Below are 64,779 nucleotides of genomic sequence, written 5' to 3' on the forward strand. Positions count from 1 at the left end.
ATGAATAAGTAGTAATTTGAAGCACTAGCCAATGGTTGTATAAAATTAAATCATATTTTTACATTTAATCAGCAACAATAACAACAACAAAAATCCTATAAGAGTATCTAGAAGACAACTATTCCAAACGAGGCTAAACAGTGTTTCAGTGTCATATTGGTGAGAACCTCGTAAGACTAACCTTGAATGGATTTATAAATCAGATGATCCACATTAAGATGAATCATGAAATAGTAAGTTCAATATTAGTTATATACATTAATACACTACCTCAGTCTCGTGAGGTACATATATATATTTATGTAACTGTCATATTTTGTGTACGTGAGTGTGCCCTCCCTTCCCAGTGGCACAGTGAACCGTCGGCGGACTTCCAATGCTAGAAACCTGGTTTCGATACCTGTAATGGGTAGGGCACATAAAACTCATTGCGTAGCTTTGTGCTTAACTAGAAACAAAGAAACAATCAAGAGTGCGATGTAACATTGTCGGTACATTATATACCAACAGGCAGACAGTAATTTAAATCGATGTAACATTGTCGGTACATTATATACCAACAGGCAGACAGTAATTTAAATCGATGTAACATTGTCGGTACATTATATACCAACAGGCAGACAGTAATTTAAATCGATGTAACATTGTCGGTACATTATATACCAACAGGCAGACAGTAATTTAAATCGATGTAACATTGTCGGTACATTATATACCAACAGGCAGACAGTAATTTAAATCGATGTAACATTGTCGGTACATTATATACCAACAGGCAGACAGTAATTTAAATCGATGTAACATTGTCGGTACATTATATACCAACAGGCAGACAGTAATTTAAATCGATGTAACATTGTCGGTACATTATATACCAACAGGCAGACAGTAATTTAAATCGATGTAACATTGTCGGTACATTATATACCAACAGGCAGACAGTAATTTAAATCGATGTAACATTGTCGGTACATTATATACCAACAGGCAGACAGTAATTTAAATCGATGTAACATTGTCGGTACATTATATACCAACAGGCAGACAGTAATTTAAATCGATGTAACATTGTCGGTACATTATATACCAACAGGCAGACAGTAATTTAAATCATTAAAATTTTAAAATTAATTTCAGAAACAACTGGACATCATTGATTTGCATTTTATAGAAAATTTATGTACAACTGTAATACTAAGAATACATGTATATTGTCGTTCCATCCACATACCCAGTTATATTATTATCCTATTACTTCACCTTATGATTGACCTTCCTACAAATTCCATCAGAAAATTACACCAATATTTGATAATTAATATTTAATAAAATAATAAAAACTGTTCGGTATATTATCGGACGTTTCCAAACAATAGCCTACATTTTTATTATAACGCTTGAATGGCTAGGTTTGATAGCAAGGCTCCATCCACACCAAGCCTTGTCTGTAAGCTGGGATTCCCAAACAATTCACAGATTTCAAACGCTGTTTTTGCACGTCCAAATCTGTAACATTAGTTGATTTTTTCAACTATTTAACCCATAGCTGAGTCGCATATTTATCATCACGCACTGAAATAAAATGCGCTTATAAAGCATGGCAGAAGTTCACAGATGAAAATGTACGTATTATTATATAAATTAAAAACTCTGAGCGATTTAATTCTCCGACACATCCTCAAACCCAAATCATTCGTAGTTCGACTTTCACACAAATTAACAACAAGTTTCAGAGCCAACTTATTATTTACATAATAGACCTAAAAATTCCCATCTGAGCGGAATCTTGAGCACGTGTTGGCTAAACAGCGAGGTCAAAAGCCCTAGGATCCAGGTTTGTTTGTTTGTTTGTCTTATTGTACACGATAGACTGTCTGCGTTCTGTGCACCATGGGAAACGAGCCCGGACTTAACTACTGCAATTCCGTAAACCTATCGCTGACCTGCTAAGAGACAAGATTCAGGTAGCGCTATATCTAATTTTAGATTACTAGCCAGAGGGAAGGCAATCAACAAGTAGCCCACGCTGCCACAAGGCTATTGAACGGCTCTATGAAATTGTATGACGAAGCTGCCTGTCACTTTTATGACATATCCGCCTGTTGAAAATGCAGCATCACGTCTCGAACCCAAGATTCTATCCGCAGCCCGACACATTAACTATTAGACCATGCCCAGCCGCTTAAATAACATTCCAGAAACAAACAATCTGCTAATATTATGTAGTAGTTATTGAGTTAGGAAACATTTTTCCTTGTATTCTAGATAGCAGTTTGACTTCATTGAATTTAAAACCATTATTATTTGATAGTCTTCCAACCAATATAATCTTATAACACTACAACTGGACTACTTATCCGCCAATACTTACGAGTGTTTAATTCTCAGAAGAACTAATAATGGGATTCGAATCCGAAGGGTAAGAGTGCTGCCACTGGAATACAGTTCTATATATTTAGTCTTAAGAGAACTGTTTGTGAAATTTGAAAACGGTAGTAAAAATATGCTATATTTGGCTGCTAATTTGCTAATTTATCCTTCACGAGGATTATTAATGAGATATGAAATCGAAAATGTAAAGATTGCTGATTACTGGACTGCATTTCTGTTACTAATTTTATGCAGTTTCACAGTGAAAATGACTCTTAGTGATATTTGAAACCGGATGTGAAGAGCGCTATTCACTGGACTGAGTGGTTAGCGAGATTTGAAACCGTAATGGCAGAATATCATTCACTGCATTGAGTGGTTACCAAGATCTGAAATCGGAATGGAAGAATGCTATTCACTGCACTGAGTTAATACCATACTGATATTTTGAGTTTTCCACCAATATTTTCAAAAATATTTAAAAAGCACTCCGTGTTCTACGATCATGGTATTTAACGAAAGGCTACTCGTCGGCACAAATATGGTGTAATTGACATATTTTCATATATTATTCTCTAATTTCACTTTTAAGTTCCTAAGAGTAATATGTTTGACCAATTTTAGGATGTATAAATTCAAAGTAAGAGAGCTCAACTTCAACGTGATTAAGCTATCACTATAATATACAAACCATGATCCAACACAAAGAAAAAAATCCAACAAAAGTCATAATATTCACATTATAAGACCTATAAGTAACTAATAAAAGAGCAAGTTTAGTCCTCCGTGATGACGAGAAACCCACTTGAAGTAAAATTATATCTCAGGACGGCTGGCATGAGTATTAACACTTTTACCAATAAAGCAAAGAACAACGTTTCGACTTTCTTAAGCCATCTTCAGATTAACAAAGGTCAAAACGTTGTTCTCTGCTTTATTGGTAAAAGTGTTAATACTCATACCAGCCGTCCTGAGATACAAATTTAGTCCATAAAGTTATCTCATTTTATGGGCGCATGAAGTAACACATAAACATGTATATATTATCGCGGTTAATCTCATTCGACATCCGCTCGTAATTTCGAAATTAATAATGACCGTTGAACGTGTGAAGTCACAGTGAACAAATTATTAACCTCGGTTGATTAAATGATAGCTAAATCAATTTCTGACCGCTCATCCTTAGATAATTACAAACGGAAGTGACATCATAGTAAGAACGAATGTTCGATGTGTCATGCTAGGTCTTGTGACCGGACAGACTAAGTAACACAGTGTGGACACATTGTCCCAGTATTTATTTGTCATTATAATTACAATCAAGAGTGACGTTCTCGTATTAAAAACTTGCACAATATATTCTAAGATATACGTTTTCACTAAGTTTTAAAGGAGATCAGAATTTGAAGTTGCGTGGTACCTTCTCGGTTTTCAGTTTATACAATGAAATATCCATTTCAGCTATATTACTTTTTCTGGTGTTTGAAATTCTTGCTTTAATTTATAATTATAAATGGGACGTGCGAGCAAGAGACTAAGTTGATAGAAGATTTAAACAAAGTGTTCCTCGTGAGATCAGAGATCAAACTGGTAGCTGATTTACCTACAATGTTTTCTTCATGAAGTCAGAGATCAAACTGGTAGATGATTTACCCATAATGTCTTTGTCACAAAGTCAGAGATCATCCTGGTAGATGATTTACCCATAATGTCTTTGTCACAAAGTCAGAGATCATTCTGGTAGATGATTTACCTACAATTCTTTCCTTATGAAGTCAGAGATCAAACTGGTAGATGATTTACCTACAATGCTTTCGTCATAAGGTCAGAGATCAAACTGGTAGATGAATTACCAACAATGCTTTCGTCATAAAGTCAGAGATCACACTGGTAGATGATTTACTTATAATGTATTCGCTGTGAACTCAAATACCAAGCTTGTAGAAGAGTTATCTTTAATTTTAATGTCTTTGTCATGAAATCAGAAATCAAACTGGTAGATGAATAACCTACAATGCCTTTGTCATGTATCACGTTGACGTACGACGAAAGTACTTTTTAATTTCACGAGTTTCAAGTCTATGAGAAGCATTTGCTTGCTTGCTTGATTCAAAATATTTAAAAATAAATGTATTTCTATAGAATAATCTAACTTCATAACTTTTGTGACGACAATATGTGTTATTATTCACTCTTTTTTATGTTATGTTGTATCTTAAATCAATCACGTATATATAACGACGTAAATTTCATTGTATTAAGGCATGCTAGCAAGATATTTGTTAGGATAAGATGGTTACTTCATCTAATCGAAATGTAATCCAATAAATCTTCAAAAAAACAGGACGGATTTAGACCGTTTGAGGTCCCTAGTTTAATAAACTATACCCGTTAATTGTCTAAACTGTGTTTGTAGTTTAGCACAAAGCTACAAAATGGGCTATTTGTACTGCGCCCACCATTGGTAACGAAACCGCGAACCCACTGTTACAAAGATTCAAACATAATAAGTCTTTATACAATTGAAATACTTGAGTACAAGTACCCGTGTTCGAGTCATGTGTATATATAATAAAATGGAATGCCTGTCTGGTATTTTAATATCGCAAGTTGCTGTGAAGTAATGACTGTTTCGATGAAATTTGATTCTAGAGGAACTCAAGTACCCCTCACACGCACACACACAAAAGTACAAATGGATACGTAATTGGTCAAGCGATTCACGTTTGGCTGCCATTTCAATTTGGTCTATATAAAGTCGAAAATATGACGTTTAGTGCTTTGACCGACGAACTGTATTCAATAATTTCCATGGAGAATGACGAACATACAGGTGAAATCTAAGAATTAAATGCCGCTTAAGGTGTGGAAACACTTCTTAATAAATATATAATTTTAGTTTCCAGGGTTTGCCCTAAGACATGTATATGATGCAAACTAGCGCTTTCTTTTTTTTCGTGTCTTTTATTGCAATATCGATACTTGCCGTGTTTGAACTATTCGAAAGCCAATGTATCGAACAATTACGATAAAAAGGCAGAATACGAGAGTAACAGTACTTTACGTTAGGTAAGAGCTAAGAGTATCGTGCAACGTCAGCTGTCATCGACCTAGCTAGGCCTAACAAGATCTGATTAAAATGGAAGAGCTATAGTATACATATGTGTGTAAGTTCACGTTAAGGAAAAAAACAACACGTACCCTGACCAGCGACGAAATACCATTTGGAGTAATATTAGTCCTCATTAGCGTAGTTAGGTCAATGACAGCTGACAACGTTCGTAACTCCACTCCACCGACATTACTTATAAGTTGTAAGTTTTCATTTTACAACTTACCACACCGAGACGTGAAGAAACCCCGTTACCAAATTTTATTTAAACCTTTGAATGCAGGCAGATCAAAGTGTACGTCACGGTTTGTTTGTTTTTTTTTAAACTGAAAAGCGCTCTCGGAAGAAATGAACATAAAAATATATTTCTAAAGAACTATGTGCTACAATAATTAATTAATAATTGTTTGTTTGTTTTGGAATTTCGCACAAAGCTACTCGAGGGCTATCTGTGCTAGCCGTCCCTAATTTAGCAGTGTAAGACTAGAGGGAAGGCAGCTAGTCATCACCACCCACCGCCAACTCTTGGGCTACTCTTTTACCAACGAATAGTGGGATTGACCGTAACATTATACACCCCCACGGCTGAAAGGGCGAGCATGTTTAGCGCGACGCGGGCGCGAACCCGCGGATTACGAGTCGCACGCCTTACGCGCTTGGCCATGCCAGGCCTATTAATTAATAAATATAAAAATATATTTCATGCGTTTAATCAGGTTTTTGTTTTCCACTTTGTTAGAACTTAATATTTTCGATGAACTAAGCGTATGAAACAATTTTCCTGATTATTGTATATGTACATAAAAAGGAGAAGTGTGCAGATCCGCTTTGTTTGTTTGTTTTTGAATTTCGCACAAAGCTACTCGAGGGCTATCTGTGCTAGCCGTCCTTAATTTAGCAGTGTAAGACTAGAGGGAAGGCAGCTAGTCATCACCACCCACCGCCAACTCTTGGGCTACTCTTTTACCAACAAATAGTGGGATTGACCGTCACATTATAACGCCCCGACGGCTGAAAGGGCGAGCATGTTTGGGATGCGAGCCCGCGACCCTCAGATTACGAGTCGCACGTCTTAACACGCTTGACCATGCCGGGCCTCTGCAGATCCGAAAGTAGTGTTTATTTCAAAATATTCCTTTAATGAGTCAAAGGCAACACGTTTTCTCATTTAAAATACTTTCAAAAGAAAAAGTGAAAGGGCTCCTCACGTATATATCCGCACTTGATTTTTTTTTTTGGAAAATATAAACCCAGTAAAACTGTGCCTTAAATGCTGCGAATACAATAAATAGATATTAGTAACGTTGAAATCAAACATAAAAATAAAACATATGCACCTTTATGTGTTTATTTCAGAACCTTTGCTACACACGAGCGGTCTTCTCGTCGCCGTCCATAATTTTAAGCCCCCAAGTGGCACAGCGGCATGTCTTCGGATTGAAACCGCTGTAAACAGGGTTTCAATACCCGTGGTCGGCAGAGCACATATAACCCATTGTATAGCTTTGTGCTTAATTTTAAACAAACCAACCCTAATTTTGAAATGACATTTTAGAGGAAAGAGGTGATACCACCAACAACCAATCCTTGGGCTACTCTTGTCTGATAGAATAATAGAATCTGACAGTCTCTTTTATAACGCACCTATAGTAACAACCGATCACTAACTACGATCCTTGGGTTCACAATCCGAGCACGCTAACTACAAGGTCACGCTAGCTTCCGTATGTGCGCTGGAGTGGATTCGCCAGACTGGACAACATTTTGTCACGGTAACTGTGGGGTTTTTAAACTTGCACTTCAGAAATTGTTTCTAGGTAAACAGATAGACTGATACTAATATGTATGAATCAGTATAATAGTAAATAATAAATTACACGTGTAATCTGCAAGTGTACCTACTTATGGTGAGTACAAGTACCAGTAGACACCTATTTTTGTGAACCATAAAGAAATTTTGGAAATCATTAACACCTTCAACAAATTACAGTAAAATTAAAAAGATTCAATCTCAAAGCACTTATTTTTCAAAATTTTTCTGGGGGAAGTGGACATGTCTCTAGACCTCTCGTGGCACTGACATGCTTTGCAAACAATTCCAAAACTACTTGCTTTAAACCTCCGTAACACAGGTAAGTGGTAGTAACATTATTTCACAATAACAGCTGATATCAAATATATATTTAATAGCCTATTATTGTTATGATTACTCGTAAAACGTGGATCAGTATTACTAGGTCTTTATGGGTCTATTGCTCTCAATACTTTTCTAGCACGTGCCTTATTGAATGGTTTGATCTCTCTGCAAGTTTATAAAATGATATCGTACTTACGATACTTGTTAAACAAGATCGAAATTTCTTCTGTCAGAGAAGATTCGGGACAGTTGCTACTGTGATTAGAGCTTATTGGTATATATATATATATAAGCTCTCTTCCAAATTTTATTAATCTAGATTCATAATTTTGTTTTATTCTAGCTTTGAAAAGCCTCAAAGTAAGAGGCTTCATCCCATAATAAGATTAACACAGATTTCCAAATATAATGACGAGGAAAAACCAGTCTTTTGGAAGAGGGCGTTCAAGGTCAGGAATAATAAATACAGGTGTTGTCTGCAGTTCATCTGTTACAGCTTGTAAAACAAACGTACATAGCGGTAATGTGGTATAAGAAACATTTGAAAAAGTGTCACATGATTGCTAGGCAGCTTGTGATTGGTTACGTTGACTACTTTCAATTTAGTCTCCAGAGAACACACACACGTGCACATGTATAAGGCTGTTGTTTTTCGTTTTAGTATTAGTTTCATTGACGGGTGTCGGTTTCGAAAGTTTGGCATATCTGCCAGGATAGCTAATTGCGGTGCTTTGAATTTAAAAACCAACACGTAATTCCACCGGAAACACAGACGGAATTCTTCTTCGCCCGCAACTAAGTCACGTGACTGATCGTCTCGTTCCCCCGACGGTCTATGAGTAGTTGGAGACTAATGATATATTCCGTTGTCTGAGCGCTCGCGAGCCCACAGAGATTACTTTCTGGTCTGTTAGCTGGTGGTGGTGTAGCTAAACAAATTTATTGTTAAACAACACTCGATTGCGATTTTTTTCGAAAATTCTTTTTCTTACTCTGTAGTAAACAGTTTCTATTTCAATTACTCCTCAGTTTTCTTTATTATTGATTTCGATAAAACATCTCTACGTTTTACAGTTTGAAGAGCTACGGAAAAAACATTATGGTGAAAGAGCAGGAACTTTTGAAGCTAGTTAAACACAACGACATCAGTAAAGTTCAGGTAAAGAGGTCTGGTTATTGGTAATAATAATGTCACTTTTGAATAGTATGTCGAGCGAATAAGTTTTTATCGTAATTCTCAATCGCGCGATTTTTATGAAATGAGAAAATTCTAACATTGTATCTAAGAATTAATTTTTCTGCAAGAAACGTTAATAAGCAGTGGCCAACTATTTACTTGTCACAATTTAATAAAAACGAGCTTAAGATAAAGTTTAACGTTCTTTAATATTATTTAAATCTTCGTTTGAAAACAACGTTGTTTATTAGCGAATATTTGAAAGTTAAGGAGCAGTGCTAGTGCACTTTGCATTAGTTGAGTAAAAGGTGAAACTAAGAAATGTATTTCCTAAAGAAATTAGGTTATTAAATTTGATAGATAAACGTGTCAGTTTCTCGAAAAATTATAAGATGTTATCTTCATAAACTACGTGTTACTAAGCCTTTTTATCTCAAAATGGCCCCCTGGTGTACAGCGGTAAGTCTATAGACTTACAAGATTAAATTCCAAGTTTTAAATCCCAGCGGTGGACACAGTAGGTAACCAAGTTGGCTTTGTTCTAAAAAAATTATTTCAAAACATACACTTCTAGGGGTAAGTTATATGTATATAGAAGCAGTAGGTTATAACCAATTAAAAAAGTGACTCACCTAATAAAATAACTGTTACCACGTTAACTTAGTATCTATCATCTGATTGGAGGTTATGGGAAATATAGAGAATATTTGAAGTCCATCACTCGTTACCTCTTTATGGTAACAAAGTGTGCTTGTGTGACAATAACAAGACTAGTGGTGCTCAGGGCCGGATTATATATTAGGCACAGTGACTAGAACCTACGAAAACTATGGGTCCATAAAAATTTTCCTTAAAAGTTAATCTTTGGTTTAACTTACATGGCTGGTGGAGCCTACGAACAGAAGGTCCCTAGGCTTAAAAGTTAATCTTTGGTTTAACTTACATGGCTGGTGGAGCCTACGAACAGAAGGTACCTAGGCTCTACGATCGTCTTGAACCGGTACCGGTAATATTTCTTCACACAAACGATTACTTTTTCTGTAGAGTTTGAGTATTTACGCAGGACGTTGAGAATATACCATATAATATCATTCATCCTTAAGAATATATGGGTGTGTGAATTCTGTAGCAGAGTACAGTCCTCCTCAGAATCTTTTGTTTATTCTGAGAGGAGCAAACAAAATGGCGGATTATTTCTGTGTAAAATAACAGTTTATACCAGTAGCTGGGAACAGACTTTCTTGTTTATTATTTCCTGCTTTCAATGAGCGTTTAATATACGATGCTAGCTAGGCCTTACCACGTGTCTTAATTTTAAGGTTATGAAATTAAAGAACGCTTTACTTAACTTAGGAAATAAAAATAAAACAAAAATTACAGTAATGTGTATTGGTGGCTATGTGAACTAATACTCGTAAATGTTTAATTAATGTAGTTTGAAAAGGAATAAACTCTTATTTAGAAACTGTAATATGGCGGAAACAAGTGTATTTATTTAACTGTAGCTTGTCTTATCCGTTCTGTCTCTTTAAAGCCATTTTCTAATTCTTAATCAAACTGTTTCAACAAGATATACGTATAGTTAAAATATGCACAATTATACCTAGCTGTACTTTTCACAAACAGACGTCATAGACAAAATAGCTTATTCGAGAAATTACCCGGATGAATCGTCAGTTTCAAAGATTGACAGCTATTTGTTCTGCTGGCTCTCTCATCTCTCCACGTAGATGTAGTTTATTCAAGCTTGCTAATCCTCATTAAGTATTTATGAAGGTTGGTTGGTTAGGATTAATGTAAATCACAGGAGAAGTAATGAGTGCTATTCCTTGGAACTTGTCGCTCTAAGGGCTGAACTAGGCAAGAGCAGAATGACTTATACATATTAGCCCTATAATTCATGTTGCGTTTTGGGAACATACAGCCATGAAAATACATTTTCTTAAAGCACTTCCCTCAACCTTCTTACAATTTAGATACTTTATCACAGATTTTTCAACGTTTATCTCTATGATTCGTGTGTTGGCTTATTTATTTTTAAGCAATAAGCTGTGCATGAAAGGATACGTTGCTTTGCCCATCATGGGTATCGAAACTAGATTTTTACCGTTGCGAGCCCATACTTACAGAAGGTCTATATCGAAGAACGACATATTTTGTACTAACGATTTGATAGAATTCTGTGCTAATACTTATGGATAATTATAAATAAAACACAATGGAATGCCTTTTGTCGTGAACAAAGCTTAAAATGACTTTCTGAAAAAACAAAACGGAAACAATATCCATTTGGCGCCACACGAATACTAAACGACACAGTTCAGAGCGACTGCATCATCAGGTGTCGCCATAGTGCCATGACGTCATCACAGGTTTAGTCATACGTATTTCACCTTGCTGCAAGTCAGCTGGAACACTCAGAGGTTCAAATTACAAGGCCACGTGAGTATGAGTATCTGACGTGAAACACCTTTCCCGAAAATTAGGGTTGCCCACTTACATGCTACTGTAGAAATGTTCCCCACAACAATCTTACAACTCAGTGGAAAAATACAGTTCCGATTACACAATATTTGAAATGATGAAAGATAATTTTTGATGCGTTTTCCATTGTCTATCTACTCAAAGTTAATATTTAATTAACCATTTCTCATTGTACCTGAATTCATTATAACCTTTATCTAAACTTCTCTCATGTCTCTGTACTCAACCCGGTATTTATCGAAAGTTTTATTACGTCTCTGTTCTCAACCTGGTATTTATCGAAACTTTTCTTACGTCTCTGTTCTCAACCCGGTATTTATCGAAATTTCTATCACATCTCTGTACTCAACCTGGTATTTATCGGAAGTTTTCTTACGTCTCTGTTCTCAACCCGGTATTTATCGAAACTTATATCGCATCTCTGTACTCAACCTGGTATTTATCGGAAGTTTTATTACGTCTCTGTTCTCAACCCGGTATTTATCGAAACTTATATCGCATCTCTGTACTCAACCTGGTATTTATCGGAAGTTTTATCACATCTCTGTACTCAACCTGGTATTTATCGGAAGTTTTATTACGTCTCTGTTCTCAACCCGGTATTTATCGAAACTTATATCGCATCTCTGTACTCAACCTGGTATTTATCGGAAGTTTTATCACATCTCTGTACTCAACCTGGTATTTATCGGAAGTTTTATTACGTCTCTGTTCTCAACCCGGTATTTATCGAAACTTATATCGCATCTCTGTACTCAACCTGGTATTTATCGGGAGTTTTATTACGTCTCTGTACTCAACCCGGTATTTATCGAAACTTCTATCATGTCTCTGTACTCAACCTGGTATTTATCGGAACTTCTATCACGTCTCTGTTCTCAACCTGGTATTTATGGAGACTTTTCTTACGTCTCTGTTCTCAACCCGGTATTTATCGAAACTTCTATCACGTCTCTGTACTCAACCTGGTATTTATCGGAACTTTTCTTACGTCTCTGTTTTCAATTTGGTATTTATCAAAACTATTCTACTTATCTATAGATCCTCCTATTGCCATAATATTTAACAATAATCACTTTACTCAACTATTGTTTACGTATTGAGTTTACGTATTTGTTTTTAGAATTTTCAACAGTAAATTTATAATAAGGCTTTCCACTTGTGATGACTTAGAAGTCTATATTGACAGCCAGTCAGAAGCTGTGACTGAAAATATTGCACGAAAAACCGATTTTTCACATGGAAACTTCACTTTCGACCATAGAAGATCTTTCTAAATAAAGACAAGCTATAATTTACAGTTATTTGCGTTGGTACTTAAATAACATGAAGAACAACTATAAAAATAGTAGTTTAAATGTAAGAGTATTTGAGATAATTTAATTTTGCTTGACAGTCAACAAGATTAATACATTGCCATATTCTTATAGAAAAACAACCAGATACACTGTCTGCTTTGACCAGAAGTCTGGTTGAGATCTGGATTAACAACACATTTAACGTTACTTCAAAGTAACCTGTTACCTAATATATTCTAACTGACTGTGAACAAAGTGATTTATGGATTAATCACAGTAATAATGCTTCACTAAAGTTAAATGCCAACACCAGTTTTAGAGTATAAACATTATATGGTCAAGAAGCAGTGGACTTTACAGTGTTGTAGTACATGTTATTGTAAACTGTGTGTCATGATGGCCAAAAGATGTAGCACTGGTATAGATCTAATATATCTGCAAACATGTGAATACTAATGTTTGTAATAAAAATACATTATTAACAATGTGTTGCACATATGTTAGACCATGTTTTACTTGAATGTAACTGACATATACAGTTCAGTTTTATCATGTTTATTATGTGAAACTTATGACCAGTTTTGTTTTGTAGATATGTATATGTTGAATGTACTTTGCAAGTGGGCGAATTACTACTTTTAATTCATACATTAAATAAGTGTGCACTGACCTTTCCTAAATATTTTATGTTGAACTCAAGCAATATGTCATGGCAGAATATTTACAGAAGGATTTTGATGCAGTTTAGATACAGTGTGTTTGCTTTTGTTAACTGTTAGTCAGTTTTTTGTAAAAACTGTTTAATTACGCACATGTACATAAATTCAAGGTTTAATAAACTTTACGAAACTTCAAAGCTTTATGGATAGTTCTGTGCTAAAACAGAAAATGACGTGTTATACGGCTTCTGATTAGACATTACTGAATGTGTTACACAGCTTTTGATTAAATATTACTGAATGATGTGTTACATGGTTTATGATTGGACATTACTGAATGTGTTACACGGCTTTTGATTAAATATCACTGAATGATGAATTACACGGCTTTTGATTAAATATCACTGAATGATGAATTACACGGCTTCTGACCGGATATTATCGAATTAAACTATTTATGTCCATTAGAGTACTGGATGATGGGAGGACTAAGGACTATAGCTGCCTCAGAATAGTCCTTGTATGAAAATCTCACCAACCTTGTCGACAATCAAGCTGATAACCAATTAATTAATTTAATTCATTTCAAAAAATTACTTACTTTCTTCATCTTTCAGAAAATGTTTTTTGAGCAAATAAATTTCAGCCCCTGCGTATAAAATCTCCTATACACCTATGATTACGCCCCATCAGTCCCCTGATGGTACAGCAGTAAGTCTACGGATTTACAACTCTAAAATCAGGGGTTTGATTCCCCTCGGTGGACTTAGCAAATAGCCCGATGTGGCTTTGCTATCAGAAAACAGACAAATAAAACGCCTCATCAATTGTACAACATCGCTATCTTTAATCAGTTACAAAAACTTTAATGCCATCGGGGATCTTTTACATTTGGTTTTGTTCCTGCATCTGGCGTGTAAACCTATCTCGTTGAAGTCGTGTAAGTTAACAAGTCTGTAGAGTTTTTCTACAACACTAAATATCCAAGGTCGTTGTACCTTTTATCGATCTCAAAAATTAAATTTTTCCATGACCGAAGTTCAATGATATTAACATTTTATCATGTTAATTGCTGATATATTTTTTATAAAAGTTTCGTGACAGTTTTTCAGCTTCGTTTTATTCATTTCTTGTGAATTTGTATTTCTAGAGTAATCCCATTACAACTCGACATGTATCGACTGTCTGTGTTAAAACTAAGAAATATTTGTGCCTCTTGTTTGTTCATTTGTTTCTATTTTTCAACATTTGTGTCTTAGACTACCTTTAAAATCATGTCACGAGACGTGATAATTTTGAAGTCTCGTGGCGAACAACTTCAAAAAAATTGTTTTTAATCCATCGGTTCTCCTTTTCTAGATGATTCCAATTTTTAAATTTTAACCGACACTTACTTTTAATTGCACTAGCAAAGATATATCCTTCGCACTGAATAAATGAGACCTCAATATTTTAAACTAAAATGTTAATTTCTAATACTGTTACTGTCTGCCATTCAAATCACTTAATGTAGTAACTGACTCGGCAGACAGCTTGCTGAATGTAGTACTTAAGTTGACCTGGTACTCGCAGCTTGTTGAATGTAGTACTTAAGTTGACTCGGTAGTTGACCAATGTTGAATACAGTACTCCATGCTAACCTAACTAATGGATTTTATTGAAGTTTTATCTATTACCAATAGCAACCATGATTGTCATGGAAGCTGTGTCAGGACGTACCCAAACAGACGAATTGTTTTTTGTTATTATATTTTCTCATGTATATTATTTTGTATTACAGTATCGTACAAAGATAAAATGAAGTGTGGCTACTACAGAAAAACGTAATATTATATTATGATATCACACACACACAGAGTCGATGTTTATAATATTTCCACAGCACGAAGTATAGAGCAAGTTTAATACAGTATTGCGTTTCGAACCTTGGGCTTTCTAATCCATAACTGGGAACACTCACAGCTTAAAAGCTGGGATAGTTGTTTTTTTTTCAAGTTTTAATGCGCTTGAGGTGAATATCGTTTCTTCGTGGCTTAGACTTGGTGTGAATGGTACATAAGTCTTAACAGCTCATTTATGTAGACATTTAGTTAACTTCTTTCCTTTTGTCGTCTCAAAGAAACTCCTGACGTGCCACAGAAAACACCACTCTGCTGCTGGTAAAGAATCGGAGGTTCTGCCCAAGGAGCGGGAGCTTTTACTAGAACTTCAAACCAAGAAAAAAGTCAACCACGTGAACATCAACTGTCACGAGCTTAGCTCGGGATCAACACCTCTCGTTCTGGCAGTACTAAACGGTTAGTTTCACAACTACTATTCGTTTATCGGTCTGTCTTTCCATGCTATCAGTCTAAAATAGCTCGAGAGAAAAAAAAGGTATTCAACTGGCATGCTGAGCCGCTTCTCTTCGGTTTCGCAACTTTTGTTCATTCTTCTCTCTTTTCTTCTATGACGTCATACCTAAAAATAGTTTTCATACTCAGTATTTTTACTCGGATTATTTTCTCTTTATTTCGAAACTTTTTTTTTTTCATTTATCTGTCTATTTTGTCGCCACCAATTTATGACATCTCAGTTTAATAGACATATTGGTTGTTTTTAAGTGCGACTCGTAGTGCGAAGGTCGCGGGTTCGCGCCCGCGTCGCGCCAAATATGCTCGCCCTCCCAGCAGTGAGGGCATTATAATTTGCGGTCAATCCCACTATTTGTTGGTAAAAGAGTAGCCCAAGAGTTGGCGGTGGGTGGTGATGACTAGCTGCCTTCCCTCTAGTCTTACACTGCTACATTAGGGACGGCTAACACAGATAGCCCTCGAGTAGCTTTGTGCGAAATTCCAAAAACAAACAAACAAAAAAGTTTTTAAGTGTTTAGTTCTCGACTTCGTTCATTAGGTTGGCTTTCTATGCTATCATGTTAATTAAAGGAAACCAAGACTAACATTGTTATTATTGTATTGTTTTTATCTTTATATTAAAAATGAAAAGTTCATAGAGTGTACATATTTTTTATATTTTTATATCACATATAATGTAAAAGTTTGTCAACAATTACTGGATTTTCGTTTTATGACAATTGTTTTTCTTCTTCTCTTTAAGACCACGAACATTTCTCTAAGCACAAAGCCACACAATGAGCTATATGCGTTCTGTCCGTAGAAGGTATCGAACTCGTAGAACCATTTCTTATATTAAAAATCGGTGAAACATCCGATAGTTTGACTAGCATGCATGTACATATACATATAAATAGAGAGAGGAGTAGTATGGCCTGCTTGCTAGGTCGCTCAACTCACAAGCTACAGGTTCAAATCCTCTTTATCGAATAAGGAATTTCAGTCGTGAGAACATTATAATGGTACGGGCAATCTCACTATTCGTTGGTAAAAGGGTAGTCCAAGAGTTAGTAGTGAATGGTGTTAACAAGCTAGCTGTGTCCCTTCAGTTTAACCCTTCTAAATTAAAGACTGCTGGCGCAGGTATCCCTGGAGTAGCTTTGCTGTAACTTCCCAGCACAAAGTAACTTCTATATATATGTGTATAGAGTAGGGGGGAATAATCCTAGAATTTCAGCAAGGCGACAGAGAGATGTATCAAAACTAGAATTTTTAATTTAAAATAATGTACCATTTTGACAGAACACGGGATATTTTCTATAAGCTACTAAAAAGCCAATATTTTCTATAAAATGATTCAGCAGAAAGTTAAGACGTTTTAGAAGTAAAAACATACGTTCTCTACTGGATCATATTGTACTTACACGTTTTTGTTTTACATAGAAGAGTGTTTATGGATTTATATCTAGGTAATCGTGAAATGATCTCACTACTTCTTCAATTTGGAGCTGACGTGAATGCCACGGATTCTAAAGGGTAAGTCTTGTTTTCTTTCTTTTCTTGCTTTTTGTCTCAATAATACCGGCTTAAATTTACCCTGAGGTGAATTATTTTGTGCTGTGATAGATTTCATAAAGTTTTGACTGTCGTTAGGTCAGGGATATGTTTGATAAGTATTACTGAACTTTTTTAACATGTACTTAAGTTTAAAGCAACTTGCAGTTGTTGTTGAAGGAAGTTCCAAACAGTGTCTAGTTACCAAGGTTAACCAAATAGTGAGTTGTTACAAGGGTACACCATACAATAAGCTGTTACAAGGGTATACCAGACAGTAAGCTGTTACAAGGGTATACCAGATAGTAAGCTCTCACAAGGGTACACCAGATAGTAAGCTGTTACAAGGGGACACCAGATAGTAAGTTGTTACAAGGGAACACAAGATAGTAAGTTGTTGTAGACGTTTGAATTGTTATTTTCGTCAATAATACGTTAAATATATTAATTGAATATCTTCCATATAAACCTTGGCCAATACTCGTTTCGTTATATGTGGTGAAATATGACATTCTCTGATCTATGGTAATTTTCACACTATTGATAGGTAAATAATAGCCAATATTTTCTATAAAATGATTCAGCAGAAAGTTAAGACGTTTTAGAAGTAAAAACATACGTTCTCTACTGGATCATATTGTACTTACACGTTTTTGTTTTACATAGAAGAGTGTTTATGGATTTATATCTAGGTAATCGTGAAATGATCTCACTACTTCTTCATGTAACAGAGAATTGCACTGTAATGACTCAAAACATTAAGTTCCCAAATATTTTCAATGTAATTTGCAGTAAACACATTTATGAATTACACCGTTGTATCTTTTATAGTCATATATCATAATTTCTATCGTGAAAGTGTTGTTTCTTTAGTTTCTTGTTTTGAGTATATGTAATCCATTCTTTATTTTAATTGTTTTATAGCCAGATTACTTATTGTTAAGTTTGATTTTTTATTTAGGTAGACTATAAGTGGTTTCACGTATTAATGATAATTGCTTTGTATAATACGTTACTTATATTAAGGAAGCTAATCTTAACATCTGGAGACACGTTACTGATCGTATTATGTTTTTAACCCTAGTTATCGTCTGCTTCATACTGGTGTGCGTGTGAACAGTACAGAAGTATAGCCACATAGACTGGCATATGAAGTCATGTAGCTCGACGCTGCAAGTGAAATATTATGTACATCGAATAAATTTAACTGTAGGACAACTGAATCCTGTACCACCCCGTCCATGTACATGTACACGTTTTGTTTTATTCATAAGGATGTAACTCTGAATATGATAAAGAATACATCCGCGAGGCTTAGGTATATGCGAACCATACTTCAGGGAACCCAGGGGGAAGGGGAGGCTCGCTGTCGAGCTTGACCTTTTCAGTAAACCTCACTTCTATGTGACCTGTTATGGTATGTTTCACCCATTAACCTTATCGTCTCACGCTTTCGGGGCCAATGGTTTTAACACGTGCATTTCCCATTAGTCTGCTGTCAAACAACAGATCTGTTTTAATACCATCTAGTTTCAAAACATATACGTTGACAGATGTCCTCCTTTCGAAGTTGGGTTTTGCTTTATTTCTCTCGTTAATTCGTTATAACATATCTCCTCAGCAACAACACCAACAGCAACGATCTGATTTTGTTTATTTATTGTGTTTATTTTCAAATAAAAATATAAATTAAACCACAACTTCTTCAGTTTCGTTAAGCTCTGTAGTTGTTCTTTTTTTCAAAGCATCCTTGTTAGTCAGTAATAGAACTTTTGGACCCTTCAAACTCAACAGAGTAATAGAACTAGATGCTCTCTGTACATCAATAGATGTATTTAACAAGCACAGCGTGTTAGCTCTTACAACTTCCTCTTCCAGGAACACGGCCCTCCATATTGCAGCGTTTGGTGGCAAGTCAGACATCCTGGAACTTTTAATTAAAAATGGAGCAGAGGTAAGCCAGGAACAGGTTAAATTAATTAATTACATTGTATATATGTATATATATATCGTTTTTTCGGATAAGACTCTATGAAATTATTACAGTTTCGATTTTCATAATTTTATCTCTGTTCAACGTTTAGTTTGTATATTCATTGATCAAACTTTGTAATTTTTTTAATGTTCAGAAAGTATACCTCCTCCTACCGTAGTATCATATTTCCAATTACGTGAATTCAATTTGCAGTCAGGTGTATACAAAAATTGTCATCTTATCTTTCTCGCGAAATAATATTTTGTGTTACTGAAAATCAGCATCTTTAGTTGTAAAAATACTTCCCAGTGGCAGGAGCAGTATGTCTGCGGACTTGTAATGTTAGAAAGCTGGTTTCGATACCCGTGGTGGGCAGAGCACAGATAGCCTATTGTGTAGCTTTGTGCTTAATAACAAATATAACGACAACAATTTGTAAAACCACTGAATGAAATCTGTGATATATATTAATATATTGATATATATATATATTAAGTTTGTTAGAATAAATGTTCTAACAAACAGATTCACAATTAATTTCTTTACTATTTATGTGTTTGTCAGTGTCAGAGTAAAAACAAAACACATTGTTAAACAAATAATTATGCAAGCTTTGTAATCTTGTCTGCCAAAACGATCAGAACGATGTACAATTATGCAAACTTCTGAAATGGTTCGTTTTGTTGTATGTCTATTCAAAACGTCAGAAGTACAAATAATTCTTTTGTAAGGAACATTTTTGATCTGCTGCCACAACACATTAAGATCAGTAAAGATCAAACAAACAAATCAGAGAACAAGTTACAATTAAACCTCCATTTTTTCCCTCTTACGTATGGCACATGCTCTATCAGATTGGCACAAAATTTTTGAAACTATTATTTCTATTTTCATTACAGTTCTAAATGTTTAACTTACTCGCAATCCGGTATCTTTTCAAACTTTTACAAAAATAAAATAAACACTTGATATAGAGTAGACTGTGCTACATTGATATGGACAGTACTCAGTGACGGAACAAGCAGTTCAGGAGCCCCCGTTTTTCAGGAGATAAGATTTGACCAGAGCTCACCAGGCGTCGCAGGTCCCGGGACACTGCACCGTCTGCCCCGTGCTAGTACCGCTTCTGATAGCACTGTATGGGATTATTTCTTTAACGACATTAAAGGAAAAAAATATATTGTGAAGTTCTAGATCTATCTCAAAGTTACACTTATACGAACAATACCACTGAGATTCTTTAAGTCACAACATTTACAAACTGACTTCATGAACTGTTTTAGAAAATAATAAACTATTGAACTGGACGTGATAGATTTTCTTATTGACAGTGCAATGAACTGAGAGTTGAAAGTTGCAGGACTGGGGCTCAATTGTTTGATTGTACGAAAGACTCAGGTTCGAGTCTTATTCGGCATTAATTTTCACGTCTGCAGACAAATTTGACATTTTTATTTACTAACACCTGTTCCTGTAATTAAGTAACCAGTAGTGAGTATTAAGGAAGAGAGACTTTTGTGTCACCTTATGACCTCAAATTCTACTAAAGGTCATCACCTTTTTTTGGGTGATTACAAACATATCCTGAATTGATTAATTAAACTAAATTTTGACATCTGTTTGTTCAAATGGGCCTCAAGTAACGTTTAAGTACAAACAAGTTTATCTCGTTTAATATTTTCAGACTATAGTGTTTGGAGTTCGAGCCCTGATATTTGTCATGACTTCACATCACGTATAATATATTTGTGGATTGGTTTAGGATTTTTAGCGGATTTGTAATTATATTTTTTGACTGAGCGAAGCTATTATAAACTGTATTTTAGGTGTATGTATGTGTGTTTGGCGGAATTGAACTTTATATATTAGTAAATGATAAACAACAATTATTAGCATAATGAAATGGTTTTATTTTGGGAACCTAGTCATGGAGAACATGCTTCGGCAGAACATTGAGTTATCAGACCTTAATAATAATAAATCATTGTTTTACAATTTACTATTATACTAGCATAGTGTACTTCCACATACAAGACTTTATAATATTTATGGCATATTATTTTGAAATATTACCTAAGACATTACACAATACTAACACAAATTTTACGTATTTGATAAGAAATACGAAAGTTGAAACGCTGACGCTTGTGTTCTTTGGACTGTTTGCCTGTTTTTAATTTTCGCTGAAACCTATCTGCTCTAGCCGTCCATAATTTAAGAGTGTAAGATTAAAGGGAAGGCAGGTAGTCATCACCACCCACCATAAACTCTTGGGCTACTCTTTTACCAACGAATAGCTGGATTGACCGTAACATTATAACGCCCCACGGCTAAGAAAGGCGAGCAAGTTTAGTGTGACGAGGATCCAACCCACGGCCCTCAGATTACGAGTCTAACCACCTGGCCATGCTGAGTACATGTTCTTTGGATTGTTTGTTTATTTGTTTGAAATTAAGCACAAAGCTATATAATGGACTATCTGTGCTCTGCTCACCACGGGTATCGAAACCCGGATTCTAGCGATGTAAATACGCAGACATACTGCTATGCCACTAGGGGGTTGTTCTTTGGAAGAGATATTTGAATGAGTCTCATGTTTGTTTGGGAGGGAATAGAACTAACACAATAAGCTGTAACTAAATCTGTATAAGGTAAAGTGTTTTTGTTGTTGTTTTTCCATAGAAACAAGAAATTATAAAGATTTTAGCCGCGGCATAGCGGCTCATAAAATGGTTCTGAGTTTGTTTGTTTTTTCTTATATAGACTTTTAGCTTATAGCTCCCTCATCATCTCCCAGAGACCCGGCATGGCCGGTGGGTTAAGGCATTCGACTCGTAATCTGAGGGTCGCAGGTTCGAATCCCCGTTGCACCAAACATGCTAACCCTTTCGGCCGTGGGGGGCGTTACAAGGTGACGGTCAGTCTCACTGTTCATTGGAAAAAGAGTAGCCCAAGAGTTGGCGGTGGGTAGTGATGACTAGCTGCCTTCCCTCTAGTCTTACACTGCTAAATTAGGGACGGCTAGCGCAGATAGCCCTCGTGTAGCTTGGCGCGAAATTAAAAAAAAAAGTTTCCATAATCCTGCTCCAGATAATTTGAATTTGAGGGTAAACTTGTAACGATCCTGATGAGTAATTACATCAAGGTTGTGTGTGTGTGTGTGTTTTTCTTATAGCAAAGCCACATCGAGCTATCTGCTGAGCCCACCGAGGGGCATCGAACCCCTGATTGGAGCGTTTTAAATCCGTAGACCTACCGCTGTACTAGCGGAGGGCTCTCAAGGTTGGTAATGATGGCGTACAAAAATATTGCTAAATAAAAAGAAAAAAATTATCATAGATTAATTTAATGTAATCGTACCTAAAATAATTTCAGGTGTTCTTAGTGTCAGAAGAAGTGAAATGTTATTTTTAGTACGAATATAATATAAAGAAAACCGATTTTATCTTATCAAATAATAACAATCTAAAACGAAACATTTGATGTTTGTTGAAGCGATAAATTGTAAGTTCCTAAACGTCAGGGCGACGTTTTTTTTCGAATATGATTTGTACGTTTTCGTTTCCATAATTTCATTCGTTTTGGGAATTTTTTTAATTTTAATTTTTTAGATTACAGTAATATTTGAAATTTAGTTTTAAACCACCGTAGGTAATGTTACAATTATTTTTCTTGATAACTTAAAACTGTAGGAAAAAAGTTTTAACATAAAACTTAAAAAAAAAAACTTTACTAAATGAACCGTGTTATCTGGATTTCGCTTATAACTTGAGTTAATTTTGTATGTAAACTGTAGTTTCACGCTTCACATTGTAATAGAAATTTTGATTGATTTAGAGATATATTATTATAGTAATTGATGAATTCATTTCCAGATCGATACCATTAATCAGGACAGAAATACCCCGATGCACATTGCCTGTCAAAATTGTACCGATGGGATTAAGTTCGTTCTGTTGAAATTATTAAGGGTACGTACCTTTTCTTTGATTTTCAAATTTAGGTTTAGCACAAATCCTGCAATGTTTTCGTGAAAAAAAAATTCAAAATAGTTTGTTGAAATTAATTACTTTTTTTTTGTGTCATAAATCTCTGTTTGTTTCATTATGAAGTTAGGCCAGGCATGGCCAAGTGTGTTAAGGCGTTCGACTCGTAATCCGAAGGTCGCGGGTTCGACTCCCGGTCGCAATAAACATGTTCGCCCTTTCAGCCGTGAGGGCGTTATAATGTTACGGTCAATCCAACTATTCGTTGATAAAAGAATAGCCCAATAGTTGCCTTTCCTCTAGTCTTACACCTCAAAATTAGGGGTGGCTATCGCAAATAGCTCTCAAGTAGCTTTGCGCGAAATTCAAAAATAAACACTATGAAGTTGATCATTTGTGATATTTAACTAATGTTGACAGCATTTCATCACAATGTTGAATAGCAGTCTGCGATATCTACGTTTTGCTCACATCATTTGTCTACGAATTTGATTGTCGGACTATGGTATCTAACTGATACTGACAACATTTAACAGACTGTAGTTGTTAGATATATACAATTGTTTATTTTAAGTTCAATACAAGAGTATTATGTAAGTTGTATTGTGTTAGCGTTAAATTAAGTTATTAACCCATGCGACGTTAAAACTACCTCTGCCAATCAACAATACAAATTTCTAGATTAAAAAGCATAACTCGCAATACTTCTCTTTCCTTGGATTCTCAAGGCTCACAAACAATATATTAAACAAATATTGTTTTGGTCCTTTTATAATTTTGCGCAAAGCTACTCGAGGGCTATCTGCGCTAGCCGTCCCTAATTTAGCAATGTAATACTAGAGGGAAGGCAGCTAGTCATCACCACCCACTGCCAACTCTTGGGCTACTCTTTTACCGTCACATTATAATGCCTCCACGGCTGAAAGGGCGAGCATGTTTGGTGCGATTCAAACCCGCGACCCTCAAAATACGAATCGAACGCCTTAACCCACCTGGCCATGCCAGGCAACATTAAACAAAGAAAACAGTGATATATTAAACTTAAACTTCCATAAAGTAACTGTTTGCAATTAACAACATTAATATATAAATCTAAACATTGCAATCATGGATGAAATGTGAGATACAAAACAGAATAACGCAAGTGTTATTTCTTTACTCATGTACTTTCCAGTCTGTAAATATTTTGTTGCGTGGCTTTCTTTTCTGTTGCTCATGGTACAAAAACTGGGTCACCACTTGGGTTTTTAAACACTTTATTTGTCATCAGGTCGAGCGAATCCATTAATGACTTCATCCCTGGTAATACTCTGGAAGTGATCTCGACAGGAACTTTGAGCTTTTCATCAGAATAACCTACCTTTGGCAAAATTGTCTCTGAAACTAATTAGTTAGCTGTTCTCCTGCCAATGTCCTTTTAACGACAAATACAGCGGCTGAACTTTGGTTCATACCACCTGTTTTTCTGAATTCTACTCCACTCTGTTGCACCTAAGGTTTGAATATCTTCGTTATCTTGGACTTCTTCCCCTGTATTCATTGAAGTCAAACCCCTGGCTGTGTAACTGTCATGCAGTTTAGATCATAGTCTGTAAAACTCTTTGAAGCTATTCTAACATCACGTTTGTTTTCACATTGAGCATATTCCTTATATGCACTATTTCTCTATGTCGATTCATGTTGTATTTTTTAAGAAACTTTCACAGTAATGTTGTCTCTTTGGTTTAAAGTCAACGGTTGGTTAATCACAGTTTCAAATAATAATGTCCGTGTTTTCTAGCCACGGTTGGTTTATCACAGATTTAAATAATAATGTCCGTGTTTTCTAGTCAACAGTTAGTTTATCACAGTCTCAAGTAATAATGTCCGTGTTTTCTAGTCAACAATTGGTTTATCACAGTCTCAAATAATAATGTCCGTGTTTTCTAGTCAACGGTTGGTTTATCACAGATTTAAATAATAATGTCCGTGTTTTCTACGCTTGTGGTAGTTTCCTTTCCCTGACATACTATACCAGCAGTGTTCATTTTATGGTAAAACTTTGATCTGCAGTTCTTGGAAACATTCTCGTTTAACTTGCAGTTGGGGCCCGGCATGGCCAGGTGGTTAGGGTACTTCGCTCGTAATCTGAGGGTCGTAGGTTCGAATCCCCTTTACACTAAACATGCTCTCTTTTTCAGCCGTGGGGCGTTATAAGTGACGGTCAATACCACTATTCGCTGATAAGAGAGTAGTCCAAGAGTTGGCGGTGGGTAGTGATATCTAGCGGCCTTCTCTTTAGTCTTAAAATGTTAAATTAGAAACAGTTAGCGCAGATAGCCCTCGTGTAGCTTTGCGCGAAATTCAAAACAAACAAATTTTCAATTTAAAGATCTCCTATCTAGTAATTTACTATTTTTTCCACATACACTGAACTCATTTGAATTCCTCTAGACCTCCATCATGGAGAAAGTTGATGGTGTCATTAATTTATCTGCAACTCTAAGCGATACAAGTTCCATCTCCAAACGAAAAGATAATGCGCCTTCTTTGTTTTTGTCTAATTCACACGATATCGTTTACCATGTTATCTATTAATTGGTCGTACTGCAACAAATTCAGCTTGATAAGATAAATGATCGAGTCCTTCCATGTCTTTCGTAACTTTAGCTAAGTTCTTCTTTTCCCTGTGACACTCCAAATCTGATTGATAAACTAGCTATTAATGACTGGTAGTTGTTATGGCCCTCAATCAGAAGCTGGTCCTTTTAAACACGCAGCAAGATAGATAAATTGTTATTCACTGACCCTTCCATTCACTTTGGAAATTATTTTAAACTGCTCCTAATTTGTTTGTTTTTAATTTCGCGTAAAGTTACACGGAGGCTATCTGCGTTAGTTGTTCCTAATTCAGCAGTGTAAGACTAGAGGAAAGTCAGGTAGTCATCACCGCTAACGTTTGGGCTTCTCTTTTACCAACGAACAGTGGGATTGACGTCACACTATAACGCCTCCACGGCTGAAAGAACGAGTATGTTTGGTGCGACTGGGATCCGAACCCGCCACCCTCATCTTACGAGTTTAGCGCCTTAACCACCTGGCCATACCGGGCCACTCCTAATATGCCTCCAAAGATACATTTTCATCATAATCTACTGGCTTCCGGATTGGGCAAAACTGGCCTGGTTTAATCCTTGAAGTTGCCAGTTCACCTTCCAAATGTTTTATCCTACTACTGACTTTCTTTTTTACTTCTTAGATTTTATTGCTATAATCTAGCAATAACGCATGGCCAAGCATGTTAAGGCGTGCGACTCGTAATCTGAGGGTCGCGGGTTCGCATCCCGGTCGCGCCAAACATGCTCGCCCTTTCAGCCGTGGGGGCGTTAGAATGTGACGATCAATCCCACTATTCGTTGGTAAAAGAGTAGTCCAAGAGTTGGCGGTGGGTGGTGATGACTAGTTGCGTTCCCTCTAGTCTTACACTGCTAAATTAGGGACGGCTAGCACAGATAGCCCTCGAGTAGCTTTGTGCGAAATTCCAAAACAAACAAACAAAAAATACAAAAACTGAACTACCTGAAAGCGACAGAAAAACCAGCTGACATACTCGTTGACACAACAATCAGCATCCATCTGTAAGAAAAGACCCACAAAGTAATGATAACTTAGCTTAGTCTAGCTTGTGTTTAGATTCTACTAAAACTGTTTCATAAACATTCAAGAATGATCCAGTCATTAATCCATGTACTTATCACCTTACATCAAATTCCATCTAGCCAACAACAATAAAAAACATAGCCTACAACGTTATTATACTACGAATCATGACGGTATCGTAATTTTAATATGTTTTGGATAAGAAGACACATTATTTCATTTGGATTTTATTTTAGAACATAAAATAAATCCTTTTGCGTACAAAAAACACAGAAGAACAGGATGAAGAAAAATATAAACGTTTATGTTGGAAAATTGATAAAGTTGTAACAAATAAGCGTCCTGATCACGAACTTAATATTTTCATGTGTATTATATAGGCCATGCCCGATGTTTTACTAGAAAATAAAGAAGGACAAACACCCTTCGACATAGCAGCTCAGTACAATAGAATTGGTGAGTTTCTCGTCACTGAATTAAAAATATTGTTTGGACTTTTTGTGTTATCTATGCTTTTCTAAAATAATTTTGTTTCAGTCATGTTATGCTCAACTAAAAACTGTACTCTTTAAGAAAGACACTTTTCAAACTCTTTAATACTGAAGATTACTGTCTCCCTAATTGCTCGAGATTCCATATCTGAACACTTGTCAAGAAGGATAATCCACTAAAGATATTTCTAGAACTTAAAATGTATTGTGAAATATTGTAGTTTCTCTGTTTATTTCTGTAATGTTTTCAATTTACTGTAGCTTAGTTTGTTTGATTTGGAGGGGTCACCTATTTCAATCATTTGCACCACTTTACAGTAGTGTTTTGTATGTCAATTAGTCAGAAGGCACTAAATTGACCTAACATAATAGACACTTAACGTTGCGATTTTTACTGTCATTATGTCGGTAAAACGTGCTTATGCCATGAATCACGAGAAGAATTATGCACTTTGTAGGCTACAACACAGTATAATATATGAACTTCAAAACTAAGAAATAAAAGTATTATTAACTCTTAATTTTGGTTCTATTTACTCTTGAAATAGAACACTTTTCAAGACCCTGCAGAAGAAAGTATAGTTTACTTGAGTATCTTACGTTGTATATATTGGGCATGACTTCGAGTTAGAAGTTACAATAGGTTTACGAATAGAATGTCATCAACAGTAGGTACTGTTACATAACTTATAAACCATCATTATTCTCTCACTGTAAAAACGTAATCTGTTGGGTAAGTAACCAACCGTGTGAATCTACTGATCCATTGCTTCCCTTCTGAAAATATTCCAGATGCTGTTGCTTTGTTGTTGGACTATGAGCCTTCCTTTCGAAAAGCAAACCGTGCCTTTGTGGATGCGTGTATTCGAGGCCATAAGAACGTTGTTCAACTGATGTTGGATCATGGAATGAATCCTAATCACGTAGATTCAGATCTTGGAACATCGGGTTTTCATGAAGCTTGCAGATACTTGAGGTGAGAAAAATCTTTCTGAAGGACCGTGTAACGGATATTTAAAATTAGACAACTATTTTCGAATGAACATATGGCAGATATCTGACTTTAGAAAACTCTCTACGAAGAAATAACATACATGCATGTAAATAAACTGAAATTAAAATACTTTTTTAACGTTCTTGCTTAGTCCTAATATCCTCAATAACAAGTAGCCGTTTTTTACTGCATTCGTTAATGTTTAGTATTTTTTCTTAAAGATTTACAGTCAATCCCACTATTCGTTGGTAAAAGAGTAGCCCAAGAGTTGGCGGTGGGTGGTGATGACTAGCTGCCTTCCCTCTAGTCTTACACTGCTAAATTAGGGACGGCTAGCACAGATAGCCCTCGAGTAGCTTTGTGCGAAATTCCCAAACAAACAAAACTTAAAGATTTTAATAATTTTTTAACAACCACGTCTAACTTTTGAGTTAAACGTTAAGCAAAATGCAGTCCATTTCAAATATGCTAGATAAATTTTTAGCATCAACGATCTAGAGTGAACTCTGAATAAGAATCAAATATGACGTTTTGCAGGAGAGCGTGGAATCAAACTAGCAGTAGTTGATGTCCAGATGTTTGGATTACCAGACTTAAACACATTACGGAATTCTTCGGACTTTTAAAAGTTTTTTTCGAGTGTTTAGCTTCATATATGAATATCAACGTATTTTACTGATAAATATATTCATAAGTAGATAGGCGTTCAGACAAACCTGATTTACAGAAATACAAATAAGTTAGAAGTTCTTGAGATTTCATTAAACTAAGCATATGATGTGATTATAATTAGTGTATGGGAAGACTGAACGTCAGATTATTCTAGTACACTAATCTTTAATATTTATTTCCTTTGGCACCACAAACTATTTAATTTTTCGTAATTTTTACAAAATATGTGATTTTACAGTCCTCGTGTTTTAATTTTAACATAATGGTAAGACTTCGCTGTTCTATTTATGTTCTTGGTTTTAACTATTTCAGTTGTATTTCTGTTAGATTGTTGTTCATGTAAAAATATGTCTTTAAGGCCCTATTCATGTTTATTTTCTCGTTTTATTTTTTAAAAAGGTATGACGTCACAATCCTCCTCGTACAATATGGCGGCGACCCTGAAGTAAGAAACAATAAACACGAGGTAATATTCACCACTAAATGTCTTACTGGTAACGATTTTTTAAAATTATTTCATCGAAATGTGGGAGAAAATGTGTCTAACGTAACAAGTGAGGGCTATTATGTTATTATTTCTTTCTTCGTAAATTACTTTGATAATTAATTGCCTTTACCAAACATTAATCAAAGGCTTTTCAAGTTTTTAGGCTGTTTTCATTGAATGAAGTATCTCTGCAGTTTTATTCCATCTCAAACAATTTTGTGTTTTTACTACAGAAAATAACTTTAAAAAATGTTCAGCTTGTTGACTTAAGCAGAGAATTTTATCTCAAGTCTGCAAGCTTAATTATTCACTTTCAATAACTAGATATGCGCCAATTAAAAACTAACACGGTATTAAAAACACAAATATTTACAAATTAGGAACATGAAAGAAAAGCGATGAAAACATCATCTCATGGTAAAAAATGTAAATTTCGTGTTTCAGATAAAATGTTAATTGATTTGAAACATATGAACCAGCTTAAACGAGGCCCGGAATGGCCAGGTGGATAAAGCACTCGACTCGTGATCTGAGAGTCGCGGGTTCGAATCTCCATCACACCAAACATGCTCGCCCTTTCAGCCGTGGGGGCGTTATAATGTGACGGTCAATGCCACTATTCGTTGGTAAAAGAGTAGCTCAAGAGTCGGCAGTGGGTGGTGATGACTAGCTGCCTTCCATCTATTCTTACACTGCTAAATTAGGGATAGCCAGCGGAGATAGCCCTCGTATAGTTTTGCGTGAAATTCAAAAAATAAACAAACAGACAAACTTAAACGAGGTTTTATGATGAGTTAGAAACTCTCTCTTTGTTAACCTGAGAATGACCTAAGAAAATCAAAACGTTCTTCTCAGCTTTATTAGTAAAAGTATTAATACCCATACCAGTCATCCTGGGATACATTTAAATGAGGTTTATTATTCTAATTTAATTTGTGTAAATTCTATAGATTTTACCTGAATGAATTTCTGAACATTTTAAACAGTTCTGGTATATAGTTTTCAAATATCAAGGGATTATATTTGATTTTTTTTAGACTCCTAAAACAATTTTGGAAAATTACCCAGCCATTAAAACAGATCGCTTCATTAAACTTTTTAATGGTAAGTATAGTTATCTTGCCAATATAAGAATGTGAATCAAAATAGTTTTAATGAATATATATGAAACTATCCAAAAACAGTATTGCTTTAGCCAAATTGTTTTAGTAATGACATCAGCTTATGGAAAAAGAGCCAGTTTGATCATCCCAAGACTTAAATTATAAATATTATCGTTTATATATATATATATATATAGGAATAATAATAAGTTTGGAAGTGTTTAATAACATGTAATCTATAGCATTTAAGTTTAACAACAATGAATTAATATTATATTCCTGTGAACAATACATTTATTCATAAGCATCATGTAGGTACATTGTGCTGTCAATGTTTTTTGTAACAGTTGCTTGTTTATGTTTCAGAATGGAAGGAGAAACCAAAACTTAAACCCAAATATCTTGACATAATTTCAGCAAATGAACAAGGTAAATTTACATATATAATATATTATTATTTATCAAATATCTCTGTATATTTACTTCTCATTCTGTCAAAATTTATTATTTAATAGGAATACAAAATTATTAATGTAATTAAATACAGTGTTGGAAGTAATAATGGAAATGACGTATATAGTTATATTGTTATTGGAGTACAGTTATATGTCAGGTAACAGCTTACTTTTGGATTGACTACCATCCAACAAACCAGGTAGTGCTACACCAGCTTAATGTCTGTATTAGTACAGTCAGTCATACCATTACATATTAAAGTTTGTGTATGCATAAATATGTATAAATCAAAGTTTTAGTTAAAATGCTACCCCATGTGACAATCTAATATTTTAATGAAGGTTGTATGAATACTCTAAAGAGAATACATGAAACTAGTACTGTTAACAGTATAGAGCTCAGACTCTTCAAAATTTATATTAAGCAACTCTGTAAGTAATATGTTACAATTCAGTAGAAATCTTGTCAATGACCTAGCTGTAGATACAGGTATGAATGTTACCTCCAGAACAGTAACACACATACTGGCACAAAGTGGCTTCAATAGATCTGAAGCTGCTAGAAAAAATGCTACTTAGGAGAAATAATACTATGTAAAACAAATTTTTTTCCTGAATAGTATGTGTTATTTCTTAATTGCTTATGTTGTAAAAGTACAGAAAATGGCCATTATTCCCTTCAAACTTTGCTTTTGTGAACTAGGTAATGAAATTTAGAAATAAATTTATTTTCTATGTAAAAACAGGCAAATTTGCACATTTTCATTTACATAAGGTCTGAATAAAACAACATATGAATCAAGATTTACATATATTTATACTAAAGCTATACAAAAATTTTCCAGTCAGATGTTGAATCCAAACATGTGACAATATGGTGAAAGGAAACTTGGAAGGAAAAAAAATAAAAGAGATCAGTGAAATACATTATAGACTGGCCTTCACAGAATACTAATATCATAAATACAGTTGTACTTATGGTAGGAATGAACCAGATGTGCAATACAAATTAGAATCTCAAACACACTGCACACAGAGCTTTACTTACACTGTTGAACAGTAAACAAACCAACTGAAGAAAAATCAGTAGAGTAAAAATAAAAATTTCACAAAACCAAAAATTTGTCAATGTGATTATCTGACTGATTAACATTGTTGGAAAAACATACCTCTCTTTTGCCTTCAACTTATTGAAATTTAAATACACATGATTAAATTATTTTACTTTGGCTTAAAACATTTTCCTTAGCTTTACTTATAAACTTGGTAATAAATATAACCTTTTTGTAGCACTGCTAATAATACATTAGTAGTAATATTCTGTGATTATGAGCATTCTCTGTGAGTTGCCAAGTAACAACTCACCCTCATATTACATGTAGCTACATGACTGCTTATGTGCAAGCATTATGTTATCAGCCTGCAGCTGTATCAAGTAGATAAAAATTGTAGACTACATAGATTCTTTAGATCTGTGTTCTAACTATGATCAAACCTTTGGAAGCAAAGTTTTTGGTTGTTTACATCTGTCTTGAGGGTTCTGTGTTGGACAGAGAAATTATATCAGAGAAATAGGTGTCTAAGATGCAAGATGAACAGTACCACTGCCAATGTTTAGTATGGCTTTGCTCAAGCATTCTGGACAGATAATAAGAGCAATAAATTGTATAATTTACCTTTACATTGTTTTCGAATTAAGTATGACCTTATTGACATTTAAGATTATATTTGAAAATATGCCTTTTAAGAATAGAAATAACATTAGAAACAGTAATGATGAATATATGAAATAAACCTTAGTCATTAATCCAGCCAAAGAAACATTTGCCACCCTGGCTAGATAGAATAAAAGCTCTAATAAAGATATTGGCAAAAGTCAGGAAATGTCATGAGATAGCATCCAGAAAAGCTACAAGAAGGATAGACCTAGAGCCTAGTTACTCTCAAGACTTAGTACCAAAAAGCTATGAGACAAGCGTAAAAAATAAAAAGGTAGTAGGAATGAAAGAACCAAAAAAGTAAGAAAACAAGGTAGGAGTGGGCAAGATAACATTACAACATTCCAAATGGGTGTGGACATTATTCCAATCATATCTACTTTGTGCTTTGTTCTGAAGTTTGATGCAATTATAGGCTTGATTTTTAATAGTGGTTATTCCATTTAGAAATACTCACAAATTTAAAAAAATTCAAAAATCAGTGGTTTAATACTATTGTTTTTGAACTACTACTCACCAGTCAGATAACTGTAATTTATCTCGTAAACAAAGTATGATTATTAGAGCTTCTTGTATTACTTCCAACATCAAAATCAAACACTCTTTTATGAAGTTATGCATTTTGTAATTTGATTACATACATGTACCTGTACTTGGTTGCTGGAAACAAATTTTACAACAGTGATATTTATATATATATACACACACACATTTAGTTCAAACAATTACCAAGTTACAAGAAACACATGAAGTAGAAATGGGCAGAACAATAGCACACACACACACACACATGGAGGTTGCATCATGTCAAAAACTACCAGGTGTTGTAATGTTATCCTACTCATTCCTACCTTGTTTCCTTATTTTTTGGTGATTCCATTCCTGCTTTCGTTTTCTTCTTTTTTCGCTTGTCAATATTATTAAACCTATATAGGCATGTGTGGAAACTTACAAGATCAAAGAGTAACCAAACAATTTGACTGAATTGTAAGTTATTTGTCATATAGGATGTTCTGCACAATATTTTACTATTGGTCATTGGAAAATTCATGATAACATTAAAACAAAATGAGGTGCTATCCTTAAAATAAATACAAAATACTAGTGCACTGTGTAACTTGTACAGTTTTCTTTTGTATTTTTTGTAACGTAGTAAGTATCTTAATCAATTATTCGCAATTACTCATTGTTTGTGACTTCTGCATGTGTGCCATTGGTGATTAGTTAAAAGGAGATTAAAACTACAAGTTATTCCAATGGTTATTGTTGATTTGTAGGTCTCTATCCTTTACTGAAAATTGAACAGGATTGGACGTTATGTCATCCCAACTACTGCAGTGTTTCTCCATCAACTTATCCTCACACAAACCTTCTAGATGGTAAGTAGAGTTTACTCTTACAGGTCTTTACATAATAAAAAACCTCAGTTAGTTTGATAGATTTGAAAATAACTTTCTTTATTCTCCAGGTTTTAGCAACAGTTTGAGAGTTTGCTTTTATTATGATAATTGCCCTTTAGTTTAGATATTTATCAAGATTTTGATTATTTCTGTTGTTGTTTCTCCCATTTTTCATTAGACTGTGAATTTACCAACAGATGTTACTAACAGAATATTTCCATTCTGAACCTTCAGAGATACCAGTAATTACTGTTACTAACAAAATACATCTATTCCGAACCCTCAGAGACACTAACAGTCACTGTTACTAACAATATCTCCATTCTGGATTCTCAAAGACACCAATAGTAAGTGTTATTAGAAGAATGTCTTCAGTCATCATTCCCAGAGATAATGATGATAATTGGTGTTAGCAGAATGAACTCTAATGGAAACAGATAATCATTGTTACTGCCATTTTGCAGCCTCAAAGACACTGATAGTTACTGCTACTAATGCAGTGCTTCTGTTCTGGAACCTCACAGAAAAAGGTGGTTACTGTTATTAATACTACACCTCCATTCTGTAGAGACACTGATAGTTACTGTTATTTCTCTGTATTGTTTCTAGAATCATGGAATGGTTAGAATTAATATTGTTAAAATTCCTCATGTGAAGATTTAAAAGTAGTGCATTGTGGTTATTGCTCTTAATTTTCATCCAATTTGGAAAATACAAAGAGTAAAAGGGTTAAATTTATTATTATTATTAATTATAAAGCATCATATATTGGTATTGGAAACAAAAAAACAACAACAACTAAAAGTTTAAATACCTTCAATGAATGGTCTCTCTTTCTTTGGAAGTGAAACAGATGGAGAACAGTGCATTCTGCCATTTATAATAGCATTTGGCTTTTTCATCTTTTTTATTATGATTTTTTGCAAGAACCAGTGATTAGTTATGATTAAATGCTTTTATTTAAAATTTGCTTCCTGGGATTTCTTGAAGATCTGTGAGAAACTCTAGAGATACTGTTGAAGATGTAATACCTTATTTCAGTTAGAAGTCTTATAAAAGTTTAATTATCACTGACACTTCATTTAAACTTTTAGAACAATTGGAGAAACAATTCATGTGTAAAAATAAATTCCAAAATACAAGATTTATTATTAACATTGTTTAAATTTTTAGGGTTTATAATATTGCTGTTAAGAAGCTTATAATTTAATTTCCATATAGATGGACTGTTATATCTAACTTTGATTCAAGTATGTTTGTTTTTTTTGTAAAATATTTTTAAAAACCTGTTTGGTAAAAAATGGTGTGAATGAAAAACATTCTACTGGATTTTATTAGGGGTAGTTTGTAGTTTTTCTACTTAGTTTCTGACTCTGAAACACTAAAAATCTTTGTGAAAGGAAAGATGCAAGACCTCCCCTCCATATAATGATGCAAAGTAGAAACATTTTAGAGACAATCAAATAAGTAAATCAGGTTTTAATATAATGAATATCCCTGTTATTGTTTTTATATTTTAAAAATAAAAACCAGATCTCTAGAAATAAAATTCTGAATTTCAGTAACATTTTCTGGTTATATTATTAGAAATATAACTTCAGATAAATTATAAAGAACTTGAAGTACAAGAAAAGTAAATTACTACTATTGGAGTTTTAACTCAAAATAAATATCCTGTTACCACTGTTTCTGTATTTCAAATTGTACTACGTTTTGTTTATTTTATTATTTTAGTGTTAATATTTATTTAAAGAAATTAATAAGTAAAATTTATTTCTTTTTAGGTGATCCATGTTCAATCTGGATTGCACCAGATAAGTATAATTCATGGGTTGTGTTCAATTTAGGTCGTTCCTTTACACTTTCTGGAATCGGGATTATTGGCTGGTAAGTTTTCATGACTTGTGCCTGTATAGACTTGCAATAGGTTCACTTTATTTAAAAGTGTTTGTTATTTTGTTAAGCATAAGGCTACACAACACTACATTTGTGCTGTGCCAAATTCAGATACATAAACCAGATTTTTAGCATGATAATTCCAGAGACTTATGACTCAATAAACGGGAAACATCTGAAACTTTAAATGTGAATTTCATTTCATTTTCTAATAGCCCTCTATCCATTAAAACTGATTAGTGACTTAATATTAACTACTGATCAAAGCAACCAACCCATGTAGATCAGAAACATAGCTAATTAAATACAATGTTTAATCTATATAATGATTACCTTGTATCCCTTATTATGATCAGACTATATCACTTACAGCATTTGAGCTATATCACTTACTATGATTAAACCGTATCTTTTATAATAATCAAACTATATCACATAACAAAAGAAATGAACCACTCATAGTCACTGGAGGGGCACTCAAAAGAACGCATACCTCTGTCTCACAGCATTGTTCATAATCAGCCCTCTAAAAATAAGAAAATATTTCTTTATGTCTGTTGTTATTAACAGACACTGACCATATTTGGCAAAACAACAAGGAACAACATTTGGTAACTTATCGTACTGCATGTTGTTAAACTTATGCATACACTCATAATGTTTGATTCATAACAAATAAATAAGATGTTGAGTTACCTGTGTCATAATAAGTTATGTGATTTAGAAATTGTTCTGAGACATTCCTGCTGAAATATTTTTTTTTCTCAGATTTATTTTAATAACTAGAAGACACACATAAGAGTGCTCACCACACCTCCACCACAGAGAATTGACCATGTTTTGTTTTTCAAAAATAAGGAAATGTGTCGGTATGCTCTGCCTATCATAATAGAACAGTTTCATCAGGATAGTGGGGTATAATATTCTGTATATGTCCACCAATTTTTATCGAAATCTGATCATTTTTGACTGAGTTACAGGGCAAAAATGGTGTGAAAAATTGATTACATTCTATACTCAATATGAATTACTTGGATCATTCTGGATCTTATTACTTACTAAGAATCACATTAATAACATTAGATTCTATGTTCAGGTTTTATACTATTTGTTATAATGTGTCCCATACAAAAGTATTATTATTGGAGCTTTCTGTTCGACTTCTGACATCAAATAGCCCCACTTATAATGTCATGTATTTCATTAAGGTCATGTAACTTGATTGCATGCATTTATCTGTGTTTGTTTGCTAAAATAAAGTTTACAACAGAAAAATTTAGCTGTATAAACGTTTTATTTAGTTTGAACAACTACTAAGTTACAGTAAACAGAGTAGGAATGGTGAAACGATGGGCACACCTTGTCAAAACTCACCACGTGTGTTAATCCACCCATTCCTACCTTGTTTCCTTATTTTTTGTGATGATCCCATTCCTACTTTCAAATTTTTTTATTTAAAACTCTTTATACTTGTGAAAAGGTGAAATCATTAGTTATTCTTTACAGGCTTTGTTGTTCAAAATCCCTTTTGGAGGGCTATAAAAATTATAATTCTAAGTTTTCTTTTGTTTTATAATGTTTTTATATGATTGCAAACTTAAAACTTCAATTTTTCATTTGTATCCATGCTATTGGTTTCAACTTTTGTGAATCATTTGCAAAATTTGAATGTTGAGTTCATAACAACATTTTTAAATTGTTTGTTTTGTTTTATAAAATTTTGATAACGTTTTAATCTAAATTGCTATTGAAGTTAAGTTTTTCTTCAGTGCAACTAAAAATGGACCTATTTCTTATGTGTTACTTTTATAATGCAGGGATAGTGACCAGATGCCAAGAAGATGTTTGTTACAGAAAGCAGAAAACTTGAAGTAAGCATGTCTTAATAATTATAATAGAAGTTTGATGTTAGACACAAAGCTACACAATAGATTATCTGTGCTCTTCCCATTATGGGTATCAAGACCTGACATCTAACATTGCAAATCTGCAGACACATCACTGTGCCACTGGGGACAGAATATACATGTTCATGTCTGTTTTTAACATTACATTAAAATTTGTGTTTTTAGTATGGAAGTGTATATGTGTGTGTGTGTTTAGTACAACATTTCTGTGTTTATTATAATTACTTGTATATTTTAACACATTTTTTATTAGTATTACAACATGTTTAATAAGTCCACATTTCTGTTTTTAGTATTACAGCCATTTGTATGTTTTATTTGAGAGTACCTTTGTATAATTAGAATTATGGTAGATATCTATGCTTAATACAACAATACATTTTTTGTTAAGTATGACAACACATTTATAAGTTTAATATAACATTTAATTTGTGTACTTTGTATGGTAGTCTGTTCATATGATAAGATCGACAATACATTAGTGTTCGGTTTCAGAACAAAGTTGTGTGTTTAGTGTGATACCACATTTACATCTATAAAGTAATAGCATATTCAGATGCTAAGTATTGCTACTACCTTTCTATGTTCAATATGGTATCACATCCATATACTTAGCATGATATGACTTTTATATGTATGTGTGAGTTTCAGTTTGGTTTGTTTTTATTTGAGAAGATGTGCAGGAAGAGTAGATTTCTGAAACTTAATATATTAATTCTATAATTAACTTTCTCTGATTTGGAACTGTAATTGGTATACAGCATTTACAAGTATATACAAGATGACATCAGTAAACTAACTAGATGCACTTTTGCAGGATTTCCTAAAGTGTTCTCTTTCTAGAGTTAATACGTCCATAATTAAGAGTAGCAAATATCTTTATTTCTTGCTTTTGGAGTCCATGTGTCATGCTGTGCTGTAATCCACATAAACGTTTTCGTGATTTATAGCATACGCGCGTTTTACTGACGTTATAACAGTACAAATTTCAAGGTCCTTTGTGTGATGTAGTTTTAGTGTCTACCGACTGACTGATAACACAGTACTATACAAACATAGTCTATACTAAAACAGGTGACCCCTCCATGCAGCCTTTGGCCTTCTTTCAGAAATGATAATGATTAACTTTTAGTGTTAAGTGTCTAGGAAATATCATAATATTGGAATTGAAAGTTGTCATTTCATACGATGTTGAATAACAGTAGCATAATTGTTTCTTTACATTAAATATCTATACGAATTTAACGTAGTCTTGTTACATTTTATATCAACAGACTAATGTTACATTAATTTTGTTCTCAATAAGCTTTACTTCTATTATTCCACCAACAGGGGGCCATGGTTCACTGTAAAAATGCTACATTGCCAAAGAATCGGCCCAGCTGAATCTACATCGCCAGGTATGGTAATTTAATTAAGTTCAGTTCTGAGGAAAAAGTTTCTGTTTACTGATACTAAAGAAGCGCTACCTACTGAGAATTTAGCAAATAATTATTGATTGAGAAGTACTTTTTGAGAGCCTAGTAATGTAACCTGAATGTGTTATACTTGGCCATGAAAATTCAAGGATATAGTATAGTGGAGACAAATTAATCACTGTTAATAGCAGAGTTCATGTTTATTTGTGTGATATTCTAATTTAAATTTATTATCATTTTATCAAAATAGTATTTATATGTAACCAAATGACCAGTTTTGATCTACAGAATAGTTTACCTTTCATTTCATGGCATCTTCAAAAAAAAAAAAACATCTCAATAACACAATATTTGTTTGAATCAAAATATAGAAAACCCATTGTTTCTTATTTCTTTATAATGGATTGAAAAATAATTGATTAAATGAATGATAAATTATTTTTATAATCCTACAGGAGTCCTTCAGGAGTTTCATGGATTTCAGGACTCGGCACAGTATTGGAGGTTCTTCATTAAAGACAATCATGGTGCATCTTTCACATCTTTTCACGGAATCCAGTTCTACGGGGTGGATTCTTCACTTTTAGACTTTTTAGAGGATCTTCACCTAGGATATTTAGCATCATCTCTTGTACAAAAAGTAAAATAAAATGAATTCAAGTGTTCATAAATATCTTATTGTGCTTCTAGTTTATAAAGACTGACATATCACGATTATTGATTAACGACTGAGATTTACTATTTGTTATTTCTAAAAACTGCTTTAACTTCAAGTTTCGGTAATGAAAGCACAGTTTTAACTATATACATATTTCTAACTTTTATTATAAAACAAATGAAATAATTAGTTCGACTAACCATACCACAAAATAGATTTTAACTGAAAATCATTTGGTATAAATAAATATAAACATATAAAGTAACAATTTACAAATTTTCCAAAAAGCGTATCTGAAATATTTTTATTAAAATATTTAAAATTCATAAATATTTTTATAAAGCAAACGAAATGCTGTGTTATTACTATAATTTGTAATATGAATAATATATACATGTATATTCGCTTTTGATTTTCAACGATATAAACAGTATGACTTGTGGCAGATACATATTAACCTTCGTACTTTGTGAAGTTATGTTAATTTGTTTTGGACAGGGGTACAACGAACCAGAAGAACTCAAGACTCTTACAAAATCAGACATCGATGAACTGGTATGACAGTACTTATCATTGTTCTATTTTTTCTTTCTTGTATATACCTAATTAAACCTGACTGTTTTACATCATACTAACAAGTTGACTATACAAATCATGAAAGAAAGAAACTTATCTAGACAATCAACCCCGTTGATGTTATTTGTGTCATTTATAAACCGTTTTTACAGATCAATGTTTACAGTAAGTAAGAGTGTATTTAAACAGGTTTGATCAATGTTTACAGTAAGTAAGAGTGTATTTAAACAGGTTTGATCAATGTTTACAGTAAGTAAGAGTGTATTTAAACAGGTTTGACGTTTCAGTTGATCATTCTCAAGTACACAGGTTTGAATGGTAACAACTATTTTTGTACTGAAATCAATTTTTACAGATCAATGTTTACAGTAAGTAAGAGTGTATTTAAACAGGTTTGATCAATGTTTACAGTAAGTAAGAGTGTATTTAAACAGGTTTGATCAATGTTTACAGTAAGTAAGAGTGTATTTAAACAGGTTTGATCAATGTTTACAGTAAGTAAGAGTGTATTTAAACAGTTTTGACGTTTCAGTTGATCATTCTCAAGTACACAGGTTTGAATGATAACAACTATTTTTGTACTGAAATCAATATTTAATAATATAAAAATGAATGAAGAATGTATATAAATTATAGAATTTGTAGATGTGTGTGCATATTAATACCTGAGTTGGCAGTTTATCCATTTATGGCTTAAAAAAAAGAATTTGTATATTTATAGGATGTGCTAAAAATTTGAGTAATATTAGGAATGTCTTGTTGTTTGTTGGTTTTGAATTTTGTGCAAAGCTACTCAAGGCCTATCTGCACTACCCATCCCTAACTTAGCAGTGTAAGACTACAGGAGAGGGAGCTAGTCATCACCGCTCCCTGCCAACTCGTGGGCTACTCTTTTACCAAAGAATAGTGGGATTGACTGTAACATTATAATGCCCCAATGGCTGAAAGAGCTAGCATGTTTGGTGTGAGGGGGATTCGAACCTGCGACCCTCATATTGAGAGTTGAGTGTCTTAACCACCTGGTCATGCCATGCCCAAATGTCTTGAGAAAGAACGATTAAAAACAAATGAGAGTTGTTCCTGGGTGTTTATTACCATGGGTTATTTGATTTTATTAATATGGATTTTTTTATTTTTCTTCTGTTAATGACAGGTTTGTCCTTTAATAAGGTGACATTCTGTTCACGAAAACTGTGATGATTATATGATCACTGATGTTGGAAGATAATATCTGATGTTCTTTTCATTTGATATTTAAATTATTTCCTGCTTCACCTATATAAATAATTGGACAGTTCCTACAATGTAATTTAAATGTTTCCTAGCATGATGGGTTTGTTGTATAATTCTCATTCCAGGGAGTGAAAGTGAATCTAATTGTTAAGTTTATATTTACGTGCTAATCTGTTTTAAGGACCTGGAATGGCCAGGTGGTTAAGGCACTCGACTTGTAATTTGAGGATCATGGGTTCGAATCCCTGTCACACCAAACATGCTCTCCTTTTCATCTGTGGGGGTATTATAATGTTATGGTCAATCCCACTATTTGTTAGTAAAAGAGTCGCCCAAGAGTTGGCGGTGCATGGTAATGATTAGCTGCCTTTCCTTTTCATCTGTGGGGACATTATAATGTTATGGTCAATCCCACTGTTTGTTAGTAAAAGAGTAGCCCAAGAGTTGGCAGTGCGTGGTAATGATTAGCTGCCTTCCCTCTGGTCTTGCGCTGCTAAATTAGGGATGGCTAGCACAGATAGCCCTCGAGTAGCTTTGTCCAAATTTCAAACTAAACCATGAAACTGTATGTTCTACAGCATCTGATGTTAACCATAAACGGGTTGGTAAAACGCCCTAGAATCTTTTAGTTAAAATCTTTGTCTTTATTTCAATTTATTCTTTCTGTAACCTAAAAGGTTTTACGTCCTTTGACGTTTGAGTGGCAAATTCTTTGTTTGATAATTGAAGGTTATCCGTTTAGTTATAGCTTTGGGATAGCTGATATATATATATATGTTATAGTTCTGTATTATAACCTTTATATGTTTGTAAAGTGTGAAATGTCAGGTTTATGTGTTTGTGTATACAGTTGATATATGTTTATGTGAGTCTGATTGTTTTTGTGTTATAATTACTGTATTTATATAGAATGTAATGTGCTTGTTTCTGTCATACAATGTTTAATAATTATACAACATTGAAGAATATTGTGAAAATATCAGATGGTATTATAAATAGTACATCATATATTGTAAAAATGAGACAATTTTATGTAATCTTCTATACACACACACACACATATATATTCATATTTTCTTTTTCTGTGTGAATTTTAATTTATATTACTCATTAAATCAGGTGACTGACCATGAATATCGTCTGAAGTTATGGAATGCTATTAACCACGAGGACAAAAGGACTGGTGAGAAACGTTCTTAAATATACTTATGTGCTGATTTTTTACCTTTTAAACAACATGTCTCAAATACATCACACTCACACTATGTGTTAGTAGCTTAAATGTTGATAACATTACTGTATTAGATTGAGACTTGTTTTGATACATTAGAACGATTTTGAAGCCTTACCACATCGTTGTAGTCTCTGTTTCCACTTTCGGTTATCCTCTATCTGACACTATGCATTTTGGCAATACTGCATTGTTTTCTGCATTGCAGAGGGCTCAATTGCTAGGATGTCATGTTCAAATTATACCAATCATCCCTACAGTCTTTTCATTATCAATCTAGTTTAAATGACATTTTAACTTTCTAATTGCACAGATATTCTTTGGTATGCATTGAGTTTATCAGCATGTCTTCTTGTGGAATATCAACAATAGTAGTTTCATTATACAGCTAGTTGTGATGGTTGAACAAGAAGTATGACTAGAAACGTTATCGTGTTAAAACATGTTCTGTTCGTTTCCAAACAGAAATCAGAGAGTCTTCTTGATTATGTTGAGTACAGTTATCTAAGACATGTAGATGACATTTGCCACTGTACTGTGTGTTCAATGGTTTTCATATATACCAAGATGCTGTTTTTTGTACCATGGTTGTTACAAATCGATACATACCTCCTTCTGGATGATCCTGATTCTGAAACTAATCCATACTCCATTGTTTTCTAGTGCCATTAAGTAACTGTGATACCTCTGTCTTGGATTTTCTATTTTCTCAGTTTTAACAAATATTTAAGATCTAAATGCATGAATATTTTTCGTCTCAAAGGGTTGTTACATACCTTTCCCGAAAGCAATCACTTTTTTGGTGGCATCACACTGCCTATGAAATTTTAGTTTTATGAAGTTAAGTGTAAGGTAAAGAGTGTGAGAAAGTGGCCATCCTTTGGTCAGTCTCTAAGGAATTAGGGGGCTACAATACCCAAAGTCATTAGAAAATTATTGGAATGAGTGGTGTAGAGGTCACCTTTATAAGACCAACTGATAATGGAGGCTATAATATCTCAATGGTTTTATATGGAAAATAAGTGCAAGGTCATAAAGAAAGGAACAAGTTCAACATGGATTTAATATCTGTTTTCTGTATCCAGCTTTCAAACCCACACCAAACAGATCCCTTCCTATCTAACCTTGCACCTGTTTCCCAGTTATTGGGTTATAACGTTTCATGACCCGTACTTGTTAACTCACTTGCTAAAATCATTTCCTAATGACTTAGAATATTTTAGTCTCCAAATCCATAGAGACTGATCAAAGGCCACCCACTTTCTCACACTTTGTAAACTTCAACCAATGTTAATTAGTGATGTCGAGAAAACCCACTTGTAGAGAAGTATATATGTAAAAACGGCTCGTTTGAATTGAGAAAATATTTTATGTAGAGGAGCGAACAACGTTTCGGCCTTGTTCGCTCCTCTATGTAAAATATTTTCTCAACCCAAACAAGCCGTTTTTACATATATATTCAACCAATGTTACTTTGCACATAACTTAATAACAACAAAATGATGTTAAAATGTATTTCTAATACATACCATTTTACCCCGTCTTTATAGTATTTGTTATTGTCAGCCATCTTAATATGACGTACTGATCCCTGTACTAAGTAAATTAATGAAGGTATTCCCCAGAGTTGAAAAACTCACCACCTATGCTCACCAGGATATTGTGGGCTATCTGTTTATTGATTGGTTTATTTGTTTTTATGTATTTAATTTCTGGAAGAAAATCCACATCTATTTCAAGACTGCTCCAAAGCACAATTCTAAAACAGCCACAGTGTTGGTTTATTATATGTGCATTTGTACTCAAGAAAACACTTATATCCAACATAGTTTTAACATTGGTATTATATCCTCTCCAGGTTTCATCTTGAAGTAATCACAGAAGTTTCGGTATAATAAAGTTAGAGACAATGTACATTTTGCTCATCTTTGTTAAATGGATTTTAAAAATAACTAATTTTTAAATTATCTGAAAAAGAAGGACATACTTGAACTTTAAAACTAGAAATCTTGAATATGTATATATCCATTAGAAGATGCACACCATTCCTGAGATACATGCATAAGCTATGACTCGTTCATAATATTATATCTCATGTCATACTTATATGCATACATGTTGGTAACTTGGTGTCTTTATGTTTTTAGGTTCGTTACCACGGCAACAGAGTGCATTAGATGCCCTGTTTTCAGAACTGGAGTCCATGTTGATCAGTTAATGGCCACATTTTTATGTACCTTGCATCAGTGTCAACTCGTGGTATAAAATCACAAGAACAAATGTAACTACATTATGAGGTTCGTGTTTGAAGACAGTGTGGAAGTATGGTTAAAGTTGCAAAACATCAGAAAAAAAAATGGAAGACCTGTATTTACTCATTACATAAGCTAGCCTAAAAAGCCTAGTTATGTACTTTGAGTTAAATTGGATGTTTGTATCTGAAGTTAAGGGCATTGAAGAATATAATACGATGTTAGTAGAAGAGTGGGTATGATGGAGACGTGTGTGATAAAGCTACTTTTTTTAGTCTTCGAAACCTTCAATGTAACACATAGCTGGCACTTCTTTTACCAAGTTCAGTACAACAAGGATGTTATGAAAGTTTTATTAATGTAATGTAACACAGATCTAGCTAAGCTTTTACCAAGTTCAGTACAACAAGGATGTTACGAAAGTGTTATTAATATAATGTAATTAGAATGTGACATAACTTATTAACATAATCTAACAAGGATGTGGCATAGCGTTTATTAACATAATCTAACAAGGATGTGGGGTAACTTTTATTAACATACTATGACAAGAATATGGCGTAACGTTTATTAACATAATCTAACAACGACTTGACACAACTTTCTGATAAGTAATTTTGATAAAGTTAAAACATGACAATAAAAGTAGTATTTTTATATTTTAACATTCATTCTTCAGCTTTTTAAATGTCTATTCCGATAATTAATTGTACAACATAATAGCTATAGAAAGTTTGTGTACTTAGAAAGTCACTGAAACTTGGTCTTAAACATGACGCTTTTGTTTTGTTTTTAACGATACGATTTTTGCTAGTCAAAAAAATATAGCTCCGTTGTGAAGTTAACGAAATATATCTTCAGGACTAAATAAAAATGTTACATTTAATCAAAGTATTGTATCTCTGAGTACCTCTAGACATAAGCGATATCATCTTAAAGTATATCGACATATTGTGTTTTTGTCTACACTATGTATTCATTTGTTTCTACATGTGTTTGGCCACAAAGCAATAAAAATGCTGTAATATTTTCTACCAGGACAAATTTTTCACTCCTAGTTACCAATCAGTTGCAGAATCTCACACTAGGTGGCGATGAATGTTTCATTGATTTGTTTCACAGGAGGTCATCGCAACTGGTAGTGTGAAACAGCTAGTCGGTCAGGTTTGGTGTCTGCGTGTTTATAATTAACTTGGCAACAAAATATTCCAAAGTAAAGTGGTATAAGGTATTTGTTACTGTTACACAGTTTGTAGACATTTCTTTGTTAATGGAAGAATCAAAGTCTAATCTAGGAATTAAATGTCAAACAATAAAATTACACATGGAGAGCAAAATGAACAGATTTTATCGATTACTGTAAGCAGATCAAATTCAACACGTTTACGACAAAAATAAATCATGATACCAAAACCCACACAGCAGCCAGGCCCAGTGTGTTCGGGTGGTTAAGGCACTCGTAATCCAAGGGTAAAATAGTAGCCAAAGAGTTGGCGGTGAGTGGTGATGACTGGTTGCCTTCTCTCTGGTCTTATACTGCTAAATTGCCCCACGCTAGTACAGCAGCAAGTCTACGGGCTCACTAGATAGCCCGATGTGGTTTTGCTATAAGAAAAAACTGCTAAATTAGGGATGGCTAGCGCCGATAGCCGTAGTGTAGCTTTGCCCGAAATTCAAAACAAACCAAACCACACAACAGCTCCATCATTTGAAATTAATTTTTACCTCGTAGTATTCTTAAAATATTCCAAAGAGTGAATCATAGAAAATATAAATAAAATACGATGTTATGTGTTTGCTCAGTCACTGATCCCTCGGTGTGGATTCTTGTACGTGGTGAGGGGACCTCCCAGGGAAGGTTCTGTTTTGTCTGGTTACCTTCTCTGGAATCTAAACATCTACCCACGTAATACACGTACCCCATTTTCTTATATTACATTCTCTTTCAGAAAAACCTTTAGGGCAAATATCCCCCTTTTTTATTCAGAAGGACTAGAGGGTCTTGCTGGCACTCCAAAGTCAGTAAAGAATATTCGATCTGGAGACATTAGTTGGAACATCCACAACCCAACACAGTGAACTCCTCTTGAATTCAACGGCAATTGGGGATGTACCTATTGAGGTTACCCCTCATGCTACTTTGAATTCATCACGAGGAGTTATTGTTAAGAGGGATTTGAAGAACGTCCCCGAGTCAGAGATTCTTGCTGGTCTCTCCACTCAAGGAGTTTCTACAGTGAGGCGCATCTCCACTCGCAAAGATGGAGTTACACTGCCAACAAATACTCTCGTTTTGACATTTACTTCATCACGTGCACCTGCCACCATCAAGGCAGGTTATCTAATTTGCAGGGTACAGCCATACATACCATACCCTCTCCGATGTCAGAGGTTCGGCCACTCGAAGACATCATGTCGTGGTTCCCTGACATGTGCTCGTTGTGGTGGCAAGGACCACGATGCCTATGAATGTGACATGGATCCACATTGCGTCAACTGCAATGGACCTCACCCTTCCTACTTTCGTTCTTGCCCAAAACGGTTGGAGGAAAAAGAGGTGCAGCGTTTGAAAACGACTCATAACATTAGTTATCCTGAGGCTCGGAAATTGCTGTCCTCCACTCCATCTCGGACATATGCTGCTGGACTTCGTTCCACAACTACAGTGGGAGTGCAGGCAGATCTCTCTGTGCCTCCAAGAGAATCGTTTTTAAAACAAATGAAAAGTCTTTTTACCTCCATGGTTAAAGGGTTGATGAATCGACTTCCACACCCATCTCTGTTCCTCCCATACATTCCAACAAACCTCAAGATCCACATCCTTCAGTTTCAAATACAGGCATTTCTTCTGATACATCTTTTTCTCCCACCACAAGAGACAAAACAATTATTCGTTCGCGTCCTCAGTCACTGGATTCCCCTTCCAATAACAAAAACCTGCCCACCCGACCCAAAGCAGGATCCATGGAGGTTGATAGACCTCCTCCGACTAAAGACAGTAAAGAAAAAAGACGTGGTCGTAAACCGAAGGGTTCTCCAGCCACTTCACCTACCCGTTCTTAAAAATGGCCACCTTGATACAATGGAACTGTCGAGGTTTACGTTCTAATCTGGATTATATCAAAACATTGATTGCTTCCTACCATCCTGTTTGTCTTTCTTTACAAGAAACATTTCTCAAAACTGCTGATACTGTCTCCAATCGGCAGTTTTCTCTGTACAGAAATGACAGGTTGTGTGATGATCGAGTACATGGAGGGGTGGCACTGTTGGTTGATCAACATGTGCCCACCCTGTCTTTGTCACTCAACACACCCTTGGAGGCTGTAGCCATCCGTGTTTCCTTGGGTCATACCATCACTGTTTGTTCTCTGTACCTGTCCCCTGGAAAGACATATGATCAATCATATCTTGATGCTCTCGTTGAACAATTGCCATCTCCATTTCTAATCCTAGGGGATTTTAATGGACATCATCCCCTCTGGGAATGTGCTATTATTGATAGGAGGGGCCGATCTGTAGAGCGGATGCTCTCTGATCACAACCTTTCTCTTTTCAATACTGGTCCTTCCACTTATTTTCATGCACTTAGTCAGTCCTTTACAGCTATTGATCTCTCAGTTTGCTCCCCTTCATTATTCTCCCATTTTTCATGGAGGGTTGACAGTAATCCACTAGGCAGTGATCATTTTCCTATACTTTTGAGAGAAACTGGCCGTGGTTGATACCACCCTACCCGCATGCCTCGGTGGAAGCTGGATCAGGCAGACTGGTCCACTTTCACTGCTCCTGCAGAACTTGATCCTGCCATCGTCAGTCAGCTATCAATAGACAATTGTGTGGCAGCGGTAACTGACTGTATTATACAAGCGGCTGCTCAGTGTATTCCTAAAACCTCGACACGTTTTCCACGATTTCCTCGTTCGTGGTGGAATCCTGCTTGCCACTTAGCACGGAAGGCTCAAAAACGAGCCTGGGATACTTTTCGTAGATATCCCACACTTTCGAACCGCGTCACTTTACAATGGGCCCGTGCACATGCTAGGTGGGTAAGATGTCAAAGCCAGAAGGAATCTTGGATTAAGTTCACAACCAGGATATCTTCTACCACCAGTTCCAAGGTCATATGGGACAGGATTCGAAAGGTCAGTGAGCACTACAATTCTGTCCCCCTCTCGATCTTGCTGTCTGATGGTCAGGAGGTGGCTGATGTTCGGAACATCGCTAACACTCTAGGTGAAAGCTTTTGCCGGGTATCTAGCACTCCTGCTTGTTCCTCCACCTTGGCCATCAAGACTCGGGCAGAGCGTTCACCTCTTTTCTTTCGAACTGACTGTCTCATTGACTATAATTGTCCCTTTACACTGGTGGAACTGAAAATGGCCCTTCATCGGTTTGGCAGTACATCTATTGGACCTGATGATGTACACTATGACACGCTGCACCATCTATCTCCTGCTTCTCTTGATGTCCTTCTAATTGTCTTTAACCAGATCCGGCAGGAGAATGTTTTTCCTGATGCCTGGTGCCAGGCTATTATTTTACCTTTTTCTAAGCCAGGGAAAGATCCCAAGATTCCTTCAAATTACCGTCCAGTTTTGACGAGCTGTCTCTGTAAGACCTTAGAAAGGATGGTTAACGCTCGTCTTGTTTGGTTCCTCGAATCAAACAACCTCCTCTCGCCCACTCAGTGTGGGTTCCGACAACAGCACTCCACCACAGACCACCTAATTCGACTTGAAACATCAATCAGAGAAGCCTTTCTCAAACACCAACATCTTGTGTCAATATTCTTTGACATTGAGAAGGCTTAAGACAACATGGAGGTATGGCGTTTTGCGAGACTTTCATACATATGGGTTACGTGGTCATTTACCCATGTTTATTAAAAATAATTTTAATGGACAGGAGATTTCAAGTTCGTGTGGGTTCGACACTTTCCCGTTCTTTTGTACAGGAACTTGGAGTCCCTCAAGCTGTGTTTTGAGTGTCACACTTTTTAATATAAAGATAAATGCCGTCACTGAACAACTCCCTCTCACTGTTGCGAATGGGCTGTATGTCGACGACTTTCACATCTCGTGTCAGTCGTCGAACATGAGATATATTGAGCTGCAACTACAAACTGCCCTCAATTGTGTACCGAAGTGGACTATGGCGAACGGCTTTAATTTTTCTCTCTCTAAAACTGTTTGCATGCACTTTTGCCGCCAACGGGGTATTCACCCTGATCCTGAAGTTCATATCGGTGAAGTTTTGCTGCCAGTGGTCCCTGAGACCAAGTTCTTGGGGCTTATCTTTGACTGTAAGCTGACCTTTATACCACACTAAAAGCAGCTATGGGTCAAATGCACAAGAGCACTGAACATCCTCCGTGTCCTCTCTAGTGCCAGTTAGGGAGCAGATCGATGTTCTATGTTAAAGGTATATCGTGCTCTTATTCGATCAAAACTCGACTATGGATCAATGGTGTATGGCTCTGCCAGACCGTCGGCCTTAAAGATGCTGGACCCCATTCATCACCAAGGACTTCGACTCTGCATTGAGGCTTTCCGCACCTCTCCAGTTCAAAGCTTATTCGTTGATTCTCATGAACCTTCTCTGCACCTTTGCGTTTGCAAGTATCTTTACTATATTCTTTGAAATTTCGTTCCTTACCAAAGCATCCCACCTGGGGATGTGTTTTCCTTTCTCAGTAGGCTGTACTTTTTTAGAACAGATGATCTGCCATTGCTTCTTTTGGCCTTCGCATCCAGGCGCAGTTGGATGAATTGGGTCTGTCCTTGGATAACATTGCAGAATCCACAGGTCAGCCCATCCCAACATGGCTTATTACAGCCCCCAAATATGACCTTTCTTTCAGTCATCTGAAACAGGCAGATACTTCAGATTGGAAGTACCGTCTTTTATTTAATGAACATCTTTCAAACAATCATTCCATTCCAATTTATACAGATGGTTCCAAATCAGGTACTTCAGTGGGCTCTGCCATGGTTTGCTGCGGTTCGGTGGTTGCGCGCAGAATTCTCTCTACAGCTTCTGTGTTCACTGCTGAACTGTACGCCATATCTCTTACCCTGGATCATATTGAAGCTGAGTAGTACACCAACTGCACTATTTATATTGACTCGCTTAGTTCTCTACTGGCTCTGGAATCGCTACACGTTGGTTCACACCCTGTTCTCACTGATATTCAAAACTGACTGGCCCATTTCTCATTAACTGCTACTTCTATCCAGTTTTTCTGGATACCAGGCCATGTTGGTATTCGTGGGAACGATCTTGCAGATACGGCAGCTAAATCTATCTGCTCTGGCACTATCACCACTGTGCCTATTCCGTACATGGACTATGGTCCTGTATTCAAGGCTCGGCTCCGTGCCAGCTGACAGTCCACTTGGAATGAGCAACGTGACAACAAGCTTTTTCAAATAAAACCCTTTATTGGGCTTTGGCCTTCTAACTTCCGTAAGATTCGGAAGTTGTTCTAACTAGACAACGCATTGGTCACAGTTTTTTTAACTCATCGTTTTCTTTTATCTGGAACTGATGCACCAGTGTGTAGTTTGTGTAACACTTGAATCACTATAAGCCACATTTTACTTTCTTGCCATCGTTACGACTCTCAATGACGGCAATATTTTAAACGTGTTTTTTTCCCAGGGTTTATCAGTAACATTGGACAGTGTTATTGGTGATGGTGACTCTGTCCACCTTGATAAAGTTTTTAGTTTTTTAATGGCCATTAATCTTTTTTAATCTCATTTAAGTGTTGGATATTTATTCATTACACCTTTTTAATTGTGGTTCCCTTTTCAAAGTTTCAATTTCTTCAGTTCAATTTGAAATTGGAAAATGGCCAGAGCATTAAATAACTCGACACCAGGACTGGAAAGGTCAACTTCAGGTGACTAACGCTGCTGTTTGAAATACCCGTTAGTCGTCCTGGTGAGTTGTTATTCCAATTTTGCTGCATGTCTTTTAAACTTTTATTACTTTACCCTTTGGTACTGACCATAATGACACATAACCCGGAACCAGGACTGGAAAGACCAACTTCAGGTGACTGACGGTGGTTCTGGTACTTGCCTGTTAGTCTTCCTGGCGGGTTATGATCATTACCATTATGCTACAGAAGTTCTTTACAACTTTATAAACTGGATGTCAACATTGGATTTATGCAATTTTCTGTTTTTAATTGCTGTTTTGTTTTTACCTTCGTTTACTTTTACAAATTTTACTACGTTTACTTTACTTTTACCTTTTTTACTGGACATTTGGCTACTCATTATTACGATTTTGCTATATGTCTTTTAAACCTTCTATTATTTTACATTTTGATAATGGCTGTTATGACACATAACCCAGAACCAGGACTGGAAAAGCCAACTTCAGGTGACTGACGGTGGTTCTTGTACTTACCTGTTAGTCTTCCTGGCAGGTTATGATCATTACCATTTTGCTATAGAAAGTCCTTTACAACTTCTTTTACTCTGCTTTCTCTCTTAACATTGTAGACTAGGTGTCAACATTGGTTTTATGCTTTTTTCTGTTTTTCAATGATGTTTTGTTTTACCTTCATTTCCTTTTATGTATCTCACTACATTTAATTTGTTTTTACCTTTTTGCTGGACGTTTGTCGCAGATAGCCTGGCCGCTTTGTGCCATAAAACACTAAATCAATCAATCATGGACATCATGTACTTGGTCGGGAATTAACTCATGTAATATATATAAACTAGAAGCTATATTTATATTTACGTAAAAGTGAAATCATTCTAATGATTTATTATCAAAGTATTGTGTGTTTATTGACGTGAATACAGTGGGTATCGTGCTGTAGTGCAGTTTCCCAAACGCCAGTCCTTGACAAAATTTCTAACGGTGCGCGCTGTGTCTAGGCTGTTGAAAGCAGTAGCATTTATTTACATTTCTTTCAATCTTTGATGACTAAAAGTCGCGCCAAGTTTGCCTTTACTTTGTTTTATATATGTATTCTGAAATGTTGTTACATTTAATGTAGATTAAAATAACTTGGCATTCTAGAAATATATATATAATTTTTATATAATCTGTACAGTATTTCTCGAGTGCAATTTACCGTAATAAAACCCTGCGTTATTTTATTGAGTTTCAGACTCCGTATTTTCCTTGTTTGTCAACATACGTTACTTCACTTCTGTCATCTCCCATGTAAACAGCACTGGTTTAAAATAACTCATTATATGGAGATGTCTGGCTACTTTATTTGAATAAGGAGCGTAAGGCGAAGAGAATATAAGCAGATCTACTACTTAGTACACGATAAGTAAGCTTCTATTTAAAATATATACCTAAGAAAAGTTTATAAGTGAAGTATATTTCTGGTTTTAGATTTCATTTAATAAATGGAAGATTTTTGTAAATGAATAACATTTATACCTTAAATTATTTTAATGTCTTTAGTTTTATACACAGAGGTTTACGCCAGAGCGACGCTGAAGTTTCACATTTGCAGTTCTGAACAGAGACGTCACTGACTGCTCAAACGATCCAGGGCGCGGAAATTTTCGGCATTTTATTAAGATATCAATCATGATTTTCTATTCTGACTTTTAAAGACACCAACTGGAATTCATTGCACTGTCAAATTATTTGTTTGTTTCTTTGTTACTTTTTAATTTCGCGCAAAGATACACGAGGGCTATCTGCGCTAGCCGTCCCTAATTTAGCAGTGTAAGACTAGAGGGAAGGCAGCTGGTCATCACCACCCACCGCCAACTCTTGGGCTACTCTTTTACCAACGAATAGTGAGATTGACCGTCACATTATAAAGCCTCCACAACTGAAATGGTCAGCATGTTTGGTGTAACGGGGATTCGAACCCGCGCCCCTCAGATTCGAGTACCTTAACCATCTGGCCATGCTGGGTATCCAGTCAAACAGAATCGGGGCACGGGCCACGTGTGACATTGCCCAGCGGTGCCTCTGACTCTTAATGCGATCTCGTTATACGGTTTAAAGTCCTTGTGTTGATGGATACTACTAACGGAGCTAGGGATGGTTAAACCTGAAATCCAGGGGTCTCTGACGTGACTCTTTAGTCCATGTGTTAAAAATTATCATTGTAGTATGAACTGTATTATAGTCTACTGTAACACAGAGTATGGTACAAACACCCATTGACTAATTCCTACTGATTATGTCTGTAGGTGAAATTTAGTCAAATGTAATTGGTGTTTAAAAAGTATATTATTTTTAGGCTTAACAAAACAAGGGGGGCGTCTGTAATTGTGGCACATTTTTAGTTATTGGGGTATTGTTGTTTTTCTACAGCTTTGAAAGCAACAGTTAACTAATAGAAAACATGATGGTAAACGTATAACAGGAATAAAACTGATATTTATCCGCGTGAAAAATGTATCAAGTAAGAATACAGAGCGATCCTGTGGATACAAACCATACCAGAGTGAAGACACTACGTTTGTCAAAGCCACAAGACAGCAAATAAACATTACATGACTGCGTGTCAAATGTAGGGGAAAATCCTCATTGGTTAATTCTGGGTTCATCTTCGAGAAAAAGTGACTAACATCCCATGAAGAACCCCAGAAACGTACAGTTTTCTGAAAGGTTTGAAAACATCATTAATTCTAATGAAAAATTACATAAAACATACTTTCCTATAGTTTCATCCCATGAGAAAATTACATAAAAGATGCTTTCCTATAGTTTCATCCCATAAGAAAATTACATAAAACATACTTTCCTTTAATTTCATCCCATAAGAATGTTGGACGAAAAACACACCAATAAGAGGAGAACAGATCACGTACATACTTACAAAGCCCTTTGTACTCTGTTTACAACTTTTTTAAAGATACTTCTATATACGAATAAAACGTGTAGCAAGATTTCACTTTATTTACGCCTGGCAACATTTGTTACTGCTTCAAACTTTTTGTACGTCATGTTACATCAAGAAAAAGCGCTCGTAGTCTAGCCACGTGATTTTGGTTTTAACAAATGCTGCGTCTAGTATCAAAATGTATTAAATAGCTGTGCGACTTCTATATGTATTCAACACAATCTAGTATAGTAAAACCTGTCCGAGGTGGAATCGCACGGGACGTTGTAAAATTTCCAGCTTAAGCAGATTTTTAGGCCTAGACAGTGAACATGCATTTCCTTAATTATATATAATTTTTAAGCGGATTGTTATACTTGCTTGATTCAAGGAAAGTAAGACGTTTGTGAATAAAGTTATTTTTCTGTTTATGCTATAAGAACAAAAATGGGCATTCAGAATATACATAAGTACATAAAATCTTAATCAAACTTATTTGAAGAAAGTGTCCAGTTTCAACTGTTTTGTTTTTTTAATTGGCTTTCTCATGCGGTTAAAAGAGAATGCCACTTCTATGGGCTTTTCATGAAGTCTGTTTTCCCCCTTCACTTTTGCGTACAATTTGATAGCGTTAATATAACTTAACACTTGCAATAAGTAGGAATTTTTATTTCCTCACTATCTTTTCCATTTTGTTCATCTTCTGAACCTCTCACACTGTTACCATCTTGCGATTTTATTACATATTTTAAATCAGTTTCTGTTAAAACATTTTTGTTTGTTTTCTTGAATTTCGGGTAAAGCTACACAAGAGTTATCTGCGCTAGCAGTGTAAGAATAGAGGGAGGGCAGCTAGTCATCACCACCCACCGCCAACTCTTGGACTAATCTTTTCCTAACAAATAGTGGGATTGACTGCCACATTATAACGCCTCCACGGCTGAAAGGGCGAGCATGTTTGGTGTGACGGGGATTCGAACCCACGACCCTCAAATTACGAGTCGAACGCTTTAACCCACCTGCCATTCCGGGCCAAACATCCTTGTCAACGTTCACAAAACTTTCCGAGTTCACAGAATCATCTGCATCAATCTTCTCAATCACAGTTTGGTTTTCACTAGAATCGTCATAACAAACAACTTCTCTACAATCTCTGCCATTATCAAGAATAAATCCACAGTTTCTAAAGCTCTTTATTAGGCATTCATCTCTTATGCATTTGATTGAATGACTTAAAAATGTAATTGCATCTAACACGTCAATTTTCATGGTCATTTCAGATGCTCTCTTACAGTTGTTCATGGTTGTAATAATATGCTGAAGCATCAATTTTCTGTAATTCAATTTTATACACTGTATGATTTCATTATCTAGTGGCTGTAGAACTGATGTTGTACATGGAGGTAGAAAGGCTAAATGAACATTTGAAAGTTGAACTTTTGGGTGACAAGTTGCATTATCTAAGAAAAGTGGAATATTCCTATTTTCTTGTTCCATTCTTTTGTTTAATTTGTTCAAAAATTCCTCGAATATAGCACTTGTCATCCACACTTTATTATTCACTTTCCATTCCACAGGAAGTTGATTCTTTCTTAAATTTTTGAAACAGCGCTGATTTTCACTTTTACCTATTATCTATGGTTTCTCTAGTTTTCCATCAGCGAATGCAACCAAAAGTACAGTAAATCGTTCTTTCGGATAGCGACCTCCGGATTAATGACGGCAGAAAAAAGAACAGAATATATTTAACCAATACTTACTGTAACAGAATGTCCGAGAATTTATTAATATTTAAAGAAATTATTAATTATATAAGAAATTAATATTTAATCAAAAACATTTTTTCCGCCTTACTCAAGTTCTAATCCTACATTTTAATAGATGAGGTGCGTGAAAGATAGGGGGCCTTTTATAAGAGAAATCTTAAGATAATGCTGGAAAATTTTCATATTTGCGGTTTGTACAGGTTTCCGTCCTATGCACTTCCCGGTTCAGACAGGTTTTACTGTCTGTATTACCTAGCTAAGCCTACATCGCTTTTAAATAAAGACAGAGAGGCATGTGAGGGAAAAAAAAAACTGCCTGTCATACTTTCGTTTACGTAAAAACGTTACTGTCGTTTACTGTGAGCAAAATACATAAAGCATTCTTGACTGCATCTAAAATTGTGAAAGACATAGTAAATGTAAACATATTTAATATACTTATTCAATCACTCTAAACTTGGGAACGTACAGCCTTGCATAAGCTACCGTATCAGCTTTTATCAAACTAATAGCCTAGCATGATCAGGTGGCAAGGTGCTCGACTCGCAATCTGTGGGTCGCGGGTACGAATACCCGTCACAGCAAACGTGATCGTCTTTTCAGCCGTGGAGGCGTTATAATGTACAGTCAATCCCACTGTTCGTTAGTAAAAGAGTGATAAGTTGGTAGTGATGATAGTTGCCTTCCTTCTAGTCTTACACTGATATATTAGAGACAGCTAGCCCTCATGTAGCTTTACGCAAAATTAAAAAAAAACAAAACAACTAATGAGCATATGACTTAAAACATATAGCTGGAAAGCATGACAGATGCAACACTATTTCACACAGAAATATCACAATATCTTATTTAAGTTCTCTAAACATTCTTTAAAGCATTAAATTCATTGAAGAGGAAAATGTTTCCATGCAAAGATTACACTGGTCAACAAAGTTTTTGTTGCATTTATATCAAACACTTGGTATTACATAATTTCTTGCCCTGATTTCAGATCTGAAGTTAGTTTTTTCCTCAGTGCTCTACTTTTTTTTGCAATCAAGGTATTTGAAAATCTCAAAATTTCGTCATCATCACATTGACGTCGTAGTCTATCATGAAAAATATGTGATAAAATATGTTATAAAACTCTTTAATATAGCTGGGTAATAAAAAAGAAAATGCAAGATAGTATAAATGTATTCAAGTTATTTATATAAGTTCAATTTTATATCAAGTTATAATTCAATTTATTTGTATAAAACTGATTAGTAGATAAGACACTTGCTACTATGAGGAGGCAAAGCTCAATTGCAGTCTACTCAGGCATAAATTTCCGCTTGTAGTTCTTGCGTTTGTGGACTGTCTCAGGGCATTCTCGTTTAATGCTCCAGCAGTAATCTGCCATCATATGTTTGTCCCATCTCTCTTGGTGACGCTCTTCCATGGTCTTGAGGTCCTGATGGAACCGCTTGCCTTGCTCGTCACTTACAGCTCCTGGGTTCTCAGGGAATCTATCAAGATGACTGTACAGGTAATGGAGTTTGACACTCATGTTACATCCAAGATCGCGAAAAGCTGACAACATGTTCGCTACAAGGGTTTTCATAGTGTCAGCTTTTTTATTGCCGAGAAAGTTTGCCATCACCGCCACAAATGAAAGCCATGCAGTCCTTTCCTTGTCGTTCATTTTTCTGGCAAATTCTTGATCACGCACAAGTGCACGAATCTGTGGTCCATCAAAAACACCCGCCTTGATCTTCTCGAAGGACAAACCAGGGAGCACAGAAAATATGTGTTGTAAGCATTCACCGTCAGTATTCAACGCCTTCATAAACTGTTTCATCAAGCCCAGCTTGATATGGAGAGGAGGAAATATGATCTTTTCTCGACTGACAATTGGATCGTTGACAATATTTGGCATACCAGCCTTCAGAGTCTCACGTATGGGCCACTCCTTCTGGTTCCAGTGCTTTTCTCGAGCTCGGCTGTCCCACATGCAAAGATAGCAGGGGTACTTTGTAAATCCTCTTTGTTGACCTAGGAGGAAATTAACTATTTTGAGGTCCACACAAATTGTCCAGTTGTGCTCGTGGTATTTTACTAGGTCAATCACAGTCTTAATGTCATTATATTCCTCTCGTAAATACACAGAGTGTCCAATTGGAACAGCTGCATAGACATTGCCATTATGAAGTAGAACGCACTTCAAACTTTGCTTAGAACAATCATTTGGATGGTATACTGGCATCTCTAATTCCTGGAGAAGACCTGAGATATTATGACAATAAACAAACATATTCTCTTCTGTAAAAAATGGCACAAAAGCCTGCTCCCGATTTTAGAAGTATGACACTTTAGTTGTATGGTTCAGCTGATTCTTTTCTTGCATCCTGGAAGCTAACACTTCAGCTGCATTTTTGGAGAGACCCAAATCACGCACAAGGTCATTCAACTCTGGCTGGCTAAACTGTTCAGGAGTTAATGACTGTGGGGTCTCATAAGAAGGATCGCCAGATTCTGAAAGTATTTCTTGAGTTTCACCAGCAGTCTCTTGCTCTTGGTCACTACCCACATCTTCAGATGGAAGAAATCCTTTAAAAACTGGGATTGGGAGCTCATCAGAGTGCAGAGCAGGTCGGATTGCTGAGGGGATACTAGGATATGAGATTTTGTGTCTGTTTTTCTTGCCAATGCCCTTTGTATTGACCAGACAAAAATAGCAGTCAGTTGTGTGGTCCATCGGTTCTTGCCAGGTCATGGGAATTCCGAAAGGTAAACCCTTATGTTTCTCTTTTGTCCAGTCACGCAGCATTTCCTCGCAGTTATGACACACAATATGTGAAGCCCATTTCTTGTCTTGGTCACCAAGAGCAAGTCCAAAGTACGCTTTATAAGCACGCCTCACAAACGATGTTATATTACGCCTTTGACGAATAAGCGTGAAGCATCCACAAATATAACAGAAAGCGTCCGGCTTGTTCTCACATTGACGTCTCCTTGTAGCCATGATCAGATCTGAAACAAAATCAAAACAATTTTAATATCTCTGTTAATAACATAAACGTGTAAGTAATTAATTTGACCACAAAATCTAAACAATTTTAATATCTCTGTTGATAACATAAACGTGTAAGTAATTAACACGTTTCCTGCGATGGGACCTACCGGTGTCCCACTATTGTCTTACCTTTAACTAAGTTGCAGGCTAGAGACAAGTGTAACGACAACCTCACGTTATCATAGCTCATGCAGCACTGAAGCTGTCAGATGTACAAGAGCATCGCAGCAGTTGCCGGTTTGCCAATATAGGCATCGCAGGAAACGTGTTAATTTGACCACAAACGGCTAGAATGAAAAACTTAAAATTGCATTAAAACTAGAGCATGTAGAGCTGAACCGTTTTCATATTTGAATTTAGCAGGTCACAAAGGATAAGAATGAGTAAAAAAAATCTTATGCAACTGAGATTTCGAAAAGATTTGTTGACCTGTGTTATTTCTCAGCGAACTAAACTCGTGACAACCAAGTGCCATTTTGCGGATCCAACCTGTGAGAAGTTTGTGAATAAGAAACCAGGTTAATTATTTTACTGTTTCTAAGAAAAACTTATTAACACGTCACTCTAGAGATTCACCACACCTGACTCACGGGATCGAATCCCGTCACTGAACATACTCGTCCTTTTACATGTAGGAAGTTATAAAGTGACAGTCAATTCCACTATTCGTTGGCGATAGGCGATGTTGACTAGCTGTCTTCCCTCTGTTCTATAACTTCTAAATTAGGGACGGCTATCGCAGTTAGCCCTCTAGAGGCTATGAGCGAAGTTCAATATATTTACTCTAGGCTTTGAGATTAATTACTTTAATTATCAATAAATGAGATAAAACACTTTTATTATCGTGATATAACGAAAAGTTTCACAATAAACATAATTGAAAAAGTCACTTTTGAAAAACATAACGTTATTCTTAGACAAAGGTAAAAACTGTTTCCCAAGAATTACCTCAAAAAAGCTACGTAAGAAATATCAGTTCAATAACTGTCCTCAGTTTTGAACTGATAATTTGGCTGGAAAGCAACACTCACCACCAACTTTTGGACTGTTATTGTTTAATGAATAATGTGATTCGAATATCATTGATAAAATGCACCCACAACCTGAAAGTGCGGAATAAGTTTTTGCTACAAGGGGACGCGAATCATGAGTCCTTGGAATCACAGTTTGGGCGCACTAATCAGTGAGCCACACCAGGCTTTTATTAAGCTGACTAACAATGTTCATGTATAACTGAAAACAGAAAAATTCGCTATAGTCAAACTTATTTACAAAATGAAAAACAACTTCACGATAAAAAGTATAGTTAAAAAGCATGAGCCGAGCACGAAAGACCCAATGGTTGGACTATGGATGTGAGGATTTGAGGTTCGTATCCCGTCACAAACAAAAACGCGCTCCACATTTAATGGTTATGGATGCGTTATAAAAGTAATGGTAAAAGTCCACTGTTTGATTAGAGTAGCCCTCAAAATTTCGGGAGGTGGAATTGACTAGGTGCCTTCTCTCCAGTCTGTTTTCAAAATTATGAACGGCTAACGAAAACAGCGCTCCAGTATTTTAAAAATAAAACCAAATAAACATATAAACTTTCTTTAGTTCATGAGATATAAACTGGCATCATTATATATTTTAAGTGTAATATAGAAGGATCTTTTTTCTTTCATCATCAAGTATAATTGAGGAACATTTTGAAGAAATTAGTTTCTCTTCTTTGAGTCCCAAATAATAATATAGGAGAGATGCCGTGCACTCCAGATCCCTTATCCAACCTAGGAAACATTTTATAAAGAAACGTATGAAAAAAATGTGCAGTTAACTCTCTTTATGCAACATAGAAAACATACTACAGTGAAACACACACAAAAAAAAAAACGAATATCTGTCTTATTTATCAAAAAAAATTTCATATTTGTCTTTATTATCTATCAAAGACATTCGATATTTAAAACAATTTCATATTTGACTTTATTATCTATCAAGAATAAACAAAAACATCTCATATTTGTCTTTATTATCTATCCAAATGATTTGACATCAAATAAAAAATCTCATATTTCACTTTATTATCCATCAAAAATAAACAAAGACATCTTATATTTGTCTTTATTATGTATTCAAATTATTCGACGTTAAACAAAAAACCCCACATTTGACTTTATTATCCATCAAAAATAAACAAAAACATTTCATATTTATCTTTATTATCTATCCAAACTATTCGACATCAACAAAAAATTCCATATTTGACTTTATTATATATCAAAAATAAGCAAAAATATCTTATATTTGTCTTTTTATCTATCCAAATGATCCGACATCAAACAAAAAATCTCATATTTGACTTTATTGTCTATCAAAATAAATAATCTATCCAAATGATTCGACATCAAACAAAAAATCTCATATTTGACTTTATTGTCTATCAAAAATAAATAAAAATATCTCATATATGTTCTTATTATCCATCCAAATGATTCGACATCAAACAAAAAATCTCATATTTGACTTGACTATCTATCAAAAATAAACAAAAACATTCCATAATTGTCTGTATTATCTATCAAAAACAAAAAATGTTCCATATTTGTATTTATTATCTTTTTAAGTGATATCGAATGATATGATAAAAATTATGGAACTTTTTTGTTTCTATGTTATATAATAATTGTTCAAAAATATCTAAAGTAATAAATCGAACTGATTTGTTACTTTTGCTTTACAAAATGAAAGTAAATTCTACAGTCATGTGAAAAAGTTAGGACACCCCATGAAAGCCTATGTATTTTTGTAACATTTTTGAATATATAGATATTTAATCTCAATTTCAACAATACTGAGAGATTATAGGAATATAACTAAACAATTAAAACTGAAGAAAAGACTTTTCAAGATCTTCTGTAAATGTAATTCTACAAAAATGCATATTCTAACTGAGGAAAAAGTTAGGACACCTTACCCCCTAATAACTAGTGCTACCCCCTTTGGCTGAAATAACTGTAGTGAGACGCTTCTTGTAGCCATCTACCAGTCTGACATCGGTCTGAAGAAAGTTTGTCCCATTCCTCAATGCAGAAGTCCTGGTCTTTGTCTACATTCTCTCTGGCAAACTTCAGTCTGGCCTTGATGTTTCTCTTAGAGAGCAAATGTTTCCTCCTTGCACACCTCCCATGCAAGTTAAATTTGTGCAGTCTCTTTCTGATTGTAGAGGCATGCACTTTCACATCAACAGTAGCCATAGCCTGCTATAGGTCCCGTGATGATATGTTTGGAGACCTCATTTAGCATCTTGTGGTCTGCTCTCGGGGTGAACTTGCTTGGACGACCAGATCTGGGCATGTTGGCAGTTGTTTTGAAAGCCCTCCACGTGTTGACTATTTTCTGAACAGTGGAATGGCTGATTTCAAAATCTTTTGGGATCTTTTTGAATTCCTTACCAGACTCATAAGCTGCTACAATTTTCTTTCTGAAGGCCTCAGACAGCTCTTCTGCTCTCACCATGGTGCTCACTCTCACTTCATCAGTCAGGACCATACCAAACTAAATGTCTGAGGTTTAAATAGGGCAAGCCTCATTCAAAATGCTGAGTAACGATCTTCTATTCATGTGTACTTGGTGTGATACACCTGTGTGTGAGTTGAGCCATTTGAAGTGGGAATAAATGTGGGGGTATTCGAATCCCACGCTGTACAATGTAGACAGCCCAATGTAGTTTTGTTCTGAAACAAATGAAACTTCATAAAGCTACACAAGACACCATATACACTTTATACATCGTGGGTAAACGTTTCAGAGTTATGAGTTCATAAACTTACCGACGACCCAGTTTTGATACATTTTATAAAAGCAATCCTTTTTTTTTCGTATCAGTAGAAAGGATTTTCAAAAACGTTATACCGTTTTGAGAACACGTTTGTGGAATTGGTATGAGTGTCACTTAAGATTCACCATAAAAAGAAAAGTCTGTACTGCTCTCTTTGTACAATTACGTGATTTTTTGCTTTCATTTCTGAGTTAAAAGGAAAATAGTTACTGTTAAATTGTCAAGAGAATAAATAACAGAAAATTTTAAACAGACAAACTAAGAATAGGTTCTGATGTACAAAACTCTGTTTAAAATTTTCTGAGTTAAAAGAAAAATAGTTACGGTTAAATTGTCAAGAGAATAAATAACAGAACATTTTAAACAGAGTTTTGTACATCAGAACCTATTCTTAGTTTGTCTTTCTCTAAGTAAGGTCACAAGACTTCTTCGAAACCTGGTTTCCAAGATTCTTTAACCAAAACCTCAGTACTATTAGTTAGTTATATTTAACCTCATAAACATTTAACTTATTTTGGATCTCTCCAGATATAATATCCGGAACGTATTTTTGATTTTTCAATGTTAGGGCAAAAAAACAAAAGTGGAGTAGGATTGGTTTGTTTTGAATTTTCTCGAAAAGCTATACGAGGGCTATCTGTGCTAACCGTCCCTAATTTAGCACTGTAAGAATAGAGGGAAGGCAACTAGTCATGACTACTCACCGCCAACTCTTGGGCTGCTCTTTTTAGTGGGATTGACTGAAACTTTATAACATCCCCACGGCTGAATGGACGAGTATGTTTGGTGTGATGAGGATTCAAACCTGAGACACCCAGATTATGAGTCGAGTGCCTTAACCACCTGGCCATGCTGATCCGTGGAGCAGGAGCGGCTGGAGGGTATTGTTTGGCCTCTTCATTAAGTTTTCAGAGATCACCATATGCCCTTACCCCACCAATATTTCAAAATACATAATCTATTCATTATATTTCAGTACGAGAGAGTGAGGAAGAAAAGTTGATATTCCGTTACTCTAGAGTTATACAAGATTTATACTGTCTATGAGGTAGGGGAGAGATCATGCTGCCAAGAAATACTGTTATGATGACTCCCCGCCATGTTAAACATCA

General features: G+C 35.1%; 1 protein-coding gene across 1 annotated transcript; it reads left to right on the top strand.

Annotated features, from left to right (window-relative positions):
* The first annotated feature begins 8,263 nt into the window (after positions 1–8,263).
* Positions 8,264–46,106, top strand: LOC143241014 (uncharacterized). Its single transcript, XM_076484417.1, has 18 exons — positions 8,264–8,778; positions 15,357–15,534; positions 17,040–17,106; positions 19,003–19,078; positions 22,975–23,070; positions 27,105–27,180; positions 28,008–28,191; positions 29,281–29,347; positions 30,406–30,472; positions 30,838–30,900; positions 33,922–34,023; positions 35,829–35,931; positions 37,758–37,811; positions 39,180–39,247; positions 39,721–39,905; positions 40,422–40,478; positions 42,852–42,915; positions 45,111–46,106. Exons 1-18 carry the CDS (start codon positions 8,719–8,721, stop codon positions 45,179–45,181), a joined length of 1,638 nt encoding a protein of 545 aa, XP_076340532.1. The 5' UTR covers positions 8,264–8,718; the 3' UTR covers positions 45,182–46,106.
* The last annotated feature ends 18,673 nt before the right edge of the window (positions 46,107–64,779 follow it).

Source organism: Tachypleus tridentatus, chromosome 13 (genome assembly GCF_004210375.1).
Source record: "Tachypleus tridentatus isolate NWPU-2018 chromosome 13, ASM421037v1, whole genome shotgun sequence".
Classification (NCBI taxonomy): Eukaryota; Metazoa; Arthropoda; class Merostomata; order Xiphosura; family Limulidae; genus Tachypleus; species Tachypleus tridentatus.

Excerpts from the sequence above, each read along its gene's own strand:
- LOC143241014 (XM_076484417.1), top strand. The coding sequence starts at position 8,719 with ATGGTGAAAGAGCAGGAACTTTTGAAGCTAGTTAAACACAACGACATC. Across the intron at positions 19,079-22,974 it reads TAATTAAAAATGGAGCAGAG|ATCGATACCATTAATCAGGA; the intron begins GTAAGCCAGGAA and ends ATTCATTTCCAG. Across the intron at positions 29,348-30,405 it reads TAAGAAACAATAAACACGAG|ACTCCTAAAACAATTTTGGA; the intron begins GTAATATTCACC and ends GATTTTTTTTAG.